Source organism: Glycine soja, chromosome 2, assembly GCF_004193775.1.
Source record: "Glycine soja cultivar W05 chromosome 2, ASM419377v2, whole genome shotgun sequence".
In the NCBI taxonomy this organism is placed as follows: Eukaryota; Viridiplantae; Streptophyta; class Magnoliopsida; order Fabales; family Fabaceae; genus Glycine; species Glycine soja.
This window is the reverse complement of record NC_041003.1, coordinates 44,576,119-44,648,207: the sequence shown is the minus strand read 5'-3', so window position 1 is coordinate 44,648,207 and position 72,089 is coordinate 44,576,119. Positions and strand designations below refer to the sequence as shown.

The window sequence follows — 72,089 nt, the reverse complement described above, 5'->3', positions numbered from 1 at the left end:
TTTCTTCGTTTCATACTTTGAAATCTATCCTCGCTATGCCATTTGTGACGCATTTAAAATCACTAACATACTTATATATACTAACGTCATTAATTTTTATCATTTTTTTATTATATCATGTTAGATTGTTACATGTATATTTCTTTCTCTTCTCTCTGTATCTGTTTTTAATATCAATTATTACTATTTTTTAACCAATTACAGTAATTAAGATTTTTTACTTTTTATTAGATTTTGAGATATTTCTATAAATTTTGGTCCTTTAAATTAACTATATGATTAATTATTAGTCTGAAACTTATATTCACCCGGATAAAACTTAATTTTTCCTTCACAAACTCAATATATTTTATAAACTAAGCTACAACATTAGATAAGTACTAGCATTTAAGTCTTCAAACTTGAAAGATGTTTTTCCTAAAATCTGAAATTATCTAAATAGTAAAACTTTCTGTATTAGTATCGGTTGGAGACTCCTAGTCCCACACAATTACGGTAAGTTTTGCGTTCTAGTAAAAAAGGTAGCATCAACCTTTGTCCTTTGAGGTAAAACATTACAAAAACTGGTTTCTTGGTCACCACACAAATATGGTTTCGTTGTTGAAATCAAATCCGTGCATAATGATATTCCGACTTTTTGTTGCAGATTACTAATGCATACAGCGGAGCAGTGTGTCCTGCAAGCCCCGGGTAGACAAACGCTGCAGAAAATTGTACTGAAAAGGGTCTTGTTACAGACTCATCATGACTTGGACATACCCTGCCTAACACTGTCGTTAGTTGTAGTAAAAAATAAATACGGGAAAGAGCCTTGTTACTTACATTTTTAATTTAAGGCAATTTCACTCAAATTATATTAGACTATTATTGTCTAAGTAGGTTGATCCAATATGAAAAGTATTCATGTTTTTTAGACTAAGTGCGTGAGGGGTTATAGATCATCGAGCCCAAATAGATCAGTTGAATATAACAAACATTTGTGTCTTTCAAGTTTTAGCGCTTAAAAATTATGAATTATTCGACTAAGTTAATCAATAATAGTGAATAATTATAATGAGATAGGTAGATACTTGGAGCATATTTGGTTCCATGTTTGGAATCACTAAACTTGACTCTGGAGCTAGTCAAACTTAATTAAGATTTTTACTAACACATTTGATATTTTTGTGATTTAGTGAAGTAAACTTGATTTGATATTATTTTGAGTAATTTTTGTGTTGGATAAAAAAAAATTATTAAATTTTACTCATAACTTAATTTTATAATAAAAACGTTTAAATATAAATTATATTATTTTAAAATTAATTATATTCAAAATTAATTTTATTAACGTTCATTTAAATGTCACATTTTGGACTTCAAACTTTTGATCTAGTCACATTCTATAAGCAAGAGTGATCCTTTTTTTACCCGAGGTTTGCACACATTCTAGATTTGAAAGGTTCTAAAACTTCTAGCTTTATGACAAACGTGAATAATAACAAAAAAAAATATTGAATATTTAATATAACTATATATTGAGACTTAAATTTAAGATCTCTAATTAAATTAAAATAATTCTACACCAATTAATTTATATGCTGGTGATCATTAGGTTGTAGTATTGGTCACCACCACCCTTTCTTTTGTTTTTGGTTTTGGTTTTATATTTTGTTGTTTTTCTTCTTGGACCGCGTTGGTAAAAACTAGAAAGCCACAAACACACACCAATTGCGCAATTTCAACGTTACTGTTGTTTTGAGAGAAAAAGGTTTCCAAACTCGGGGCTCGTCAATTGCGTTTCGCGTGGTGCGAAGGAAGCTTGACCAACATGTAAAGTTGGGGGTTTTCAGTTTCACTGTTCTGTAACCCTTATAGGTAACAAAATTGTTTTTAAAAGTCATAACTAAAGTTCACTAGAGGCAACGTCATCCATGCCCCATTAGAAAGCACGCCCCTTGTGAATATAAGGCACGCTAGAAGTAAAATGAACAACAAAATGGAATTAGGTAGGGTTTTGAAAGATGATTATGAATTTTGAAGAGTAAAAGGTGAAAGGGTTAATTAAGGAGAGTGGGAGTAGGAACATGTATGTGAGTGGAATTTTGATGTATAGTAGGAGTGGGATTATAGTTGAAGGAAATTTGGATTGGGACACGTCACCAATTTGATAGTTGGAACATTTAAATTATTATAATTTTTTCTATTTATGATAAAGACGGCTAAACGATCCTTTAGTATAATTTTTTTTTCTTTTTAAATTAACAAATGGGATAAATTATAAATAAATAGCCAGAAAGAATATGTGTAAGATATTTTTATGTGCATTTAAAGTAATAAATTATTTTATGATTTTTATTTTTTTATTAAAATAGTAAAAAATATATATATTTGTTTTAAATTCAACTTTAGAGTTTAAAGTCATAAATAATTTTATTTAAAATAATATTTTTTTATCATTTTATTAAATATTTTTATATTTTTGCATATTGTTTTTATAATATTTTTTATATTATTTTATTTAATATTTATACTTTTTTATATTCTATATTTTATTTAATATTTTCTTTGTTTTTTTTTCTAATATTAAGAATTTATTTAATATATAAATATTAAATAAAATATAAAGAATATAGTAAATAAAAATAATATAAAAAATTATTTATGACTTTAAAATTATATATAATGTTAAGAATTTATTTAATATAGAAACTATTAAATAAAATATAAATAAAATAAATAAAATAATATAAAAATATATCAAATAAAAATAATATACAAAATATTAAATAAAGTAATATATAAAAATTTAAAATATTAAATGAAACTAAAAATAAAAGTATTAATTTAAATAAAATTATTTCTGACTTAAATTCATTTTAAAAAAATAAAAAATCAGAAGTTATTTTACTATTTCAGTAAAAAAAATTACGATTTTAAATTATGATTTTAAATTAAAAGTCATGAAATATCTTATGACTTATTTTTTTAAAATAATTTATCTCATTTGTTAATTTTTAAAAAAATTATTCCTATTAGATAGTTTCGGCCGACGAGGGACACATTGACGCACGCAGACACAGTGAGGACCCTCCTCCTCCACTCACTCCAATGACTCCAATTCAATTCCAAAACCCCACTCTCACGAGAAAAATGTTTTTGTGAATCATCCAATGAGGAATACAAATACTACCCCGTGCACTATAAATATCCTTTAGCCTTTCCTCTTTCATCTTGTTTCTTCTCCGTTTTTCTCTAACCTTCCACTCACATAATTCCTCTCTCTCCCTCTCTCTTGCTACACTCCCGCCAAAACCCCTCTCTGTGATCACCAAGGATTCAAGGTTGAGCCTTGAATTCTTGAACCTTGTTGTTGTTGACTATCTTTCTCACTCACAAGCCTTGGTGTGTCAGTGAGTGGAGTGAAATTTCACTTGAAGAGCGCATCCAAGGTTGGCCTTATTCCTCTTTCTCTCTCTATTGGAATATATCTCTAGAGACGAAAAGCAAAAGTTGTTATTGTTACCCATAAACATCTTGGTTTCTTTCTGCTTCATCTACTTGTCCACTTTTCCCCCATACCCTCTAAATTCCTCTCTCACTCTTTAAACCCCACCCTTCATGCACTCCAACACCAACACACAACAACAATAACAACCATCCCTCTCCCCTCTCTCACTCAAACAAAAACATCCTTAAGCCCTCCAAAAACTCTCTCTCTCTCTCTAAACCCTTTTAAGCATGTCCGTACACTCAAAACTGAAGCACCACCCCATGAACCTTGCAACCCCAAGTTCCCATTTTGACAACGACCCACCATGCAAAACCAAGACCAAAACCCAAAGGAGGCTCCTTCGGATCATAGTCACCGACCATGACGCCACCGATTCAGACTCCGACGAAGAAGAAGAAGAACAACAACAAACAACAAGAGTGAAGAGAGAAATCACCCAAATCAACATGCAACTTCCTCTCTCATACAATAGTTCCTTTCCCTCTTCATCTTCTTATTACTCTTCGGCTTCAGCTTGCACTTCATCGGAACAAAACCTAAAGTGTAAGAGACCAAACAAAAAGCCGCCACCGTTCTCCGCCGTGGTCCGCCGCCGCAACAACAAGTTTCGCGGCGTCCGGCAGCGGCCTTGGGGGCGGTGGGCAGCCGAGATCCGCGACCCCACCCGCCGGAAACGCCTCTGGCTCGGAACCTTCGACACGGCGGAGGAAGCCGCTACGGAGTACGACAGAGCCGCCGTGAAACTCAAGGGCCCGAACGCCGTCACCAACTTTCCTCTCACGCCGGAGGCCGCGGCGGAGGCTCCGGTGGTCTCCGTCGACAACCTCAGCTCTGACGGCGGCGCGTCGTACTCCGACTTAGTGGCCTCTCCCACGTCCGTTTTAGCCTACGAGTGCGACTCGACGCCGTTCGACGGTTTCCGTTACCTCGACGTGGAGGCGTTCGAGTTCCACATCGATGCGCCGTTAAGTTTGCCGGACGTTAACGTTGCGCTGACGTGTCATCACGGGAAGAAGGAGGAGGAGGTGGCGTTCGATGAATTCGATATCGACGAATTCATGACTTGGCCTTACTAGTAATAAAAATCTCAGGAACAGTTTCGTAATTGTAGAAGTGTGAGATGGAAATCCCGAAATTGCCCCCCCTCTCGTTGTCGAAGTTTGAAATTTTGTCGCACTCGTTGGAGCTTTGGAAGAGTGTAAAAGAGTTGTAGTGGTAAAAAATTGATGTAGTCGCATTTTACTACCACCTGAAACGGCGATTCTTTGTGTCGTATTTGGCAGAATTTAATTTGTAATCATTATCATGAAAAGAAAAAAAAATATATTGAAAATTTTTGGAGTGTCAATAGTCAAAACTAAGTGAGTGAGAAAAAGAGAAAGGAAAGATGGGGTTATGTGAGAAAGAAGGACTATATTGTAATTTCGGTATATAAATTTTGATAATCATATGAAGAGATTTTGGTGCTGTCTATTTATAGATTATGGGTTAACTTAGAGGGGACACGTTGTGATTAAGTTGGCTGCTGAATCCCAACCATCAGTGTAGGTTCATACATGAATCATTCGGTTTTCATTATTAGATTTTTTTCTTTTTAATTTTTTTTGTTTGGTTAAGTTGATGTCTTGCTTTATGGGTTATTTATTTGTTTTTTTATTTGCATGCGTGATTGAAATTGTTAAGGGATGATTTAGTCGGGCAGCACAGAGATCTTACTAATGTTTTGAAGTGTTTATTATATTAAAAAAAATGTTTAATAATGAGATTCTTGCAAGTGGGATTCTATTGATTCTTCAAAGTGTACTATGTTGATTTGTCTAATCGGAGAATAACATTTCAAAATATATGTTTAAAGAAAATTTGAGTTGGAAAGATTTGAAAAGTCTTACACAACTATTCGAATTAAGTGTCTGTTCTATGTTTTTTAAAGGTTGGGTAGTATCATTCACTCGTAGTAGAACCATACAACATTCACGTCTAATCACACAGCGCATATTATAGGGCAATTGAATTATGTGAATGAATCATGATCCCATCAAAGAAAATAATTACTATGCTTTGAATTTTACAAAATTGCAGAAATTTTCTTTTTGATTGGAAAATCAAACGAGTTTACAAATAACAGGAAATATAATATTTTATATAGTTTTTTTTTTTACCAAAGAAAAAGTATATATAGTTAGGAGGAGTTTGTGTTTTCATTTGATATTTTATGCAACGACTCGTTTTAAATTAAAAAAAAAAAAACTGTAGATATTTCTTAATCCTTAAAAGAATTCTCAAAGTTGTCTGGTTATTATGTTGTGCGTAGTGACTTTTCTACTTTTAGTATTTGCATTGCTGAATTTGGAACGATACTGCTAAAGTTCTTTAACAAAATAGACTTTACTATATAGCAACATTGTGAATCACGAACACTTGTGATCATTTTCAAAATTGATTTCTACTGCTACACACTTGGATATACAGTCTTATATATGTGGCAAACTGGCAATATGTCAATTTTCTTGAAATAGAAAAGGAAAAAAAAAATTCTAATTTTTTGTTATCTATTTTTATTTTATTTTTCTCTCTCATACAAAATAAAGATAAGGTGCTCATTCAAAGGATGTTTTCATGTGGAGGTTACTCATTCATAACTTTTAGATTAGAGAGCATTTGTTTCAAGCATTTAAGAATGTAGTTTTGAAAATGTCATTTTTACGAGGATAATGACAAGAACAATATTTTAAGGTATTATAGGAAGATATGTTTAGTCAGAATTCAACATTATTTAGAGTATTTATACATTTAAAATATAAGAGTTAAAATTAGAGTGGTATGAGTGGCTAATTGGATTTTAAAACAGTTTCTAATATTTGCATGAAAATAAACTTTTCGTCCTTTGTTTTGGAAATAAAATGAAGAAAAACATGTGAATCTTACTTATATCAGAATTAATAATGTTTGAGAATATTTTTTAAAGCTAGTTTTAAACATGAGAGTAGCAGATTACTAAATTTACTATTTGGGGAATAATTTAGGGCTAAATATTTTTTGTACGTATATGAGAGATAACTATATTAAGAAAACTATTTGCCAAGAGAAAATATATATAAACTCAGGCACTTGAGGAGGATAAAATTTAGCTCATTTGAATATCTTACATTGGTTGAGCCAAATTACAGCATTAAGCAGCTATAATAATCATAATTATCTTGGAAAATTAATTTCTTTTTGAACCGACCATATAGGTTTAAGTCTAAGTAATTAATCAAAGCAGTGAGTACACCTTAATTATGCACTAGACTAACCGATTTTTTTTTTATCTTTGACAATGGCTGTGAGTCTTACCAATCTGAGTCCATTCCATGCTGAATTATTAACATAATGATAGCCCTAGCCCGGATATATTCAAAATCAAGGTCCTAAAGCAACATAATAATGAACTAAAAAGTACAACCACTAGCAAGCTTTACAATTAAATATCATCAATAAAAATAATGCTTATGGAAGAAAAACAGAGCAATACTTCATCGTTCATTAAAATGGAAAAATATTAGTTGTTTAGTTTTAAAAGCATTTTTATTACAAAAATGACAGTTTAGGTTGTAATTACTAATAATAAATAAATAAATAAAATTAAAAGGCCTATATTTAATGTCAAACCATCATAAACTTAATAATTCATCTCCCACAAATATTTTTCTATGGAGACAATTCAATTCAAGATATAAAATATGGGCACTTCTCTTAACAAAATTTCAAACCAAAGTTTGTCACCTTATGGAGGATTAGTTCCTTTCATTAGACTTAATGTTGTTATTTTCATAAATTTAATAATTTAAAATACTATGTGTGTCCTTAATAAGTTTAATTTGTGACGCGGCTTATTCCCGTTTTTCTTTTTGCTACTTTTCCTGTTTGTATTTTTAATTATTTCAATTAGGATATCACTAATCATAATTCAAAACCCAAGTACATTAATATTCAACCATGTGGCATCTCAGTTCTCTTTGTTAGAAGTGATTCTAACCAATAGATAGGATTAATCAAACAAAGTCAATTTGACAGATTATCATTTCTAGCTATGAGATTGATTTTAGTTGTTTGATATGCTATAAATACCAACCTTGTGCCAGAGTGTAATACAATAGAAAAAAATAAGAATATTTTTTCTTTCACTTTTCTATCCTCTGTTACTGCAATCCGTGTGTGTATGTTTGAGTTCTATTCTTGCTCCAACAAATTGATATCCAGAGTCAAGGTTCGACAGAGGGATCCTTGTGACACGCACGATGGGACCAACCAACGTCAATTACTCAACAAGTCTTCCCACCTTGAATGGAAAGAATTGGGATCAATGGCGCGTGCAAATGAAGGCGATTCTTGATTATCAAGAAGTCATAGAAATTGTAGAAGAAGGGTTTCCGGTACACACAACCGATGCCACATATGTGCAAAAGGCACTTACAAAGAAAATAAGAAGAAAGATTGGAAAGTGACCTTTTTACTGCATCAATGTGTTGATGCAATGCACTTTGAGAAGATTGCAGGTGTTGCAACTTCGAAAGAAGCGTGGCAGATTCTAGAAAAATGCAACGAAGGCGTAGAGCAACTAAAGAAGGTGAGACTCCAGACGATGTGATGACAATATGAATTTATGCAAATGGAGAACAATGAGAAGATAACTCAGTTCTTCAACAGAATTATCTCCCACACGAATGTGATGAAAAATTATGGTGAGAAAATCACAGATCAAACAATTGTTGAAAAGATTCTGAGAACTCTCAATCCCAAATTCGACCACATTGTTGTAGCCATTGAAGAATCCAAAAAGCTCAAAGATTTAAAGGTAGAAGAACTTCAAGATTCGATTCTCTTGAGGCGCATGAGCAAAGACTTATTGAAATAGGTTCAGAGAAGTCTGGTGATCATCAAGCACTGCAGGCTTATACTTCAAAAAGAGGATGCCACAACTTCAAAGGACATTTTAGAGGTCGAGGTCATGGAAAAGATATCAGAGGTGGCTTTGGAAGAAACAATCAAAACCAAGATCACGGAAAGATTGATCAAGATCAACTAGAAAGCTCCAATACAAGAGGGAACTACAATAATTGGCGAAGAGGAAAGAAAAAAGTTGATAGGAAGAGGCTCAAATGCTTCAATTGTAATCGAATTGGGCACTTTTCTACAGAATGTACAGCCCCAACAAGTCACACAAATCATCAAGGGAGTCGGTTACACAGAGATCATCAGGCACACATGGCTAAAGAAGAGAATAAAGCAAGCTCCAAGGAGCAACCTTTGATGCTAATGATGATCACTAATCCAGAATCTTACATCCATAAAGTATGGTACATAGATTCTGGGTGTTCTAATCATATGACAGGGCATCGAGATTGGATTATCAATTTTAATCCAAAGAAAAAGAGTACTATGAAATTTGTAGACAATAGAACCACTCAGGCTGAAGGTTCTGGAAATGTACTAGTCAAAAGAGAAGATGGAAGACAAGTAGTGATTACAAAAGTATTGTATGTTCATGGAATGACCACTAATTTGATTAGCTTGGGTCAGTTCTTGGAGAAAGGATGTTCAGTGAATTTAGTTAAAGGTTTTCTAGAAATGCATGACAAAGCAAAAAGACTAGTGATGAAAGCTCCATTGGCCAAGAATAGAACCTTCAAGGTAAGTCTAAACACCATTGAATCTCAGTGTCTTTCCGTTGCAACTTTGTCAGATGATTCATGGTTATGGCACCTTAGACTAAGCCATTTAAATTTTAGAGATATGAGCCTCTTGAGATCCAAAGAAATGTTAACTAGTCTTCCTCCAATTAAAATTCCTAAGAAGATATGTGACAATTACTTAATCAGCAAACAACCCAGGAATTCCTTCAGCAATTTTACTACTTCTAAGGCTAGTGAAATACTGCATGTTGTTTACTCAGATATCTATCGACCTCTTGACACTCCATCATTAAGAGGAAATAGATAGTTTGTCTCTTCTGTTGATGATCTGAGCAGGAAGGTGTGGCTCTACCTAATCAAAGCCAAGAGTGATGTGTTTAACATCTTTAAAGATTTCAAAGCTCTTATGGAGAAGCAATCTAGAAAGTGCATTAAAATTCTAAGAACAGATGGTGGAGGTGAATTCACATCTGGCGAACTTGAAGGTTTCTGTAAGGAGCATGGTATAGTTCATGAAGTAACTGCTCCTTACACTCCCCCAAGATAATGGCATTGCAGAAAGAAGGAATAGGACAATCTTGAACATGGTTAGAAGCATGCTTAAAGAAAAGAATCTTCTTCACAGTTTCTAGGGTGAAGCAACTATGACAGTTGTGCATGTTCTGAATAGGTGTCCAACCAAGAGGCTTGACTCCATGGTTCCAGAAGAAGCTTGGTCAGGAAGCAAACCTTCAGTCAAGCATTTCAGGATTTTTGGATCCTTATGCTATAGGCATGTTCCTGATCAGAGGAGAAAAAAGTTGGATGACAAGAGTGAGCCAATGATTTTTGTTAGATACAACTCCACTGGTTCATACAAACTATACAATCCAAAGAATCAGCAAGTTCTATTTAGTAGAGATGTCTACTTTGATGAACTAAGCTCATGGGGAGAGTTTCAGCCTACTTCTGAGACAATATCAAAGATTCAACTTGAATTGAAAGATGATGATCCAGTAGGAGAGATACATCAATAAGTGGTCAATAATGAACCTCAGATGGTGGTTGATAGACTTGCAAGAGCCAGAAGTTTTCCCTTAAGACTAAGAGATGATCATGTTTACCCCTGATAGTGTAATTACTGAGGATGGTAATTTGGTTCAGCATATGGCACTTATGGTAGACATGGAACCTATTACTTTTGAGGATGCTATCTCTAAGGAAGTATGGAGATCAGCAATGGAGGAAGAACTGAAGAGCATTGAGAATAATGATACCTGGGAAATGGTAAATTTACCTCAGAACAAAAAGGCTATTGTTGTTGAATGGGTTTTTAAAACTAAACTCAAGCCTGATGGGTCGATTGCCAAACATAAAGCTAGGCTGGTGGCTAAAGGATTCATGCAGCAGGAAGGTTTAGACTATACTGAAGTATCTGCTCTAGTAGCAAGATTGGAGACTGTAAGATTGATTGTTTCCCTGGCTAGCTGGAGAAATTCGAAATTGTGGCAACTAGATGTCAAGTCAGCCTTTCTAAATGGGCCACTTGATGAAGAAGTTTTTGTGGTACAACCTCCTGGCTTCATATGTAAAGGTAAAGAACATAAGGTTTTGAGATTGAAAAATGCCTTGTATGGCTTGAAACAAGCACCTAGGGCATGGAACAAAAGGATTAACTCCTTTCTCACTGGTTTTGGCTTTTAGAAATGCTCAATTGAGCATGGTGTGTATATCAAAATAGTAAGTGAAACTGAGATTGTGGTGTTGTGCTTGTATGTTGATGATTTACTCATCACTGGTAGTAGTTTGACTGCTATTGAATCACTCAAGCAAGGATTGAAGAGTGAATTTGAGATGATTGATCTGGGCATTCTATCCTATTTTCTGAGGATTGAATTTGCCTACACTGAGAAAGGCATTTTCATGCATCAAAGGAAATATATCTCTGAAGTCCTGAAGAAATTTAAAATGATGGGTTGTAAACCAGTAGAGACTCTAGCTGAATTGAATGTGAAGCTTGTGAAAAGTGAAGATGAGGGCTCTGTTGATGGAACTATGTTCAGGCAGATTGTTGGTAGCCTAAGGTTTATTTGTCACAGCAGGTCAGAAGTGGCTTTCAGTGGTGGTTTGGTCAACTGGTTTATGAGAGATCCTAGACAACCATACTTGATTGTAGCTAAAAGAATCATGAGGTATCTGAGAGGAACACTCAGATATGGAATTTTGTTTCCTCATCACACTAAGGGAGATGATAGCCTACACCTTGTAGCCTACTCTGATTCTGACTGGTGTGGTGATCTGGTTGACAGAAGGAGCACCATGGGACAAGTTTTCCTGCTGTTAGGGTCTCCCATATCCTGGAGTTCTAAGAAGTAAACAGTAGTAGCATTGTCCACTTGTGAAGCCGAATACATTGCAGCCTGTGCATCTGCCTGTCAAGCTTTGTGGCTATCTTCTCTACTTGAAGAATTGAAGGTGTTTACTGGTGAGGCAGTGGATTTGTTGGTAGACAGCAAATCAGCAATTGATTTGGCTAAGAACCCTATGTCACACTATAGGAGCAAGCATATAGACACCAAATTTCATTTCCTCAGAGATCAAGTGAGCAAGGGGAAGATCAAACTTCAGCACTGCAAAACTGAGAAACAACTTGCTGACATTATGACTAAGTCCTTGAAGAGTGAAAGGTTTAAAGAGTTGAGAGAATTTTTGAATTTTGTTAGTTTGTAATTGAGGTGTTAGAAGTGATTCTAACCAATAGACAGAATTAGTTAAATAAAGTCAATTTGACATATTATCATTTCTAGCTATCAGATTGATCTTTAGTTGTTTGCTATGCTATAAATACCAACCTTATGTTAGAGTGTAATACAACAGAAAAAAAAATAAGAATATTTTTTCTCTCACTTTTCCTATCCTTTGCAATCCGTATGTGTGTGTTTGAGTTTTGTTCTTCCTTCATCAGTGTTTAACCATCAAATTTATAGTTTACATTCAAGCTACTGTATACTTTTTTTTTCTTTATTAAGTTGATTCAACATTGTTAGTCTATAATTGCCTGGCTCTATAAAGTTTGATTTCCTAAACATGAAATCAATAAAGTGAAAAAATATAGATAAAGGAATACATGATGACCTATTTACAACTTCCAATCTTTCTCTAAATTTCTTTCTGTTATATTTAAAAAAATCAATAAAAAATTCGTTTCTTTTAGTATCCTAATTATATTCTATTAGTCGTTATATTATACAATGAAAAAAAAATGTTACCTGCAATATGATCTTATAAAACTGAAACTTAGTTTTAAACCCTTAGATGTATTGCAAAATTTATAATTTATTACTCGCGTATAATTTTATAGAGTATCATTTAATTTTATATGATCAAAACATTTAAATAATTTATACAATTATTTACTACCCATGCAAAAACTTTTTATTCTTAAAAATGGATTATAATCGCCGTTCTTTTCTTTTCTTTCTTTTTTTTACTTTTGCAATTATGCACGTTTTTTTGTGTGGTGGGCTTAGCCCCTTTTCTGCACAAAAAATGAATTTTTTTTGTGTGACATATATCGTTTAAACTTATATATTAAATTAAAATATTATTTTTCATTCTTTAATTAGTTATGCAATTAAATTATTTATTAAATTTTTTAATTTAAATATTTTTATTCTTTAATTAATTATGAAATTAAATAACTTTTTTATTTTCTTAATTTCTTATTAATACTTTTTTAATAAACATTACACATACTAATATGCTTAGAATTTGTTTTTTAAGATAAAATAATATGTTTACAAATTACCATTAAAACAATATTACACTATTTTGATTAAATTTTTAAATTACCTTTTTTTCACCTTTGTTATTAATAAATAACAATGTATTTTAAATATTCATACAATACACAAAATACTGACAATTTAATCTTAAAAAAACTAAATAAAAACTTTACCTACTATTTACCTGCAACTTCTGATAGCATCTTATCTAGAGATCCAGATCACATATATAAATTAGAAATAAAAGCTTCAATATATGGAAAACTGGAAATCGATATTTTTAACTGTATTAAAAAAAAAATCTTCCCAGAAAATATTTATAATTGTCATCACTGGCCTCTATACCCTTTAGTAAGATATCTCAATCTCAACATCTTGATTGGGCCACTTCAGCAATATCATGTCACATCCCCTTTTTTTTATTTTTTTTTACTGCAATTATGGTTCCCTTGTCCCCTCCTTTTTCAGTTTTTACATGCGTCAGAGAAGAGACCAAATCTAAGTTTGATTGACCACAGCTTAAAGACAACAAGTAGCAAAGTGGGCCCGTGAGCCCACAAGTAGGTGGCTCCATAGTTAATTACAATAATGGCGGGTGGGCCCAGCAAGCTGCTTCGTGCTTGCACATAATGGCCTCTCAAATGGACCTTGGGCCCCACCCAAATAAAGCGTTACCGGGAGCTAAGAGGCTTCCTAATAGTAGACACTAGCAAGTTTCAAAGGGTGCTTGGACTTTTGGTTGGTCACATAAAATGCTTATTAGTTGCATTTATTATAAGATGTGTCTCTTAATGAATCTGCTGACAATCATGTGAAGTTAACATTGAAGATATGAAACATGACCAATTCTATTGTGGGAAAGTAAAATATATATTTTTTTACAGTATTTCTTTTACTATTGTCACCACTGTGCACCACCATGTCTCCATTGCCGGCAACCACACCCTACTTGAAAGTTGAAACCTTTGCGCTCTATTGTTCATTGAACTTCAGAGGTAGCAAGATTAGACAAAAAGAGAAGCTTGATGAGGAACAAATCTAGGTTTTTAAAATAGCTGAACTTAAGTAATTACTAAGTTTTTTCAATTTAGTGATGTTGACATATTTTTTAGTAAAGTATATGGAAACGCGAGTTCACATAAGTGGACTTTACAGTAATATTCTATGATGACTATCTGTTGGCATTCCCAACGTGAGCCCCCAAAGAAATGGACGTCTCCATTGCCATTCTTCTGCACATAACTCGTAGCACCAGAAATCAAAGACTGAGATTCATTTTAAGAAAAAAATTTGAAAACCCTTCCCTCACCTATTGGGTATTGGCTTCTCTTCCTCTCACTGTTCTCTTCCCTTCATTGTTACGTTTCCTTTCTCATTTTTACTGTTCTCTTTCCAGTTTAAACATTAAAAATTAAACATTTCATTTAATTTGATATTTTTAATTATTTAATTAATTGAGAAATATTTTTAGTGTATAATAGTATTATATTTGTTATATTATATATATATTTGTAAATCATTATTCAAATGATATTCTGTCAAGTATATTCACCACTAAAATTTTAAAATAATGAATGTAATTTTTCATATTTTATTTATTTTTATTTTGAGTAAAAAAATATTAAACTATACTAAATTTCTTTTAATCGTCGTACCGTTTCAGGTATTGGTTTAAATACCTTGCTTGTATTAAATATTATATTGTGTAACTTTAATTCTTGTTTAAATTTTTTAGTCTTCATATTTAATAAAAAATAATATATTTTTAAAGATTATAATATTAAAGATTTATATATAAACTAATTTTAGAAATTGAAAATAAATTTCTTTAACTCATTTTTATTTTAAAAATTGCAAGTATTTACAAACAGAGAAGTTCATATTACAATTTAAGAGTACATAAAACAAATAAAGAATACATGATAAATAGTGAAATTGGTTCTTGAAAATGTAATAAAGTGATTAATTGATCCTGAATTGAAAAAAAATACTAATTTAATCATTGAATATATAAAAATACAATAAATCAGTGTTGTTGTTGAATTTATGAAACTATTTTATCGTTAAGTTGTAATATTTAATAACTAATTTGACAATAAATTATATTTATCAAAAATCAAATTGATATTAAGTTGTAAAATTTATAAATTAATTTGTCATTAAATTATTTATACAATTAATTTATCATACTTTTTATATATAGAGAGGCTAATTTAACTTTTTCATCTTTCATAAATCAATTTATCAATATCTCATATTTTTAAGATGTATTTGACTACGCATAAACAGTCCAAAAAATAAATAAAAAATTTACTTACTACAATACTATTAGGAAATATTATGTTTTCATTTTTCGTTTTTACATTTTCAAAAATAAAAAACTTATTTAGTATGAATAATTTTTAAGTTATTTTTTAAAAATAATATTTTTTTTATAGAAAAGCAAGAACATTTCTATGTTAATTTGATTTCTACTTTAAAATTTTCATTATTGATGTTTTTTCTTGTACTGCGCTCCATCTTCTTCCTCCACTTTTATTTTCTAAAAATTAATTTTCAATTTTTTTAGAAAATATATATAAAAAAATTATTTTATTCAACGGTTTCCAATTTTTTCCTTTTAGTCCTTAACCGATACTTTTGAAACAATTATTAACATACCTATTAAATAAATTTTTAGCAAAAAATGACATTTACAATTTTACTTTGATTCAAATGTAATCATGCTATTTATGTGTGCCTTTTTAATCTTTGACTGTGACGCCATTCTTCTAATCCTTGCACATTAATATACTCGGATTCCTTACGTCGATGCAGGACCTTCTGTTTAACATTTCAGCCTTGTAGTGGATCTGATATTCTGAATAATGAGTTGTACCACATAGTTTCTTTTATTTTTCTTGTTTTTTTAATTACAAATTCAATGGATATGCGCTATATATTAGTGTAATTTTGATATTATTAACTAATTAAAAATTACTTTTGATATTTTTAAGATAATTAAACAAATTTATCAATAAAAATACCAGTGTCACACTCTTTTAGACATAATATTATCATTGTAGTACAAATTCTGGTGAATCTCCCTTTCTCTTTAATGAGTCTCTTTTAAAAAAAAAATATTTTTAATAAATTGTAATTAATAAGGTGTGTGTTAAAACAATGCGTTATTACCTATTAGCATTCTTTTAATGAGTAGTTTGTAATTACATCATAATAAAAAATTATTTTATATCAGTATTATAATAGAGATTCAATCCTTGATGCATATTAACTAAGAAATTAACTTCTTTGGCTGAATTAAACCTCCCTTGATGTTTTAGCACATAGGTGTGATCAAGATAACAAACAATTCCTGTGATAGATGAAGGGGGTTTGCTTATTAAAGATCTTCTTTTGTGAATTAATCAACCAATAGAGGAAAATAAATCCCGAAATCAATGGGTTAAAGATATTAAAACTTGAAAGGACGTGAATGGGGTTGATTTGGTGTGTCCCACGGTTGGTGACCAAAACAGATACGAAGTTGAAAAAAAAAACCCTAAATATGACGACCCACCGCCCTATACACTACGAAGCTGCCATCCACTATCTTCATTTTTAGCATTATTATTTTTTAATCTAAAATTACTAGTATTCTATGGTCTTAACGTAGGATTTAAGTGAATCCATATTATAGTACTATATTACAATTTGTGTAAAATAATTTGGCATTATTAAATGCTCTCACACTGTTGAGTCCTTCTTCTGAATATTAATTCATTTCTTCTGGATGTTGATAAGAAGAATAGAAGATACTTGAGAAGAGTGTCCTTTCCTGATTTGGTAAAACAGATGCTGACAAATTTTAGTCCGATAATACCGTCTGACCGAATATAATTGAATTGTGTTTAGACTTAGACTATGAATAATAAACACTAAACTATGATAGAGGTTGATATTTTAACAATTTCAAAAAACATTATACTATTACCACGGAGCGCGTGAATGATACCCTAGGGTATGCTTGTTTTATACGAGAGAAATAATATTAGAGGTAAATTGTATATTTTTTTTTATGAGATCAATACTTTTTATATTTTACTTTAATTCAAAAAGAAAATTCTTTTTATTTTTTCTATTTTCTTCGTCTAAACCAAACACATATTTAGTGTGAAAAAAAACATTAAATATATGTATAGATTTTGTTATATATAATTTTAACTTAATCCTCGATTATCACTATATACTTTATTTATTGAAGTGTATATTATATTTATACTCTAGAGAAACTATAACCTTATAAAACATCTTTTGGTTTTAGTTTTCTTTTTTTCTTTTTTAGATTTTATGATATTAAATGCCTAAGTTCATACATTTCAAACATCAACAATCTTTATGCAATCATGATTGTACAAAATCTAAATCTAATACACTATCCTAAATTAAAATATGGAATCAATTTATGTTGAGTTAAGAACCTGGTACTTTTTCTGTAAAAAAAAAAAAGAACTTGTGTACTTATTTTTTCCCATAAAATATACTTTTATTTAAAAAGACTCGCAAAAGTTTTTATTCTATTTGTTTATAAATTTTTTGAAAAAAATAGAATTAAAAAAACATATTTTTAATTATTTTGAAGAGCTATTTTTCAACTGTTCTAAAAGCGATTGCCGTTATAACTAATTTTAAAATAAAAATTACTTTTTACTACATAATTATAATTAAATAAAAATCTATTTATAATTTTCTAAAAAAATTCTTTCAAATATTTTTAAAAAGTTTAAACAAAATGAGGAGCCATTGCCAACATCCTATGTCGACTTATCTACTTTCTTTTGTTGGTTTCTTGATTCAGTTGATGGATACATTTAATACTACAAGACAAAGAGACAATAAAGTTTAAATTGCATGAACAGTTCTAGAGGCTGCTTTTGCTAACCATCTATCAACTTCACGACTTTTTCATTAACCATATACACAAAAGTAACTTCTAATTTTGTTCTTACATTTTTATCTTCATTTCTAACTTATAGGTTTTACTCCCAGGTGCATACACAAAGACACAGTTGTTCATACACATATATAATTTAACAATGCAAGTTGGAGCAATAATTCTTGTGTTTTTTCTCCTTTTCCCCCTCCATCATTTAAGTTAAGTCCTAAAGGACTCGACCCTTCAATCTTCTCATGAGCCTTTATGTTTTTTTAACAGGGTTGGAAAGAGACTTTTCTTCCTCATTTCTATCACTGATTTGTGCATTATTACTATCTAGAAGGAGGCAGTAGGACCAAAATCATACATGGGTGTGCGACATAATTACCCCTGTGGTGATATGTTTCTACGCTTTTAAATATTTTCATTGATGGGAGACCCAACTATCGAAGCAAATAGTACATTTTCTTTTAATTCAAAATTTATTTTCATATCATTATGTTTGTACATTTTTTTGGTACACATAGATTTTTTTTTATAAAAAAATCAATTATGCTCAAGATTATAATTAATAAAATTCTCTCTCAAAATATCTAATGCAGTTGATGCTCAAGACTTGAATTTGGATTCGACATCATAAGTTAAATGGAAAAAAATGTTACCTGAGTTGATTTATGCATCAAGTATATATTTATACAATATTTTTTTACAATAAAAAGAGAATTAAAAAAAAGTGTGTATTAAGATGATTGATGTGGCTAAAAGAAAAAAAAAGAAAATCAATTATAAAAAAGTATTGTGAAAGTGTGATATATGAATAATAATGCTTTTTTTTTAATAAGCAAAAGATATGAATAATAAATAATGTTAATATAACTAATTTTAATTTTATGGATTGCTTTGATAGCGTGTTTGGATTTGAGTTCCCGATCCACCACATCTTTCAAGTTTTTTATGTCCATAATTCTCAATTGACGCAAAAACAAATATTTTTTGCTTCAGTTGTATCCATGTTGACGATAAAAAACGCCAAACCAAACACATGCTATGAGGCTCTAAAGGGGGCACCCTAAGAAATGAGGGTACAAGTTGAGTAGTGGAATCACGTAAGGCAATGAGGGGGGTAACTACAAAAAGGAGAAACACGGTTGTGATATTTTACATACAAAAGTTAGGAACACGTTGATGGAGTAGGCATCATGTGGCTTATATATATACAGTCAGTTACATTCACATGGTGATAATTGCCATTCACTTGACAGTGTGATGCTAATGGGTGGCTAGAAAACCCCACTGCCTATTTTCCCTTCCCAATTAACTTGCTCTGCATTAATGGTGAGTATCTGTGTGATGACAACGTTTCAACCATGGAAATTGGAATAGATGCCACATTTCCCTTTTGGGAGGTCACCTATGTGTGGCAAGTCCCTTTATTTTTATTGCATGGGAATTTTTTTGGTTTGTGTTTTTTATAAAGCTTGGTGTATATTGTTTAAACAATTTTTTTGTTGGTATGACTAAATTGTTCATGGGGTAGGGTTGATTCAAGGTCTCTCTAAAATTGAAATTGAGAACACATTAAAGTGTAAAACCAGTTCATCTTCGTTGGGAACACGTATCTGGTTAATTCAAGAATCTTTCAGAGCAAAAGTTCAATTGGCAAATGGGTAATAATTTAACAATGAAAACTCTAGAATAATTGTTGCGTTAGCCTCTGACAGGGCTAAGGGAGTCTGGTTGATGCTTTACAACTCAATTTTTTTTTATTAAAAAAACTTGAACTCAAAAGGCTACATGATAGTTGATATATGCTAGTACTAGGATTAACTGTTATTTTCGTCCCCTAGTACTGGGTTCAGGTGATTTTGGTCCCAAAGTTTTTAATTGTTTAACTTTTTTGTGTGCATATTTTAAAAATTGGTAATTTAGTTCATTTATTAAGTAGTCATTTAATTATTTACGGAGCTGTTGACCTGATTCTGGGGTTGACTACAGCTACTTCATTGTGAATTAAAATCGGGCCCGGCAACCACAAGGTTATTGAGACAGATGTCTCAGGCCCCAAATTGTCTAGGGTAACAACTTTTTTTTTTCATTTCATTAATAAATCAATATTGTTAATTCAATTTATTAGGAGATAAAATTTGTTTTGATTTTATTTATAAGATATTTGAGGCTTGGTTTGTCTTTAAATATTGACACTTCTTCCAACAAAGATTCAAATTTTAGTTTCCTCCTTGTGTTAAATATACAAAAATTACTCTTTTTAGAATATACGAACAAATTAACTAATAAAAAATTGGATACTAAAATCAATCAAATCATGTACTAGAAAACCAAAAATAAATAAATGAAACCTTAATATTATGTAACATGAGAGGAAAACAAAGGAGATATTTCTTTGATAATAGAGATAGAAAATGAATCGCTCGACCTGATTGTATCCGACAAGTCAAGGTATTTGAGCCGAACAAATTTCTTATGGGTTCTATATGTATTGCTCAATCAAAAAAATAAATAATACCAAGCTAAATAAGTTTGTTTATTTTTGGACTTGTATTTTATGGCCTAACCTAGCCTATCAGATAAATTGCCCTAGTTTTTTTCAAGCTTGAATTTCAAGAACATAACTTGACCTTATTAAGAAGCTATTGGAGTTGGATCACCATCATTTTACTACCTCTATTTGGCGGTATGATCTATCTTCAACATATGTAACGATAGAAAGGAAATTACTGAAAAATAAAATGTTTGTAGGCATTAACTTTTAGCGATTCGATTTTGGTTGAGGTAATGGGCAATTTATTTAAACTTTAAAAATGATTCTAAAAAAAAGTGTTTTTTAAAGGTGATTTTTTAAGAAGTTGGTAGCTAGGAGTTTTTCTTAAAATAAAAGCAGAAAATTGTTTTTTTTTTAAAAGAGAGTTTAAATAAAAACATCAAAAAGAAAAAAAAAACTTAAACAAACAGACCAGTATATATTACTATTCAACATATTCCAAAATTCATGCTAAACTCAATTTTAACTATGGATCTTACTTTTAAAATCATGCTTCATTTATTGAACTGGAAAACAAATAGATTTAAAAAAAGCAGTTAGTTATTATGTATATCTACTGGCACGGGTGAAGGAAATAAGAGCAAATATATAGAATAAAATAATTTTATTATTTCATTACATTTGAATATTTCTGTAGATGATAATAAAATACACAAAACTGGATTAATCTCGTTCGACAAATTGAAGGAAAAGAAAAGGAGGGTACTTGATAGAATAGAATAAAATACATCCTATCATGTTTCACTCTATTTTATTCTACTTCATCTAATTTCTCTTGGTCAATCCAAATATACCGTAAAGATAGGAAGGTTTAGTGAAGAATAGGAACAAGCTTTTTGTGTTAGACAAAACGAAGGAAGAATAGAAGACAAAGTAAAGAAAAGCAATTGCAGATGATTTTTTTGATTAATACTCTTTACTACAATTCTTCAAAGTTCAAGCTAGCCAAGAAACCAATTGTCGCCGTTGCTCTTCACCAAATCATTTATTTTAAAATCATATAGAAAAGAAGAATTGAAGACGTTTTCCACTAGACCTTTTTTTTACAAGACCTTGTACATTCTCATTGGCTATTTCTTGTCAAGACAATACAGACTAAACACCATATAATGGAACCAATCAACTCAAACATTTAAAATGTTGACTTATTGTTGAGCACATGGAATTTAACATTTAGTGTAATTTGAAAGAAGATATAGGCTTAAATATTAGATTATATTTTTTTAGTCAGAGTATTATTAATGCAGAGTATTTATGAATGCTTGAACATGATATTTTAGCTAAGAAAGTTAAATCCAGTTTCACTTAAACCAATGACTCAATAATAATATTTCCTTATCTCAAAGTAAAATACTGTTCCATAAAAAAGTGTTTAAGAGGAAAAATTAGAATATTAATGAACGATTTATATATAATGATCCGGTCAAGATATTAGGGTTCAAAGGGACATAGAAAATAGTAGAAAGTGGAAATAAGTCTAATAGCATGTCTTTATCCTCACGCAAGTGCACCAAACACTATTCAAGCGACAAAGACAAAATGTTCAAAAGTGCACTAAGTAGAAAAATTCCAAAGACCAATAACCTTCCATATCACCCAAATTTGTGGTTATAAATAATTTAATAGTCAGTTTCGGTGAATAAAGCCATCACTTGTTCCGAATAAGACAAAACAGCCGTTAAACGTGATTAATTAATAAAGTGAATAGAAACATAAACAAAATCTTGCTTAGGGGTCTTTTGATAGTACTAAAACCTATAGCCATAGTTTCCTAGAAGTCTCCTAGTCTTTTCGTCCTTAACCTATTCTCTCTGTGTTGTCCCAAATTCTGTTATTTTCTGTTGAGGGCATTTGAATGCACAATTTTTGTTAGGCACATTAGTCAAATTTAGAGAAGAAATTTATAGATTGACTAGGTAGATAAGCTTGTTCAATATGTCACAATTTCAATTAATTCATTGATGGGTATACGTTTTGGAGATCGGATTGGAGAATAGGCGATTGAATGGGACATGGGAAAGAAGAGGGAGCTGAATCTTAAACTGGGCCTTTGGTTTACCACAGATTTGGTCTTCCAAGTCAAGCACAGGTCCAATTCCACACAAATTGATGATTTTGAAATTCCAAATGCCCCAATTGCAAGTTTATGGCTCTACACACTCTAGAATCTAGATATTAAGTTGGAATTAGAGACTAATCTGAGATTGTGATCTTTATTCTTTATTGTTCACCACATGTCATTCTTTGGCGGGCTTCTTGATTGCAATTTCTCCATACTTTTCATTGTTTGTGTTTTTTTTATATTGTACAAAACTTATTAGAATATCATTGTATTTATTTTGGATAACAGGTTGTGGGTGTCTCTCATGTTTCAATCACTAGGTAAAAAAAAATTAATTTCACATGTAATGGGTGATTGTCGTTATCCAAATTTTTTTTATACATGATGAGAATTAAACTTGAAATCTTCTACTAAATAAATTGTTTTCACAATTATAAAATGCATAAATACTTTACACCATTATATGCTAACCCTTTGGATTAATAGCACTATATATTATTTTAGGTTTAATTATTTGACTTATTTTCATACTTTTATCAAAATTTGACTTAAGTTCCTGTATTTTTTAATTGGGTTTCTCAACTTTTATTTATTTTTAATTTTAGTGAATCTTTCCATGTAAATGTTGTTATGAAAAATTAACCACATATATCTAATTAGAGATGTAAACAATAGATTAATGCTTTTGAATTGTATTGCAAACACAATTAAGTCAATCATGAGAAAATCTTTGCTAATCAATTCAACCTAAGTACTTCTTCAAAAGTTTCACAATTGTTGGTCGATATCAAATAGAAGAGAAGACAAAACAAAATGTTATTTGATATGTACTAAACTTTAAATAGATTTATATTTTTTTTTTCTTTTCCTACTTTTATATCTTATATTATTCTCATATATTCTAACTATCAAACAAAAAGTCTTAAAGGTTAATAGAAAGATACCTTGAGTTAAAAAATAATTAAAATCAATGACAGTTTGACCTATTGAAGTATTGAACCAATTCATTTTCTCCAGTTGTGTTTTCTTTTTCTTTTCGATTTACTTGGAATAGTAGATTAAGTGTGTGTTTTGATATCATTGGGTTCTATTAAACTCACATTCATCACCAGTCAATACTCACTTTGCTTGTACATTTATACGTTGAAAATATAAAACTTCCATTAAACGGGTTTCCAAGCACATCCTAAAACTCATTCTATTCACATATCACTTTTTTATTCCTTCACATTCTCTATTTTTTTTATCTTTTAAAATGTTGTTTCTAAAATGTATTTTTTAATTTATATCTAGAAACTAATTTTCAATATATATATATATATATAAAGAAAATGCAAAATAAATTTCCGGTAAACTAATCAAGGGAGTTCCCCTTTTTTCCTTTTTTGATATTTTGTTTAGTTTTTTAAAAGGGAAAATGGTCAAAGATGTTTTTAATTTTATTTATTTTGGCATGCATGGTGTATAGTCAACGTGGCTAACAATATTATACAGTTCCCACATTTTTTTTACATGTCAATTTCATGCAGATAAATCACCGTGCTCCAACAGTAAGCACCAATTCTTCTACTCGCAGTTTCAAAATCTTCTCTCATCCTTTCTTATTCTTAAATTTAACCAAAAGTATAATTATAATTTCAAATAAAATTTACTTCTTTCTTTGCGGAATATATGATTTACTTTAAAAGGTGCAATTCACTATCATATGTTGTTCTATTTAATAGTTTTAAATGGGTTTCGAAGGCTCAAGAAATTGAGGAACATCATCACTTAAATTCATATTTGAATCTCACTTCTGATTAAAAAAAAAATTGGATCTCACTTTACAAATTAAATTATATAAACTTTTTTAAGTTCAGTTATACTTACTTGCCTCCACTTTTGTCTTTATTTTAATTAATCAATTTATTTATTCTTTTTTACAAAATTACTGTGCAGATATGTTTGTAATAACTTTAGTACTGTACTTGAATTATATTGAATAGGGTTTCTTTGCATGTGCACACTGCAGACTCAAGTGACTAGGTTAGCGTGTGAACACTAAACCCCATGGTCAACACCATTATTTTATAACATTTTCAAGTTTGAAGTGACTACTATTGTGTCAATACAATGGATCGATATAGCGATTAACACATGCAAAGAATTATATTATATTATTCATAATTTTTTATAATATTATTTTTATACTAGATAATTTATTTCATTTTTTTTCTCTTTTTTTAAAAATATACAAACTTATTATATAAATATAAGTTTTTATATAAAACCAAAGTGCTAGACACCTAGCTGAAGTGCTAGACATGATCGAGTGAGGACCATATTTTTTTTAAAGAGTGGAGACCACAGTTACTTAAGGTTGAGTTTTTGTTTAATCACGAGGAGTACTATTAATACTTTTATCAAGTATGTGGATTTGTTTTTTTCCCATAATTCCTCTCACTATTATACATGATACTTCTAATACAAATTTTTGATTTAACACATGTTTGACCTAATATTTATTTTTTAAGATATAGAATTCTGAGTGAAATTTATTAAATAATTAATAAATTTGAATTATTTTACGATCCATGATCAATTTTAATTAAAAATAAGAATATATTATACTAACATTTCCCTGCTTCATTGCGTTCTAACTTATTAATTTATTCATTTCTCTGGATTAGTTAACTGACTTTTTGACTCAACAGTGATTATGTGTCCGAAAATGCACCGCTAGTACAGATACCATCCATGCAATTTTTTAGCCAGAAAAGTCTATTAATCAATTAATATTATCTCATGATCATAAAATAAAGCCAGCGTTGACCTCAATACTACTGCACTGTGATATCATGCCGTATATGTTCGTAATATTTAAATAAACTTTATAATTTTAAATTTCTTAATTAATAAAATCATATATAATTTGATATGTGTAACTCGTTAGCAACAAATAATAGAAATTACAGTATTTATTCCCACGAGCATCTGTCATGCTTCATAAATCATATAATATAAAAATCATTACCAGAGACCTAAAAAAGAATGATATAAATAAATAGGTCTAATAAGTCTAAAAAATACTCTCTAAATTCACATTCTTACCTCTTCTCACAAATATATTAATTGGTTCGAGTTTTTTTTTAATGAAGGCCAAAATGAATATTATTAAGAGAGACTATACATTCAGCAATGACAAATTCAAATTCAGGACAAAAAGATATATAGCAATAAGTACTAGACCCGCAGATGCATATTACACCTCTCGGATCCATGAACAAATTAAGAATGTCCTTCCCATCTGAGACACCAGACTGAAACAAGAACAAACCAATTGTCTTCTAATTGATTTGATACCCACAATGGTGTAGTTCAGCTGACAATATCCGTTGAATTTATGGGAAACGACTTAAATTTGGTTCTTACAAAATATACTTTTGGAGAGTGGTGATGAACCTTAGATATGACTAAATTCTGAATCGAGTAATTAATAAAAAAAAAATCTAATTGATTTGATGCAAAGCAAAGGTTGCCAGCGGCCATTAGTAGAACGAGAATGAAGCATGGGTTGCCTCAATTTGCTTTCAATCAGTTCCATAATCTAAATTAACTTGTGTTTTAGCACCTTCATACAAGGCTGAGTCTGGTTGAAGATTGCATCGTTCCTATGCAGCCATAGTGTCCATATTCCTGCAGTCCGTCCACTTGCTGAAGGGAGAGGTTTGAGTGTTAGATTTCGATCTTTTAAGTATATTATCGGAGATTATATATATATATATATATGTGTGTGTGTGTGTGAGGGAGAGCAAGCATTTTAGACACTGCTCGTGATGCCTTTTGGACTCATAAACTTATAAAAAGGTTTGGGATTGAAAAGCAAAATGTCTGAACTAAATAGTAATAGACACTGTCAAAATTAGTTAATGGTTAGCTAATTTGAGAATAAAATAATATTAATAGTTCTATTTTGTTTCCTGCAAACTGAAAACCAATTCAGTCAAAACAAATTTTTTTTTTTACACTTATCATACATATATATACAAATCTTATTCTTATATTTAACAAAACTTAACATTTTGTTTGTATATGTGAGTTTAAAGGCATAAGATTTAGAAGATTGAAAATCGATTTAATTTTACCAACTGCAACTTGTCTTGTGATAATGTATATTTGAGTTTGACTTTGCGTAGGTTTGACCATAGAGTGAACCCTTTCGGTGAATCATGGGTTTGTGAGTTGTGACGATTTCTGTAATTTAATTAATTTTTCTTAACGCTTTCTTTAGTAGAAACTAGTGACTAGTTATGGCCTTGTGGTATGCTTTCTTTGCCTTTGTTATCCTTTATTTACGACGTGTTTTCCTTGTTTCTTTTTGTCTTTTCACTTTCTTTAAGAAATAATAGAAACACAAATCCGTTATATGATCGTGTTTTTGTTATTTCTCGAATGAAATGAAAATAAATAAACAAATAACAAATGTGTAACGGATTCATGTTTTCATAAAAATATATATCTTTTTTTAAAAAAGGTGTCAATCCTTTGCTAGGGACAAAAACAAAGGGATTGAACTCAATAATAAACCCCTTACAAAATATATTAGCCAAAAACTTATTATAATTAATTTTGATCTAATAATATATTTTTTTACATATATAAATTTTAAATAAAAATTATAGGTTTCATAAAAATTTATAATGTAAATAAATTAATTAGTAGATCAAAATTAATTTTCATAAAATTTATTATCTAAATTTACATGTGTATTAAATATATATTTAAAATTTTAGTGTTATATATAACAATATTAATTATTTTATAACATAATGAACCTGTCAGCTCAATTGGTTAGATCATTGTACTAATAACCCTGAAAGTCACAAGCTTATTCTTATGGATTACAAATTCATAAACTTATTCTTATGGATTACAAATATGTTTATCAGCAAAATACTTTTAGAGTAAGTTTGGATAGAGAATTTTAATCGAGGAAAGTAATTTATTAGAGAATTTGAATTTCTATGATTTAGAATTCATTGTTTGAATGTTTTTTATGAAGAATTTAAAATTTTGGAATTTTAAAACAGAATTTTAAACAACTAAAATTCTGAAATTTCAATTTCCTTATAAAAGGTGAGAAATTGAAATTTTCTTCTTATAGGCTTCTTCAAAAAACATCATCGAATCTGAACATAGTGGAAGACGTATAATTAACAAACCAATCATATCTTCTCTTTTTTTTTCATTCATTTTTTTAATCTTCATAATTTTAATTTTTTTATCCAAACACAAAATTTTGAAAATAAAATAATTTCAATTGAAATATTTGAAATTCTTATAATTTAAAATTTTTTAGAATTTTAAATTTCTCCATCCAAACACATTCTTAGAGTTTATAATAATTTACTGGGTGTACTAGAAAAACACTGGCTGCACCAAGCAATTACCAATATATTATTTAAGCCCTTAATTCAAATTCATTAGGCCCATTCAGAGGACCACGACGCAAGCCCATGCACCCTCATTAATGCGCAAAAATAGAAAAAAAAAAAAAAGAAGAGAAAAGGATCTGCAACGCATTTTGTATCTGAAAGAAAAAGAGGGTTCTCACTTCGCAACCATCGGCCGCACTTACTCTTGTTCTAAAGGGATTCGATTTTCTCTGCACTCACTTCTAGGGTTTCCTCCGCGCTATCAGGTTTCTCTTTCGTTTTCGGTTATCCAATTCTTTAATTTCTTTCCTTTTGGTTTTTGCTGGCTGATGTTTTCGCCCAATCGGTTTCCATTGATATTTGCGTTCTTCACTCTTCCATTTCTAAAATCGGTGTTTTTTTTTTTTTTGCGTTTCTTTCTCCTTTTCGAGTTATCCGATTGAATGGGTGTTTCTGGAATCCGTTCGTCGCACCGTTACGGCGTGTTAGGTTTTGATTATTTAGGGTGAAACAATAATTTTTTTAAAGATGCGTATAACACATAATAGGCTAATTCAAAGGCACTCTTGTAGTTGCGTATAGATCTGTGGTTTTCGTAACTTCTGTAGTTGATAGTTCCTCCTGCTACTCGTTCTGGATTTGATAATGTTGTTGTTTTGAAGTAGCGTAAGATTTTTGCACATTCACAATTGAGGTTCTGCTTTTTTGTTGTGTTAAGTCAGGTTGTACAATTTGTTTCGTTTTAGTATTCAACTGTTCAATTAGCAAGGTTCTCTTGCGTTTTTTCTTTTTAACTTATTTTTCCTTTTTATTTTGGATTATTGATACTGATATATAACATTTTCGAGTTTGGGACTTTTCCCTGATAGAAACTAATAGTGCTATTCGTTTCCCTATAATTGATAATTGATGCTGTTTTTTTTAAAAAATTTTTTTTGGAAAAAGTATGATTTAGTAATATGTTTCCTTAATCTTCTACGTCTTTCCCTTTTATCCCTACTTTTTTTTATATCTTTTTCTATTTCTCCGATCATGTACGAACTTTATATTACTTGTGTTGCAGCAATCATGGCCGACGAAACACCAAATGAGATGAAGGAGGAGGTTCCAGAAGTGAGTTCGTTTCCCTGTTAATTATCTGTAACTTAAGTAAATGATTTCCCACTGTTTTTCCTTAATTGGGCGTAAGGTACCATAAAATTGGGTTTTAAAAGTTCTGTTCCAATAAATTATTTGTTATGATGGTCTTTTGTTGCATATTTCGGTCTCCAACCTCCTTGCCACTTTAGTATGTTGTAGCAGTATCATCTTCTGATGCCCTAATTTGTAAATCACAGATTGTTCCTTTTGATCCTACCAAGAAGAAGAAGAAGAAGAAGATTACAATTGTAGATCCTGCTGATGACCCTGTGGAGAAATTGGCTGAGAAGACAGAAAACCTCTCAGGTATGCAAAATCAAACAAGCAATTTCTTTTTGTGGTTTTGTTTTTGGTGCTATCTGCAAACTGTGCTTATGCATGATTCCCATTTATTTTTCACTTGCAGTTTCTGAGGGGGTTGAGACTGCATTTGCTGGTTTGAAAAAGAAGAAGAAGAAGCCTGTAAGTCATATTTATGCTTTATCCTATTTGCTATCTCTTGATCTTGAGAGTTTGAGTTTTTCATGTAGCTAGTTTTTTTTTGGAAGCAATTTGACCCCTGATGTTTTTGATTGTAGGTTGAAATGAGTAACTTGAATGATGAGAGTGGAGATGCAAATGAAGATTTGGATGGTGAGCAGCATATACCTGTGTAAATATTTAGTGTCAATAGTGGACTTCGTGATTGTTCTGATTGCAAGTAGTATCTTAAGGGATTTTTTTGTTACCGAACACTGAATATTTGATATACTTTTTCGCTTTTAGATCACCCTGAAGATGATGAAGGAGAAGTGGTTGCTCCTGAGGCTCGCTATCCTTGGGAAGGGAGTGATCGTGATTATGAATATGAGGAGGTTCGTTGTTTTTTAGTACTCTTCTGCTATACTGCTACAGTGTCCTCTCAATTGAAAATGTCGATGGGAAACTTATTTTATGTTGATTATGTCCTTATCACTTAGTTGAAAAGTGCTTCTGAGCTGATTTTAATTTTTATCCATATTTGTCTTGTTCATCTGCCCTTCTGTGTCTTCTCATTTGTTTTTAGAAGGTTGATGATATTAGGGGGTATTGATGCTTTAGGTTCTTTTATATGCTTGAAAATTTTAATAACATAGCATTTTATATAATGATTTATGTGTGCCTTGGTGATGCATCTAAATATACAGGAAATTGTGAGTACTTTGTCCTTCTTGGATAAAAAAATGTCAGTTTTGGTAAACCTTGACCCTTAAACCTGCATGGAATTGTTATTTATATTTTACTGTTATGTCTTTCCTTGTAAATTGTCTGTCTCGCCTACCATACATCTCTCTTCATTATTCTGATGCTTTTTCCGTGCAGCTTCTTGGCAGGGTGTTTAACATTCTACGTGAGAATAATCCAGAACTAGCTGGAGATCGGCGAAGGACAGTTATGAGGCCTCCTCAAGTTCTTCGTGAGGGCACAAAGAAAACTGTGTTTGTCAATTTTATGGATCTATGCAAAACGTATGTTTAATATTTTATGCAAAATGCTTAATAGTACAAAGTAATGCGATGAAAGTTGTTTCACAAAACACTTGGGCTTGTTTCTGTCTTTTCTCTATTTTCTTTTATTTTTGTTATTCACTCAATGAAATGTAGACATGCTGTTTTGTGATGTATGTTACAGAATCTTTTCTTACTGTATATGATAGAAACCATGGTTTTGCCAGGTTTGAGACATTTCTACTAATCTGTTGATTCTATTCAGCTAATAATGATTGTTACCATTGGTTATTTATTCCTTTGTTGACTGTATGTGTTCCCCCGTGACATATTTGTCTACATATAAGAAAGTAATTTTACATCATATATGTTTCCCTCTTGTTAATGTACTTTTACACAATCTTATATAGGATGCATCGGCAGCCAGACCATGTCATGGCTTTTTTGCTTGCTGAATTGGGTACAAGTGGCTCCCTTGATGGACAGCAGAGATTGGTTGTAAAGGGAAGGTTTGCACCAAAGAACTTTGAAGGAATTCTGCGACGATATGTCAGTAAGTATTTGTTTTTTATATTTGATAATCTGTTGTGGTTTCAGAAATAGGTTGGAAAGTATGAAACAGAGTGAGCCTTGCAGACATGAACTTCAAAAATTCTCCCTTGGCTATTGCTTTTCTGTCTATTTTCGGGCCATCAGTTGAAGTTGATATACCTCTTTGTTTTTTTCAGATGAATACGTTATTTGCCTTGGGTGCAAGAGTCCGGATACTATACTTACAAAGGAGAATCGTCTCTTCTTTCTCCGGTGTGAGAAGGTGAATTTTTTATACACTTTTGCTTGGTTCTCTTTTAGTACCTATAGTTTTTAAGCCAAGTGTCTGCCCTTACCCACCTTGCGATAAGCTCCTCTCAAAGGTGATGGTTTCTTTTAATATTTTGTTTTATTTATGATCAATTAGTCTATAAGGGATTTTGGTTGGTAGTTCATTCAATTTGTGGTCAAGGATTATGGAACTTTATCTTAATGTTTAAGGATTATTTTTTGCATGCTTCTTGAATCACTGTTTATTTTGTGAAAGTAGTGAGATCCAAAATGATTGAAAGTTGCGTTTGTCTTATATCTGGTAACAGCACTGCCAAACGTGAATGTGTTGTGGGCATTCTGCGTTCTGTCATTAAAAATCCTATAATACTGTTTTTTTTTTTTGCTTTCAGTGTGGATCAGGAAGATCAGTTGCTCCAATCAAGGCTGGTTTTGTTGCTCGTGTTGGCCGAAGGAACACAGGGACATAGTCCCTACTTTTAATAAATGTAATTGGCTGAGGATATGAACCTTTTTCTTAAAGTTTTGCATATTATATGATGTCTCTCTTACTCTAACTCCAATTGAGTTTGTTGCAGTAAATGATATCTTTTGAGTCAATATTGTTATATCTTTTTCTTTCGGTGCAAGTGAAAATGATTGTCACAAACTAATCATTTAGGAAATCCCGAATTTTAGTTCCATTTAAGCTTATACTTCGCTTTTTAGAGAGTCTAGTATTAGTATGATTTGCATAAACTTTCAAGTCTATTTGGTGGTGATGGGAGTGTTTCATAATCTTCCAATTTTATTGATTCACAGAATATACTTGACACCCAAAATAGAAACCTCTCAATCTCAACAAAGAGCAACCTGTAGGTAGTAAATAACTCAAATTTCAACGTTCCCTTCGTACAGCATCCCCGAGAGAGATTGTAATAAATCAGATCCGAAACTTCTAAGCCTTTGCACCACTGTTTTGGTTTTTGCATTATATATATGCATCTTTGTGAATATATCCAGTGATTTGTTTTGCGGACAGAGTGAGCCAGTGAATCCAAGATTCTACTAGCTACATTTTCCTCCCTTGTGTATTCTCAACAACCAAAATTAGCCATGTAATGAAAGTTAACATTATAATGGTCTTGAATTTAATTAAAATACTTTTACATTGTAAATATTTTTTACTTTGTACAATTATAATGGTCACGTGTATTAACATTATTGACTTTTTGCAATTAAGAATAATCAATATATACATTGTTAATATTTTTTTTTTTATAATCATTCAATTATCTGCCTTGTACCATAAGTTTGTTTTATTTTATAAAGTCATATAAAAATGATTTGTAATTGATTGACATTATTTATTTCTAAAATTACACGACTCTTATTTTTTCTTTCACACTGTAATAAGATTTAATATTTAGTCTCATTATATTAAATGATGTGATAAAGACAAAATGTTATCATCAAGTTTAAATATAAACACGTAGTCAAAATAAAATCATGTTATTATTTATTATTTATTTTTTAAAAAATTAAATTATTATATTTCATTAACTAATAATTTTTTAAAAAAAATTAAATTATTATATTTCATTAACTAATAATTTCTTTTTTAAAAAAAACTTCCTAGTCTCCCTCTTCTCACCCTCCAAGTTTGCCATGTTTGCCGTTGAGGGCCTGTTGGCTTCCGTGGCGAACGCGTGGCACGATTCCTCCACGCCCTGCATGTTTGCCACAAACGCTGCCACCTTGATCCTCGTGGCGAGGCGGATCGCGTTGCATGCCTTCTCCAGCTTCTCTGGCACCGTGCCAGAGAATGGAGACCTGCATGCCCTCCACTGCGGCGCAGTGCGCCAGTGCCAGCCCAATGCCGCTCGATTCGCTTGTGGCTGAGGCGTGTGGAGAAGGAGTTGGTGGCGTCGCAGAGGACGGAGAAAGAGAGGCGGAGCAGCGGCTTCGTCCGACATGGGTCTACGTGTGGCTGCGGAGGAAGATAGTTATTTGGCGCCACTTAAGATTAGAGAGCTGATATTGAATCAATCGTTTTTCGGAGGAACCAAGAGGGTGCCTTCGAAAGTGAGGCTTATGGACGATCTGGTTTTGGCACCCCACGTGTGTGATTTGCTGTGAAAAACATTACAAGAGTCTTGGGAGGGATCACTAATAGAAAAATCCAGAAAGCCACAAAAGGAAACGAAAGAATGCCAGAGTTCCATGATGAGGTTCTTGCTGCCTCTCAAGATTCTTCCCCTCAGCCTGAGGTTCTTGCTCCTACTGTTGATGAGGTTCCCACCCCTCAAGGGTTTCTGCTACACCTAGGTAAAATTCTCATGTCCTTTTTTTAGGCACAATTCCTATGCCTTGGACCACAATGTTAAGAGAAATATTATTTTATCATGAAGTTGTTTGTTAAACTTTGCTCGATGGCAAAGTCCTTTTATAAGGCATTAAGCATGGAACTACAATATATACATTCTCATTTTTCTTGCTGTGGCAACTCTTGCAATTGCATCCATGCTAGAGGCAGTTCTTTCTAGATACAACTGATGGATGATTTGTTCTTAATTAGTTATTAACATATTTAAATATTTTTACTTCACCAGATATGTAAATACGACGCTACAATAAGTATGCAAAAAAGTTAGCTGGTAGCAAATGAGGCAGGCATGGTCTTAATTTCAAAAAGAAGAAGAAATGGTATGGACAATGGAGCTCTGATCAGACAAAATGGTATTACTATCAAAAGTGCTTCAAGTTATCACCCAACTGATCTCTATACATACGTAGGAATAAGGTTTGTCCAGTAACATTTTTATTTTAATTAATAGTACTATGTAGATAATTAATATTTCTTCGAATTTATATCAGTATTGTAAAAAGATGTAATTAATACTGGTCATATTTTAAATTAATATAAGACATTTTTTTTTCAATTGAAGAAAACCACTATTATCATGGCCGGTCATTGTGACTCTTTTGAGTCCAATAATAAAAGTGTTAAAATATGTAAAATTTATGTGAGAGTAAACACAGTTATTCCTTGCCTTGTTTAATTTAGAAAAAAGAATACATAAATCCGATAAAAAATTGAGAGAATTCACTTAAAGCATAATGGAACAGTAAACAACTAAATTCTTTTTCACTTATTTGACAAAAACCATCCTACGAAACCCATGACTTCTTATAATCATGAACATGTATTATAATAATATTAATGAACTAATACTTTTTTATCAAAAATATTCGGCAGTGGCTGCATACAAGCAGGACCAGTCCAAAGGTGAGAGAAACCTAAAGCAAATTCAAAAAAAAAAATTACTTTAAGAAAAAAGTTATATGTTGAGGTTTTTTTTTTTCATTATATGTAACATTTTTGTTAATATTTGTGACATTTTTTATTTTATAAAAATTAATAACAAATATATTTTTGTTAGTAGACCTAAAGCATAAGTTTTAGATGTTTTACCTTTAGACCGACCCTACATGCAAAAGACGATTTCGGCCAACTTGTGCTTATTCTCTTATAAAAATTAGGCCTGCAAAGAAGCTTTGGCAAGCATTGCAATATCTTCTCATTCTAATAAAAAACTATTGTAGCACTTTTGATCTCTATGCAGTTTTAATCTCCTTCATTGCAATTGCTCGCATTTAATTCTTATACTCTTTTGATTATTCAAACGAAGTCTCTTATCTCAAAATTTCATTTTTTTTTAGAAATTAACATGGTATTGCAAAGTTTATAATACTCACACACCTTATTCAATCAACTAAGCCAGATCCCTTTGGTGTCAAAAAATTTCATCTAATAATTAACTAAAATGTAGCAAAGGTGAAACTAAGTTAATATAGTGATTTCAGGTGCAGCTTACCCCTGTCTTGTTGATACAAGGGCTTCTTGATCCAGAAAACAACTTCAATTTGTCACTTGTTGCCTGCTCCTGAAAGCTCAAGGAATGTTCAAATTTGTTGCCCATTACATATTACATATTCCTCTTGTACCTCCTTTGTAGGTTCTATCTCAAGTTGTGTAGTTAATGCAAACCAGTTACTTTCGTGTGAATGTTGTGTTAAGATTTGAGGTTAAGCCTGAATTCTTTGCTTTATTCATTGTAAAAATATTTCTAGCAGCATTTTTATAAACTCTGAACTTGTTTTTGGTACAAGAAACAGTAACACCATAATGTAAATTTAATCCACTGGTATCATTTACAGATGAAAGCATCAAGAATACACCTTAACAAGACATTGGTTTATATGTATGATAACTGGCATACTCACTACTGATTGATATCACAGCACAATATACCCTTAACAAGGGAAAAAGAGAAACTTACACCTTACTTTTCTATGTTTTGCAAAAGCAGTTATCCATTAATCCACAACAGAAAATATTATCTACAACCATAATATATCTGCAATTCATAGGATTTTTTTACCAGCCATTAACTATTAGCTCCAAGATTATGCTTTCTTTCTAAAAAACTTTGGAGCTTGCTTTATTCTTGTTTCAATAACTTGCCTGAGTCCCCAATTTTATTTATAATACCTTATTTTGACTTCCTTGTTTTGTTTGACAGCTTTTTAGACGCCTTTGGTTTCTCAGGTTTCATTTGCGCTTTCCCTTTTGACTCGACACTGGCAAGAAATTTTGATTTCTTGTGCGTTTTTTCTTTCTGAAATATCTACTTTTCTTAGTTGGATTTACCCCATGTGATTTAACTTTGTTGTCAATGCTACTATCTAGCAAATGCTCCTAATAACTCTTTGATTCTTTAGCTTCATATACAGCAGCATGTTTTGGCTTTTTTGTCTTGATTTTGATTCAAGACTACCGACAGATTTTGGTGCTTTGGTTACACATATTTCCATCTTCCTCTGAAATATCATTTCCCTTTTCTTCAACGGAGTCTGGAAATGCAAAAACAATATAAATCTGCAGTAATAACATGTTGGCTTCATTATTTATTACTAATATATTATCTATAGAAACAATTAGAGAAAGTGACACATTTCAGTTCACATCATATACTTGGCATTTAATTCTAAAGCCAAGAAAATCGTTCCTGTTTCACGGTGGGTCTTGCAGTCAAGCTCCCTTCTGTCTTTGCACTTGAGGGTCAATCTCCGCCTTTGCACTTAAGGGCCAATTAAGCTGCAAAGGAAAAGTCCAAAGCCAATCCTAGGAAACAGCAAAACTTCATAGAATCTTTCTGTCCAGAGTCCGCATCTTCACAGACGTTGGGGTGGACGCACGCTAAGGTGGAAAAGACCCACTAATATGTCCAACATACCTGCTGCAATATGATGAGAAGCTATTCCCGGGAACAAAAAGGATCGAAACCTTTCACGCCCCACGCAGGATTTACGGATTGTATCTTTCTGAAAAATGGACTTCATAAATTGACAATCAATAATATTATTATAGTTTCAAATCAAGAAAATATCATTATAAGGAACAACTAGTAGAAAAGGAGTATGAAACTTGAATGAAATTTTTGTTTTGTGACTTAAAAGATCAAAATGCTAGTTTGATTGTTAAGCTATTTATGCTATGAAAGGGAAAGTTCATTTGAAATCTCAAGACGTAGGCTCTTGCATTTTATATAACTCAGCCTTGATAGAGGAGAATATCAATTATGTGAAGCATGTCACCTCCTTCTTAGATGCTTTCCTAAAGAAGCCAATTCAAGAAAAATGAAACCTCTCCAACTTGTTCATACTAACCAATCTAGCCTTATTTGGCATTGAAGAGAGGAAGGGCACTAAACTTCCATTATCGATCGATTGCAAGCTACAATAATTTTTTAACCTGCTATGGAATTAGTCTGAATGAGTGATCCATTAGGACTAATCAGTGATAGGGCTCATGCAGTTGCAATAGGTTCTACTAGAGGCCTTCCAACTTGTGGTTTTAGTCAGTTTTTTTAAATCCTGGAAACTCCATCCCAAATCCTTGATAGCAAAAGCGGAACCAAGTAAATTGAACAATCATGAAATTCAAAACATAACAGAATGCCATATATACTAACATCGGTTGAAAAAGTTAATTAGGCATTTCAATGTGAACATGACAGTCTTAATTTACACAAGAATATATGCTGCTCAGATCACAAAGGATCTGATCTTATGAAGGAAAAAGAATGTTAATATTATATCATCTGTAACAAAATGCTGAATACATCAAACCTCTTCTTGTTTAAATTCTCCAGGTTTCTGTTTTCTAGCCTCTTTAATTTGTGCATAGAAACAAAAAATGTGAAATGCTTTTCACTGCCATGCAGGTCTTAAAAGACAAAAGTTGAAAGATTTATTAGTTTTTCCACTTATTTTTTTTATGAAAACAAAAATTCGTTAATCCAAAGCACTAGAGAAGGCAACAATGAATGCCCCTCTTGATGGTCACTAATAACACTTCTGCATATTTGAAACTGCTATGGAATAATGCTTCTTACTGTGATAGAGGAAAATTGACTAGAGAAGTGATCATTTGTTAATTGAATATTTGAAACCATAGTTAAGAACTTTTTGCTTTATCCCAAACACAGGTGCATATGTTGTTGAACATGAAACCATTTATTCTCCAAATTTGGTCAAGAGTGGTTGCAGAAGTGTTATTCCAGTTAGCCAGGAGAGAGGTCAGAAATTTATTTTTCTTGGAGAATATGCAAAAACACACTTGTTTTTCCTTACTATTTTCTTAATCACTCTCCTTTACATATTAGAAAAAAAATAATTTTAATTAAGGCATTTAAAATTCTTTAGAACTCTCAAATAATTCAAACACAATAAAAAAAATACCGAAAAGAATGACTCATTTTAAGAAAGTTAACAAAACATTTAATAGTTAAAACTTGCAAAATATTACTCAAACGATGAAATTATAATTTTAACTAAAAACTTTTTAAGTTAGTTCAAATGCTATACCAAATAAAAAATAGATTCTAAAGAGTACAATAAGTTAGAAAACAGATTAATTTATTAAATATAACTAAATATATTTAGTTTAATAAAAAAATTATAAACTGATGGAAATAATTAACCAGCACGATTTGAAACCATCTTTATAAGAGGAATGACTTGCAAGTGTAACATGTACTATTATGTAGTAGGATATAGATGAAAAGTTAGGGCGTGGGATTTTACTTTAATTAAAATGAAAAAGTTGTAGGACGTTAGGCATTATTTACAATGGATTTGACTTCTGAAATTCCGGCCCCCCATTTAAAAGTGCCTTTCAAATTTCAGAGCTTCTTTTTATTTCGGCAATTAACCTAAAAAGACAAACAAACAAAAAAAGAAAAGAAAAGGAAAACGACTTTTACTTTTTTTGAGCAGGAATAATGCAAATGTACCACAAGTGAATGACTTTCATCTAAGTGACGCGGCAGTAGTCGAAGCTTAAAAGATGTTTTGCTTTGGCTTATGAATAATTGATGCTACTGTAGGGTGGCTCAAGACAAATGAGGCAGCTAACTAAAGTTCCTAATTGAAATTATGAGGTAATAACTTTTTTTATTATTATTATTAATTTATGTGATTTAAAAGTATATATAAAGTGTTGTTGTATTACATTTTTTTATCATCTATTTAAAAAGTAGGAAAAAATATTTTGCATTTGTTTTGAATTGTAAAAAAAAAAAGGGTATCGAAATGAATATAGTATTTAAATTTCATAAAAACGAAAACAGTATGATTACAGAAGCAAAAATATTTCAATGAAAATAATAGTGATAAAATCATATATTTAATTGAAAATGAGCTCTTTTAGTTTCTTACCCATAAAAAATGTTTTAGTTCTTAAAAAAAATGAATTATTTTAGTTCTTAAAAAAACAAATTCTTCTAGTTTTGGTTATTTTTATGCATATTAAATAAATTTATTATTATTGGATATGGGATTAAATGGCACGAAATTATATTAATTAAATCACTAATTTCAAGTTTGAGTTAGGAGTATGTCTCTATATTAAACACTTAGAAAAAAAATTTGTCGTCCATTATGATTTTACTTGACTTAAGTAGAATTCTCTTCTATAATAGTCTTGATTTCTATAATAAAAAAATATTTTTTTATTGATTCATGATTTTGAGTGTGTTAAAAACACTCTCTACAATGAATAAATCACATCTATTGAGAAAATGACATGACAGTTAATCTGTTACAACATACATTTTCATATTATCTTAGGTTCAATGTGTGAAATCAAGGTCAGTGAAGCTAGAGTTCTGAACAAAAATTTGGTCCTTATTATTTCATTCTTTCACTAATGATGAGTTCTTCTTGATGGTGTACAATAAAGTTCTAGTTATGCCTTGTTTCTTGTTTGCTCTTTTGGTCCTACAACAACTTGGATTGTTTGCATATCTTATTTCATCTTAATAGGATTTGATGAGCTAATTTGCAAATTCATCCTCAAGATCTAATAGTTTGGTTGGTAGTCTATTATTGAATCTCACGTGGATAGATTCTTTTATCATTGAAGTTTTAGAATTATAAACTCTAAAGACTTTAAAAATATTTTAGTATTTAAGAAAGATTCCTTTTGTCAACCTTATAATGAAATTCTCAAGTTAATATTCGATACTAAAAATAAAATTTTCACATGCCCTAAAGGTATGAAAATATAATACATTGAGTTTTCTCTTGCTTTGCAATTCACAATAAGTCTTATCAACAATGTTGTATTCAATATTCTATTTTGAACATAATGTGTTGTGTTAATAATCTACTCTTTTTTTTCTCTATCAATGTTCTCCTCAGGCGCAGGGGAGGAGGAATATACCAACAAAGACATTTTAAAACTAAGTCAAGGAGTAAATATTAGGGATGCAAGAGAAAGATTAGGATTGGGGTTACCTAGATTGTCTCACCTTTTTATACATGACATTCATTGGCATGCATTTCTGGCAAATTTAGTTACTCATGCATGGGTGATAGCCTTCCTTGAATTTTAGGGGTGTAGTCATGGCAAATTGCCTGAATATCGTCCATGTTTAACAATCTCCATTTCTTTCTTGTTTTCATATTTGCCTTTGTTGAGTGCACCTTGATGCCAAGAGGTGTGTGACAAATCTACATCACAGTACGTGGTCTTATGGTCGATTCATCATATATTCATTAAAGAAGTATAATTTTACAACTTCTTGAGTTAATGAATATTGTTTTGTATAACATGATATTGATATTATTTTTCTTAAAATATACTTAATTTGTTCTTATATATAAGATTTGATTACTTAGTTTATCAAGATTAAAAAATGATTATTTAATTTATAATAATAAATTTATCTTAAATTATAATTTTTTTTAAAAATTATCTTTATCATTAGTACTCCTCTCTCTTTTAATTATTTATCAATATATCCTTCCTCTTCTTTTAATTAAGAGTTTTTCTAGTATAAAAATAATTAATACAATAAACAATATATATTAGATATTATAAAAAAGAATAAAATTATTTTAAATATAGTTTTAGAAATAGAAACGAATGAAGTATAATATAAAATACATATTTGTAGTTGCATATTTTTTAATTCTAAAATCTTTTTTTATCCATATTCTACAATTTAACTATATATGTACGATGTTAAGATTAATATATTATACCAACAATCGGTGTGTTGACTTGATTTTTTTCATATGTTGTTGGCTCTTAATTAAGTCGTGTTCGAACATAAAAAAAATGACCCTAACAAAATTTTGAGTCGGAAAAATGAGATATATGCAAGCACATCCCACAAATACTTGAAATAATTAAAGTTAATTATTTGAGTCATGAACTATATTAACTAAAAATTAAAAAGAAAAATGATGAGAATATGCTACTTTTTTAATAGTCTTTTTAACACCATAAAATCATTTAGTTGATAGACTTATGTTTGAAAAGATACACAAAGAAATTTGCTATATTGTTAATTAATTAGAGTTTTAATTATGTTGATAATGTGTTGTAAACAATACAGAGAAATGGTATAAAAAGTGATCAAGATTATAGAAGCGTGAACTCTAAAATGTCTAATTATTCTTCGTGAAAAAGTGATAATCCTTCCTTCTTATTCTTTATCCATATTTGCAAAATATGTCCTTACATAGGACTCCAAACAAACAAGATGTATGATTAAGATGCTATAATTCTGTATGTTTAATCTCTCGCTTAGTTTGCTGCAAAGTGGATTAATTCCAACATATGTGGAATTCTGGATTCAAGAGTTTGTCCACCTCTCCACAAGCGTGCGTCTATTGTGTTCATTAATCATGATCTAGGACCTAATTCATCGCGATTAATTAATTGGGTCATTTCTTTTGTGTATATTATAATGTTAATAGGGAATCCAATAGGGTTATCCATTATCTATCTAGCTAGTTTCTGTTAGGGTTTACCAGAATCAACCTTCGTTGCTTTTTGATTAATTCTCCTTCTCCTCAGCTTAGCTCCATCCATAGCTTAAGTTGAGCTTTTATTCTTAATTTATTCTTCCATTGAATAAAAAAACATTATTATTATTATTATTATAATAATAAAAAAAAATATGGAATATACAAATAAGTTTTGAACTAATTAAATTATACTGTACATTCCTCTTGAAATAAAGTGAAATATACACTTTAATTTAATTATAATTTTTTTTAACAGTAATCTCATTGAAAATAAAATTTGTGACCTCATATGCATAGTGGTACTATACAATATCTCCCCAGTGCGTCAATCCTAATGAGAGTATGAATAGTTAATCTGAATCGGTTACTAGAATGCATTCAAACTCCTATTCAGTCAAATGGAAAATGATAATTTCAAATTTTAATTATTCAGTTTCTTTATGAAAGTTGGAATAATTTATTTGATTTTTGGACTATTCAATTTTTAACTTTTTAAGTTTGATTTGTATTTAGTGGAATCGATTAATAAACAGAGTAAGATCCTAACAAGTTAGGTAATCAAATCTACCACCAATAGCTCTTTTCCCCCATTATATACAACTTTCATCTTTATCATTTTTGTGTCTCCACGTTAAATTAAAGCCACGATTAATTATACCGCGTTTGTTTGAAAATTTTCAAACCTATGACCCCGTAGCTTGCGCTGCTTCTTTACTTCTAATTAAGCCTATGCGTACTAATCTAAGTAATAATATATTCTCTTACCAATTCTTCTATAAATACTCCTACAAATCTTTCTCTTACTATATAAAAAAATATTAAATTTTAAAAAAGTATTTAATATGTTGAAAATATAAAACATATTTAATATTTAAAATATAAAAATAAGAAAACTAATAAAAAATAGTATAGGAGAATTTAAATTATTCATCATTGTAATCTAACTTTCTTGTTACATTTTCGATTAATTGTCAATTTCAGTAATGGTAGGTAGCTCAAAGATGATTTAAGCTTCCTTGTAATGGAACGATCGTGGCAGCTTGAAGATTCATTCATTCATACTCGTAATTAATGATATCCCAGTTTTCTTTTATTTTTAAGGCGTGAATGGCACCATGCAGGTTTTCTAATCGGGAATGAAGAAAAAGATGTATTACCAATTCCAACCTCCAAGAAGTAAAAATACACGGAATTGAAAATCTATTTTGCCCCACGGAAGAACGAGTTTAGAAAAATGAAATTAAAAAAAAAAAAAGCCGAAATGGACGGCAATATGACATTCGCAATATTCTCGTCTTTTTTTTATATATATAAAAAAAGACACTCCTTATGTACATGGCACAGTACTAATGACATGCTAGAACTGTTACTAAAGGTTTGCTTAAAGAATTAGGAAAATGCTAGAACACTAATTACGAAAATAAAATGTTTTTTTTTTGTTAAAATGCATAAAAATGTATTTTTTTTATATTTTTATATGATTTTTAATAAAATATTTTTTGATTAATATTTTTAAGACACTGGTTAATAACATCCAAAGAATTATTATAAGCTCGAATTATAAAATTTCTCTAAATTATAACTACTTATCAAGTCCATGAATCGAAGGCTAGAAAATCCTTTTAAGAGGATTACACACGGAAAAAAAAAAAAAACACGAATCTACACTTACAAAATAAAGGTAGAAATTCATATAAATTCTTTAACCACTTATGCGCGTTGGCTTAAAACTTGTAGTTCTCCTTATAGATTAATTAATTGAAGTTTCAACGGGACCGGATGTGAATAATGTCAACAATAATCATGATTGGGATGTTTATGAAAAGACAACAAATCCCAAACAATAATCAACATAGCGTTTTGAATTGTTAAGAAGAAATACGTGTATGTAAAAGTACCATAAACAACAATAACAAAAATAAAAATGTGCGTGAGAAGAAAGAAACATTTTTTTAACAAGATATTAGTACCAAAAAATAATGATTAATCTTTCCAGCAAAATGAAGATTCTTTTCTAATAAAATTTATTTCATATCTAAATATTAATTAAAATACAAAATAAAAACACAATTTATTACCACTTTTGTTTTGAGAAGAGGTGAGAGAGAAAGTGTGTGGGAGCTTAGTGGACATTAAAATGGAAGGAGCCCTTCCTTTTCCGGCACTTTCTTTTGCTTTCAGTCCCCACTTCCCTTTTTATTAACACTTCACAAAACAAACTCTCTCATCTCCTCACACTTCAAATCCAAATATCTCTGTTCTCAATATTCCACCCCCTTTTCTCTTCTCTCTTCTTTCTCTATTCTCAGATCCATTGCTTTATCCCACAGCTTCCACCACTGCATCCAAACACGCCCTTCTCTCATGTAAGAACCTCTCTCTCTCTCTCTCTCCTTTCCATTCATTCATACTATTATTATTATTTGTGAAATTAGATTGTGTTTGTTTGTTTTTATGTTGTTGGAAGGAAAGGGATTATTGAGATGATGTATATGAAATGAAAATCTTGGATGTGAGGCTAAGGATTCTCGTATTTGTCTCTATTCATCGTTATCTAACCGCAACTACAACTTTGTTTCTTTCGTAGTCATTATCCTACCGCCACACCGAACTAGTTTATTTTTGTCTTGTTTTTGGGCTCATCGGAAAAAATCGAATTACTCGAATATACCGTAATAATCGTCAATAAAATAAAATTATTTTCTTCGTGACTTTTTTATTTTAAAATAACAAAAAAATAGTATTTATTTTGCGTGTGAAATGCAAAATGCAACCACCACGTTTAAGTGAGGTGATTGCGCTGCACGACGCGTGGATATAGCTGTGCCTTAGGTACAGCCAGTTGTCCGTGATATTCAGGCACGAGATTACATGATAAAAAAAAAAGGTCAAAATTTATGGCTATTTAATAATTTGATAATTATTTATTAGTAATTTATTTTGGTTTTAAAATTTGTCCGCGCGGTACTCATGGTCATGTGCATCTCGTTTCTTCGTTGGTCAGTTTTGGGCCGAGGGTGCAGGCCCACGTAGGTGGGGCCCACATGGGTGATAGTGTGGGAAAAAATACAGCATTCATATCCTAGTACTATCATATTAAATTATTTTGTTGTCGTCTTTTTAAGCTATCCTCAGGGCATTACGCTAGCTAATTATTCCACTTTTTGAATTTTGAATGCTAATTTATTTATTCCTTTCTTTTTGGAGTTTCACCAGCTAGATAGAATTTGCTCTTGCAAAAATGGCAGCTTCTGGGGTAAGTGTTATGGAACTTAATTGAGTTATATTACGATTATGATTTATGGGTTATACTTATGCAGTTGTGCATGTTACAGAAGAATCCTGGGTTCATAATAATAGTGGGTTGTTTTTGTTATTTCAGGTTCATTCTAGCAAGCAAATGAGGAGGTTGGAATCGAGGAAGTCACATTCTTGGTGGTGGGATAGTCACATCAGCCCCAAGAATTCTAAGTGGCTTTCAGAAAACCTTGAAGGTATGCAATTGCAATGGTCTTATAGTGTTTATATGTTTGTTTTTGTGTTATATTTGTCTTCATTCTTTAATTCCTCTGTGTTCACATTCCAGGTTTTATTGTTCAAAAGATTGTATTGTTGCTCTGATACTTGTAATCCTTGAGTGAAAATTCTCCTAATATGAAGCTTTTTTGCTGCAACAGATTCATTAACTTCCTCAGTCTTTCATTTTTATTTCTTTAGTTTAGACTATCTTCACTTCTTTCGTCTTCCAAAATTGAATTCTCTGTTTGTATGTGGCAAGGCTTAATTTGCAATACCTAATGTTGCAATCAAAACTTCATGCACTAAGATCAGCAGGCCTAATTTTTTTTTTTAATAATTTTGCAAAAATTGAGCATCATTAATCATTTGTAGGGATGTCCTTTTATATTCTTTACATTTTTTACATATTCAACCTATTATAAATTTATAACACTGTTATTGTTATACTTTTATTCTATACCCTCAAAGTATCACAACCTGCCTAATTGGCTAGCTTTTCCACCATTCAGCATCTACATGAATCTGGCTGTTTGCCATTTCTGCCAACCGAACAGGGTACCTAATGCCAATAAGAGTAGAGAGCCATAAAGCTTCTTTTATTAGTTGATATGCTATATTCAAAATTTTTGCCAGGTTCTAATGTTCTGTGAATTCAGCAGGAATGCTAGAAAATAAATATTGTTAAAACATGGGAAAAAGTGTGTTTTGCATGATAACTCTTCAATAGTTCAAATATGTTTTTATATTTAAGTGGAGTTTTCTATTGTAGTTTAAAATGATTATCTTCTGTAAGAGATTTAGCACCTCTAAAGTGACTGGGTACACTTTAGAAGAGAAAGTGTGGAGTCACAAGTCATAACCATTGATTGGAAGATCGATGGAATAAAATTTTAACAACTTCATTGTAGTCTGTAATACACGTAGGTTATCATCTATTGATTTTCTAATCAATGGTTGTAATTCCACATTTTTCCCTCAGTCCCTCCAAAGTGCAGTCCTAATTTTAGAGAAGCCAAATTCTGCTCTAATATAACTATGAATGTTAATTATCTTTTTGTTTTGGTGAATGAAAGGGTAATTATCTTTAGTAGACAATATTGCTAAGGGGACATTTATTTCAGGGTTTAGATTTGCATTCCTATGGCTGTGTCAAGTTTTATAAAATCATTCCCATCCAAAAATTATTCCCAGGCATATGTTTTGAGTATTATTCCCACCAATTCATTTCCATTGATAGAGGTGGGTAAAATTTATTCCCATGAGAATGATTGAAGTCTTGCCAGAATGGGTAGTGGGTGGTTATAGTGGGTAGTGGTAGAAAAAAAATAAAGTTTTAATTTTAGGGATATTTTTCTCTTATAATTGTATGTTTCGTGGAATAATTTTTAAAGGATACCAAATACCAAACATGGACATAATATATTTTCAGAAATACCATACTCAGGAATATCATTCCTGGTTATCTTATTCCCAGGAATGTGAAATTATTTCCTGAAACAAATGTGACCTCAATATCAATTTCCACCCCTTTATTCTCTCCAAGCATGCACCTTATAAACAAGCTGAAAGATTCTTCAAAGAATTTGATTTTCTATGCTTCAATGATGTCCGCTACACTTGTTACCGAAGTTTGCTTTTAGACCGCCAAGGTTAGTCCTTGTTCTGCTGGCTAAACAAGGAAAGTTGTTGCCTTAGTTATGAAGGTCATGGACTTTTAGATTGCCAAGGTCATGATCTTGTTGCTTAGTCTAAACAAGGCAATTTAATACTAGTAAAGTAATAAATGTCATTACGATATTAGCATCTATTTTTCTTCTTTGCCATGACTTACTGGAAAAGAATTCTCCAGTTGTGCTTTCTTTTTCGGGGTGGAGGTAGGGGGTTTGCATCTTACTCTGTATATGTCAATCTTTTATATCATAATGCCGTCCAAGAAAATGACTTGATTTTCATTCTCAGAGATGGACCGGAGTGTGAAGCGAATGTTGAAGCTGATAGAAGAGGATGCAGATTCATTTGCCAAAAAAGCTGAAATGTATTATCAGAAGAGGCCAGAATTGGTTGCTCTGGTTGAGGAGTTTTACCGTGTTTACCGGGCTCTGGCTGAACGTTATGATCATGTGACAGGAGAATTACGGAAGAATATACCCTCTGATCTCCAATCCCAAGGTTCAGGTATTTCAGATGCTGGCTCTGAACCATCCTCCACTTGGCCCTCTCCAACTCCAAAGAGGGGGGGTCGTCTTAAATCTAGTACCCGAGCTGCTGGGTTTGAATACTTTCTTGGCTCTAGTGGAAATGGTACTGATGTATACCAAAAAGATGGGGATGAGTCTTCTACTTTGACAGATTCTGAGGAGGAATCTGATGATTCATCAGTTAACAATTATTCAGGTTTCTCACGGAATGGTAGTGATCTAGGGATAAACAGAAGAATAATGGAGTTGGAAACTGAGCTCCGTGAGGTAAAAGAAAAGCTATGGATGCAGGAAGAGGAACATGCAGATGGTTCAACTAGGGGATCAAGAAATGAGAATACTGATGTTTATACCAAAATTAATGCATATGAACAAGAACTGATGACTGTGAATGAGAAGTTAAGACTTTCAGAAGAAGAAATTACTAAACAGAAGATTGAGCTTCAAAAATACAGACTCTTCAATACAGAAAATTTGGAGGCTGGTTTTGAGTCATCACTAACGAAAAAACACATCAATGAAGGAGGGGAAGCACACAAGATGATAGAGGTTGAGGGAAGCATTGATGGTGTGGATAAGGAATTGTTTGACCAAAATGGTGAGATCGAGACACTTGCGAGGGAGCTAAGAATTACCAAAGAAAATCTCAAAGCTTCGGAAATGCAAATTACTTCACTGAAATTTGAGGCCAATAAATCATCTGAAAGAATTCAGCAATTACATGATCAGCTTGAGTTGGCTCGTAAAGACATTTCTACTTGGAAAACCAAATTCAATAGTGAGAAAAGAGAGAGCACCAAACTCCATGAAAGACTTGCGAGGTTAAGGACTAGTCTATCAGATCGTGACCATGAGATCAGGGATTTGAAAACAGAAGTATCTGATGCCGAGCAGAAAATCTTCCCAGAGAAAGCTCAGTTGAAATCTGAAATGTCAAAGGTGCTGGAGGAACGGACTCATTTAGAGGAACAGATCAGAGAATGGGAAAGTCGAGGCCGTTGTTTTGAAGACGATATCAGAAGGATCCAGTCTGAAAAAATGGAGATGGAGGAGGCACTCAAGGGTGAGATTCAGCTGTTAAAGGCAGGAATTGAGCAGAGAGAGAACAACATAAAAGAACTCAACACAAGCATTGATACTTTAAAACTAGAGAAAGATAATCTCCACGTAGAAGTTGGTTCACTCAAGGAAGAGGTGAACTCCAGAGATGGTAGGATTGAACACCTGAACAGCCATTTGAACGAGCTTCACGTGGAACATGTACAACTGATTGCTGGAATGGAGGAGGCACACAAACATGTGGAAGAACTAAAATCAAAAGCCAAGCAACTTGAGGAAGAGGTCGAGAGGCAAAGAACCGTGATCTTAGAAGGAGCAGAAGAGAAACGCGAGGCCATAAGGCAGCTATGTTTCTCACTCGAGCACTATAGAGATGGCTATAATATGCTTCGGCAGCATGTTATGGGGCACAGACGAGTTCCAGTTTTGGCTGCCTAGTTAATAAATTTGAAACGTGATCTTGTATATTGTTTTGGTGCTATCTTCATTTCTGTCTTGGGATGTTTTATGGTTCTAGTGTATGAGTCAAGGTCATGTGTACTACTACGGAGAAGTGATGACCATGTTTGCATGGTGTAAGTTATACTCTGGCTTGTTAGCTATACGCCTAATACCACAATATGCTGCTGATGCCATTGCTAAGATAACCCTTCCTTAAGGGCTCAAGAGAGATTGAAAAATTTGCTTAGTTTGATCTAATATTGTATAACCGACTCGTCTGGTCTGATGTCAATGATTGTGCAACTTCTTTTTTTAAGTTATTGCAACTTGGATTTCCCTTACAGTAAATATATAATGTTCTTGGTTAATGTAGTTTCAATTTTCTTTAGCCTTGTGCTAGCTCTTTAGAAGAAAGGGAAGCTTTATTAAAATTGAGTTTTAGTTTGACTTCGATTTTCACGCTCCCCCTTGACCAATGCCTTATTTTTTTGGCAAGTAAAATTTTAGGTTAGTTGGGTTAATATCTCATTAGGATGAGGTTAGAGAAGTCGTCACATTGGGAGTGAGATTCGAAATTGCAAGCTTATTCGTGTGAGATATTTATTTATTTATTTATATAAGCTGGATAGATATACTTTGGAATTAAACAAAATGCTTAATTTTCTGTGTTTTGTTTTGCAGGTAATACGTGACAATTTTGTGAGTGGAGAAAATATTTTGGCAACGATAAATAATAACATAAAAATAAATCAAAAGAAAAACATAATACATCTTTTTGAAAATTAGTTACAATTATATTATTCACTTGGTATAATAAAGCATATAACCTATGTTTACAATATTAAAATGCTTAAATATAAGAGAAACTTATCTATTGATTTGCCTTACAATCCACCACCCTATTCTATTGTAGTACTTTCGCTACCTAAGTCCCAAAAAGGCAACAACTAAGGCAAGAACAAACAATATAGGAACCCCAAAAACTAAAAATTTGGAACCGAAGAACACAAGAACACAGAAAATGACAGTGGGAAGCAATAATGGCAGAGGAAAACCATTTGCTGAGGCTCGGCTGATCTCCATGGTCGCTGATGAATTACCATATTCCCCTTGCACCGTTGGACCAAATTCATAAACAGTGTTACGCTGCAACAATATATTATATAAAAAACATTATATAGAAGGATTTTTATTAATAAAATATCAGATCATTGCATGTTTTAGAGTCTTCTCACCTTGCTAGCAGCGTTACTTGCTATTGCTGCTGTTACCATGAACAAGAACAGAATCACCGCAATTTTGCTTTTTGCAAAAGCCATTGTGTTGTCTATCTAATAGAAAAAATTAAAAGTAAAACAACTAGAAAAACCTGAGGGAATATAGGGTGCTGAATGAAATCATTCTTATTTATAGTGTAGGTTTTTTTTTTCCTTAGAAAAATATCGTGGTTACCTTTTTTAGTTTAATTGTGTTCGATGCTAACGTGTTTTTCTAGATATATTCTGTCCAATTTTAATTAAGGAAATTGTTTCAGGTTCTTTCATCATTCACAAGATTGAGATTGATTGTTCATTCAATTCCCCTTTTGTAAATTTTGCATGTGTGACTGCGTGTAGGATTTTAATTACGTTGGAGCAACTTTAAACACAATCCATATTGATTTCCTAGTTATTGTAACCGTGATAAAGCAATTTCAATTTTAATCAGCTTTGATTATTATTGTTTTATTAAATAATTATTTTGATAAGATTTTTAATTAAAATTAAAGATATTTTTATTTATCATGATAAAGATTGATAATGCGAAGTAAATTATGATAGAGATTATTCTCCAAAAAAAATTATGATAAAGTTTACGATAATAAGAAGTAAATCTTTTTATAATTTGATCAAAAGAATTCTTAATAATTGGATTATTGAATCAATAACATGGATAAATTAGCATGTGTACCTGTGGATACGAGGAATGACAATTCTATCCGAATCATATAGATCTCCGTAAAAATCCATGATAAATAAAATAATTACTCATTTATTGGGTATAGATTCCGGTGCGAGTACCTTTGTTTTTAACCTTGAGAGATATAATGATATATTATGTTCCTTAATCATCCAAGAATAATAAAAAAAAAAGATCACGTTATTTCTAAGAGATATATCACGTTCTTTAATTCACCAAAAAACGATTATTTTTACTATAGAGATAAATCACAATCTTCATTTACTCATAGATAGATCACATTTTTTAATTCAAAAAATATCGCCTTCCTTATTTGCTCAGTTTCTTAATTTTTCCTATTTATTGTAAAAGATCTTTAAATAGTACTTTAATTTTTGTAATATTTTATTATTATGATTATGTTTTATAAAGATATTTGAATGAAGATTTAAATTAATAACTAATATATTTTTAAACAATATTTCATTTATCAACTTTTCATAATTAATTAAAGTACAGATACCAATAAGATGTGGACATGTGACTTGTTTGGTAGATAACTTTGTTTGGTAGATAACTTTGTTCTTTAAATAGGTGATCATGGATCCTCTAAAAGAATGTATTTTTAGCATTTTTCATTTAAACCTAAAAGAAGATATTAAAAAAAAAAACATTTCTATCTTATGACAAAGATTGTGCAAGGAGGGGGTGCATAATCGTACTACCAAAACCCTTGAGTATAACTACCATGCGAGGATAAAGAATCTATACAAGAGTTATCCTTGCAATAAATATCACTAACTAAAAAATTATTCGTTGAATCTTTGAAAATGTGAATATTAAGTACATATTTGATTTGAAGATCAAATTATTGTGACATGTATTTTAATGTAATCCAACATATGAAAGCAAAAACAAGAATTCGGATCATTTTGCAAAAATATTTTTGCCTCTAACATATCTTTTCACGATTTGCAAACATGCACTGAGTTGGTATCAATAATCGTGGTTTGATGTTAATTTGTGGGCTTACTTACATAAAGTACAGCTACAAATATCTGGGGTTTTGCCAATTATAATAATAATTAGAACAAGCATGTTCACCTTGATTAAGAAGAAATATTTTATCAACAAAATGAGTCATATCTTATGGTGTAATGATTTTAATTTTAATATAACTGCTATGAGGCGGCACACACGATGCCTTCTGAGGTTAGTGTCACTACACTAGTGATAAATTAGGATTGACTTACTTGGTCAACATTTCATTCATGATAATAACATAGCTTTTTTAATATTGTTGGAATTATGACAAGTTATTCTCCATTTCGCCATACTGTGTCAACGCGCTTTTTGGGCTTGGGCCAGTGCTATTTGTTACTTTTATATGGATTTCATTTTTTTTCTGACCATACCATACCAGTCTTCTCTTTTCGTTTTCCAAAAACACTTGTGACAACTCCTTTAACACAACAACAACCCCATAATCTTCCTTAGAGAGCACTACCTTCTCTTCTGAGAACACCATTTTGATCGTTTGTTGCATAATCATATCCTCATTTTGGCAAAATGACGTAAGTAGGGTCCTTTTAGAAACTATTTCCTGCACAGGGTCTGTTTTCGAACAAATTCCGCAGGAGGTCTATTTTTGTTAGGGTTCCGCCACTTGAACTGACGAAATATGCATGCATAGTTTCCGCCACTTGAACTAGTGAGTTCCACCCCAAAGGTTTCCGTCACTTGGACTAGCTAGATATCCATGTCATCCATGCATCCATTCATGCACCATATGTGGTTTCGACAGTTTGACTGGCAAGATTCTTGCGTTGGGTTGCGGGCCACTGGTTCCGCCAGTGAGGTTAGCGGGATGCTTATCATTGATTCCGTCCATGAGGATAGCGGGATGCTGGTAGTTTTTGCAGTCTATTATTGAAACGTATAGGTTGAAAACAAATGATACTAAAATGCAATCTGTTATAAACATTTGGCTATTATTAAAAAAAAAAGCAATCGGGTTTAATGTTGCGTGAAAAGAAATAATTTCATTTCAAATAGTTTTAAAAATTTTATTCCAATTAGTTTTAATGAGATTTTCAATTTATACATTTTTATTAAATCAATTCGGATGCAAAATTCACTCTCAAAATTTGTTTTAAGCAATTAATGTTGATTCCTATTAGTTTTAATGAGATTTTTATATCTATAAAAGAAATAGTTTGAAATCAATAATCTGATTTAAAAAAATCTCGATGAGGCAAAGTTCATTGCCAAAATCCGTTGTCAGCAATCAATGTTGATTCAAATTAATTTTAATGAAACTTTTAGCTAAACATTTTTAATAATTAATTAATTTGGAAATTTTTAGCTAAACCTCTTTATATATTTAGAGCTAGGAACTTTTCCAAGGAAGCCCCCTAGCATTAAACCCGATTTTGATTATGGAAGATCTCCAAGAATGATTTCCGAATTAATTAATTATTAAAAATGTATAGCTAAAAATTTCATTAAAATTAATTTGAATCAACATTGATTGCTGACAACGGATTTTGGCAATGAATTTTGCCTCATCGAATTTTTTTTAAAACAGATTGATTTCAAACTATTTCTTTTATAGATATAAAAATCTCATTAAAACTAATAGGAATCAACATTAATTGCTTAAAACAAAGTTTGATAGTGAATTTTGCATCCGAATTGATTTAATAAAAACGTATAGATTGAAAATCTCATTAAAACTAATTGGAATAAATTTTTTAAAACTATTTGAAATGAAATTATTTCTTTTCACACAACATTAAACCCGATTGCTTTTTTTTTTTTAATAATAGCCAAATGTTTATAACATATTGCATTTTAAGTGTTTGAGCCTCTATCATTAGTTTTCAACCTATATGTTTCAATAATAGACTGCAAAAACTACAAGCATTCACCTGTCCTCATGGGCGGAATCAATAACAAGCATCCCGCTATCCTCATTGGCGAAACCAGTGGCCCGTGACACAGCGCAAGGATCTCGCCAGTCAAATTGGCGGAACCAACCATGGATGGTGCATGAATGGATGGATGAGCTGGATGGCATGGGTATCTCGCTAGTCCAAGTGGCATAAATCTTTGGGGTGAAACCCACTAGTCCAAGTGGCGGAAACAATGCATGCATGTTCCGTCAGTCCAAGTGGCGAAATCCTAAAAAAAACAAACCCCTAAAGAATTTATTCGAAAATAGACCCTCTACAGGAAATAGTTTTTAAAAGGATCCCGTTTACATCATTTTACCCCTCATTTTCATTAACCAGGATTGGGTTTGTTTGAATAAATTTCTCCATAAACACTTACAAGAAAAGAAAATGAGAGAAATGAGATTTTTTTTCAAAATTAATTTATACATAAATTAACTTTTAAAGAAGTTAACATAAGATATCATCTACAAATTAATTTGTACATAATTTAATTTTATCATATGTAAAAGTTTTTTTTTTCATTTCTCCTTTTTATTTTTATTCTTCTCTTATAAGTATTTTTAGAGAAAGTTATTCAAATAGACTCATACCCTACTACCACCATTAGATATATAAGCTAAGAAAAAATTGAGACCATTGTCATCAACTCATCTTTACAGAGATCAAATGTTGATTAAACCTAAATAATATCTCTACAACTTTCATCTTTAACGGAATTGAATACTGTATTATGATTTTAGCCAACCTCATTTAGCGGAAACTTTTATTAAAGTTTTTTTTCCTTGGTAAGTAAGGGTTCAGTTTGAGTACATGACATATTAGGTGAGAAAAAAAAAATCTGCAGATCATGCTCGTTTTTTCAAAGACGTATGAATATACTATCTATCTATCTATATATATATATATATATTTCATAAGACTTTCGGTTTAGCATTGTACAAAACGCTATGTCAAACCGTACATCTTTCTTTGCTGCCTAGATAATACCGCATATTAATTTGCATTAGAATACAAACTTACGCAACAGATTTTAAAATTGATAGATACTGCTGTCTGCTGCAATTGAAAATTGAAGGGATGTGTATATATATACACAATAGTAAAAGTCTTTGTTATTATTTTATCCGGTATATAATACAAGTTGATGGTGACGGAACTAATTTGAATTTGATGGAAAAACAAGAATGAATTGTTGAATTATATAAAATATTCAAAAAAAAATTGTTCTCTTTGATTTGAAATACTTTTAATGAAACATCACTGATTATTATACTCTAGCGTCCATGTGGAACTAACTGAAGTCGGAAACATGATCAGAAGTTGTTGCTGTTGTTTCGTTGAGGCAATGAAGGAAGGTGGTTGCTACTATGGCCGAATCTATATTTGCTTTGGGGGCAGTTACCTCCACTAATTTTTTTTTTTTTTAATGTAAGATACATGTGTAATTATAACTTTTTTTCATAACTTGAAATGCAATATAAAGAAGTCAAACTATACTATAAATATACATTTAAAAAAAACTGTACTATAAATATTTCTCAATTTAATTCCTTCTCTCTCTCTCTTCCTTTAATCTCCTTTCTCAACCATCAAATTAATTTTATAATTCTTAATTGACCTAATTTGTGATTGGAAAGATTTGTGTCCACTGTGGGGTGATGATCGATGAGCTTAGAAGACAAGGATAGGTAAGGTAATGGGCTTGGATCAGTGAGAGCCATGTCTAGAACATTAATTAAACAAAAAAAATATTGGAATTAAGCTAAAAGGATTAATCCATCATAATTAACATGATGAATGGAAATATTAGACCTTTTATTTATAATTAATGTAAACACTTATACACACACTATTTTATATTATAAACTTTTATAATTTTTATACTAAATATTTTCATCATTTAGTTATGATACAGTTTATATATGTGTGTATTGTATTTTAGTAGCATTACAATATTGAATGGCTGATTTTCTACTGACATATAGCATGACGTGGAGGAATGTAATTTTATAAACGTTTTTGGAATTACGAGTGGTTGCTATTGTACTCGTGGTTGGATGTAGGAAAGGTGACTTTTTTGTTTGAGTTAGGTATTCCACATCTCCATCTCCTGGGTCTTTTTCTGTGGTAGTAGGTGAGACAGCCTCACTTGTGACAAACCACTACTTCAATTTGGAACTGGTCTTTAACTCAAATGCACAATTGGTTCTTCTTATTCATTTTTTTTTATCATATTATTCATACAAAATATTTATTAATCAAAAAATTTGTTTGATTATCTTTATAGAGTTTCTCCTCTCATCTTGTTTTCTTGCCTTCTATTGCTTCCATCTTTACTCTTGAATCATACCTAGGACTCTCTTTTTTTTTTTTTTTTGCTACTGATTAAATAAATTGACCAAGTCATTGTCAGACGTATCTAATCCTCACAAATTATTAACATTTCTTTTAAGAAAGCTTTCCTTAATTTTCTTTTCTTCCCCTTTTATGAAGAAATCATTTCTTTTATCAACTTTGCCAAAACTATTAACATTTTAACTATTTTCTGAAAATAATTAAACCAAATGTGGATGTGTTTTTCCTCTATATATATACAATGGAAGAGTAAGTAGAAGACAAAATTTACTATACAAATACATTGGTATGAGTTTGAAAAGAAAAAGTAAAGTACACGCAACTTAACTATACAAATTGCAATATTATAGTATAATGGATTTGCTGTTAGATACATTGGTGGCTTGCACGTGCGAACTACCATCTTTGACCCTTTTTTAGTGGCACGATACCTTTGCTGCTTATTTGACTAACAGTATGAGTTTGCATTTAGGTCTCACTTTCGATCATTAGAGGGTTTGAATAATTCAGTAGCACTGTATTCGTTGGACCGTTCATGATAAACGTACGACAACGTTACGTTTAACAGTTTTCCATTTCTTTTTTCTGGTCAATGGATTTGTTATGATTATTATTTAATTTTTTTAAGTACGATGTAGGGAAAAAAAAGTGATTTTCGACAAATCCAACAAATAGGAAAGAGTGTAAAAAAATTGAATTAGAGAATAAACTAGTAGCATTTCTCTTTTATTAATTTACCATCATTTAATTTGGTTATTTTTTTAATTCATTCAACTGCTTACAACAAGATTTGTCCACCTGCCTATTCAAATGGACTAACATATTTTGTATTATCCTCTAAAAAAACATATTTTGAATTATATTTCATAAATTTAGCTTAATTACAAGTTATTATTAAAGTTAATTGGAATATATATATATATATATATATATATATATATATATATTAATTTTTTAAAACGTAGACTATTAGTATTATTAAATTGACTTAAATAACTTTTTAGCCTATCAAATAAGTATCTTATTCAACTGACATAAAATTATTTTAATTTAACTAGCCATCTCATATTTACATTATAAATCCTTTCTCGAAAGGAGAAATTAACAAAGTTTAAAGTTGTTAAACAAGTTTATTTCTTAAAACAATTACCTTATAAATTGTTTTATATATAATATTTCGGTCATTATATATCAAAATTAATCAAATATTTAGATTGTATTTGATTTCGCGTTCAACCACGTTAAGTTTTCTTATTCTATGCATCAATGGTATACGGCGCCCCTTATTTGCTTGACAGGGTAAGAATGCAGGGGTAATACTGGTGGAGGAAGATGCACCATGAAAATAAGTACACGAAAGTGACAGAGGGGTAATTAAGTAATTGCCACCATTATCAAGGGTCTGTACTAATTGACGTAGGATAGTGTGTTGGTTGTGTAGGAACTGGAACTAATTTGTAGTAGTATTTGAAAAGGGTATTTCTTGTACCCATGTAGTATAACTATAATATATCTTTCATTTTGATGATAAAAAAAATTAATGTAAAATAAACTTAGTGTTACCTCAAACAAGATTGCTTAGAAAGAAAGTCAAGCAATCAAACTTTCTTTTTCTTCTTATAATTAACATCAAGTAATTTTATTAGAATCTATGAATCTTTCATTTGAAAAAATGGAAATCCTGGCCTATTATTGAATAATACTTCTCAAAAATTAAAATTCTTGATCAATGATGAAATAATATTATCATTTTTTTTATTAAAATACCAAAGTGGATGATTGACTCATAAGATATTCTTGGATGAGCACAAATCTAACACCTCATTGATCTTATACATAACCAACAAAAATTTAACAAATAATAAATAAAAGAAAAAATATTTATCATTTACTAGTATCAATATGATTCTTTTTAATAAGGAAAATAATATAATTTGTTTGCTTAAATAACAATTTGATCCTATGAATATATATTAAATATTTACATAATAAAATTTTGTTATATTTTGTTCATAAATAACCAAATGATTTTTTTATAAATATAATTTATATGTATTTTAATATTATTATTATTAATATATTTATATGTATTTTTAAATATCTTTAATTTTTTTAAAAGTAAAACTGAAGGAGTTTGACCTATCCATTTTTCTTCTGAATTTTTTTTAACTAAAACCCTTGATTTTTTTAGGTGGCAATGTCACCCACCCATTTCTCTTATGCAACTTTTTTGGGTTATTCATTTCTTAAATATATTATGTAAACTATATTATATATAATATATCAAATAGACTATTATTTATATATTTTAAAATATATTTATATACACATTTTAAAATACATATAAATATTTTAGAAAACATATAAAATGATTATTCTATGTTTTTTTACTGTTCTAGGCTAATTTTTAACAAGTTAGATTATGATTTTTTTTTAAAGTTTGTTTAATTAAAAATCAAGTTTAAAATCAGCATATTTTTTTAAAGTTTAACAAGCCTATAATAATTATAATAAATAAATAAATATAAAATATATTTATAAGACTCCTCATTCAGTTGGTTAGTTACGTATTTTATTTCACATAAATAAAATATAACAAGAGAAATTAATTTTTTTATTATATAAATATTTAATGTATCTTCATATGATCATATTGTTATTTAAGGATTAAAAGGAATTAGATTAATTCTAATAAATAATAAATATTTTTTATATTTTATTAGTTATTAATTTTTTTATTGATTGTGTGTAAGCAAAAGGTGTAAGATTTGTATTCATCTAAAAAACATCTCTTGACTTATTTCATACATAGTATGAAATCTTTTAACACATATTCTTATTTCTCAATCATATCTCAATAATATTCTATGATCCAGATAATTGGTCAAATTTCAGAAAATCACTTTATAGAAGTTGATTGATATACTCTTTGTATAGTCACACAATAACATGTATCAAGACTAATTAAATTGATATTTTACTCGATCTACCAATGGTAGCGTGGAGAAAATTAACGCAAACGTCATTATAGGCCAACGATACAAAATCAGGTGATGGCTATGTGGCTGTTTATTTTGGAACTAAAACCTTGTTTATTGGAAGGATTTTTTTTCTGCATAGAAGAGCATCGAGAAGTCAAATTCTTTGGATGAAACAAGTACGTTCTACAGTTGAACGATTGTCCAAAAGGAAATTGCAGAAACAGACAAGCCAAAAGGAAGAAGAGCGAAAGGGCAAAAAAAAAAACGTTTATAACATTTTGTTAGCATTAGTTTAGTTACTTTTGTTGAGATTCTTATTTGAAAATCGAAAGAAATTAAGAGGTACTATATAAAGAGGTATATAAAACCAGCACGTATTTGGTATCAATTATTCAATAATGGAATGAGGTCCATGAGGATTGAAAAGATGAGAATTAGAGATCAAGAGAATATTATTTTTTTTCTTTTTAGAAAATGAAGGTGCAATAATTTTTTTTAAAAAAGAAAAAGATTTCAATATGTTTCTTCTCTCTAAAAGATTTATGAATTTTGTATTTAATTTGGTTCCTAATAAAAAAATTTCTTCACTTTTGGTTATGGGAAAGAATTTCATTTTATATTTTGTTATTATCATTACGTTGAGTCTTTTAAGTGATCCTAAATTTTGATTTTATAATTGTCAATATATTTTTTTTACCATATAATGATGTGTCAAATTAACAATATCCATGTAACAACAAAGATGAACAACAAGGGATCAAAAGTCAATAAAAAATATTAAAAAACAAATACTAAGCTCAAAAATTTTTCAAAAACCAAAAACATATTTAAATTTATATATATAAATTACAATTTACAAGTATCATTTATGAAAGACGATCATGCTAAAGTTAAACCAAATTAATATAAACAACAATTTTTTTTATTCAAATATTTATTGTAGTTTTATATGTAAGTTTTGAATTTAAAATTAATGATTAAGTTAGAACAATACCATCAATTGATTAATACACAAGCTGTGTGAGTAAGTAAAATATGAATAGTTATGTATAGTTGGTTGATTGAACGAAAACTAACACCATATTGAGCAGATAAAATACAATAATACTAAATTAATCTATTATGAATAACCTAAATTGGCATTGTGTATTTTATGGACTTAAATAAATATTTTATTGTTTTGTAATAAAAAAAAACTTTAAATTGTTTGACTAATTGTATTTTGCGAATTGAGGGATGAACGTTGAATGTTAGAAAAGTCCAAGTGGCAGTGCTGCTGCTGCTGCTGCCAACCCCCAAAAGAAGAAAATAATATTCAACAAGTAACGGCCCATTGAGTCCACTTTTGTTGACGGCGTGCGCTACTACTAGCTTAGAAGAATGCTAATATGTGTTTGTTTCTCTAAACATTGTAAACTGAGTTCTAAAGCTACATTCCAGTTTTTCAGGAATTTGTCATGGTTTTAAAGGAGAAAAAAAATCACTTTGGACTATGTTACAAACAGAAATGCAAATAGAGTTTAATGCTTTTCTGGGTTATTATGATAACATAAAAGTAGATAAAAAAAGGGAATGAATTAAGAATACAAAATGATAGGAATATAATAAACTTTTTATCCTATTTAGCATTTAATTTATATTAAATAAGTAAATTCATTTTCTTTTTTTTATAAGGATTCGAGAAAAAAAATTAGCATATATTAATTAATTAAGTAAAAAGGAATTGAGTGAAAAGAGAGACGATGAGTTTCAATAACTTAAAGAATATTTTGATAAAATAGTACAATTTACTAATAATTTTAATAAAAATTAGCACATATTAATTAATTAAGTAGATTTTTATTATTTGAGTGAGGGTTTTCACTTTTGGATACATTAGATTTGTGTTGTAGGATCTTACTTCCTTGTTCTTTTGTAACTGTTTATTAAGCATGTTATATAAAAATCAAGAAATACAATAATATTTTGTTTTAATAAGTAATTGTGAGGTTTTTTTATTTTATCCTTTTTTATTTTCATTCCACAACAAATACATATGTAAATTGATTAAAGATTAGGAAAGAAGTAAGAATATAATTGATAAAAGATAATTGATACGATCTTGAACTTTACAAATGACAAAGAAATAGACAAAAAAATCTCCAAAAATTCAAAAATTAAAAAGGAGCGAAGGGAATATTATCTAAAATAACATACGTGGGTAAAATGTTTTTCGCCCAAAAGTTTAAGATTAAATTTGTAATCTTATTATATAAAATAATTTATTATATAAAGTAATATATGTGGGTGAACAATTTTTCCCAAAAAATTTAAGGTTAAATTTATAATTTTAAAGACATGTAAACTTAAAAATAAAGTAATAAAGATATTTCTAATTCAATTTCTTTTCACTTGATAACGTCGAACCATGCTAGCCTGCAGCTCGGGTTATTGATGTAGTGGAAGTTTTTTTTTTTTTTTTTATCAACCCACACGAATAAATAGGAATTCCATTCGCATTTCTCCTCAAAGCTCACATAAGTACATATTTGTTGTTTGACTTAGGCATTTTTTACTTTTGGATGCATTAAATTTGTGCTGTAAAATCTTATTATATAAAGTAATATACATGGGTGAAAAGTTCAAGGTTAACTTTGTAATTCAAATACTTGTCAAGTTAAAAAAAATTGTTATAAAGATATTTTAATTTAATTATGTTTCACTTGGAGGCATTGAATCATGCCAACATGTGACATGAGTTATTCATGCAATGAAAGTTTATTTTTTTATCCATCCATGTGAATAAATACGAATTATATATATTCGCATGACACCTTATAGCTACATAAGTAGATCTTTGTTGTTTGACTTAGGACTTTTTACTTTTGGGTGCATTGAATTTGTGTTGCAGAATCTTATTATATAAGCTAATATGCATGGGTGAAAAGTTTTTGCCCCAATAGTTTAAGGTTAAGTTTGTAATCTTATCATGTAAAATAATATACATGGGTGAACAATTCCCCTAAAAGTTTAAGGTTAAATTTATAATTTAAAAAACACCCTTAAAAAAGAAAATGATAAAGATATTTTTAATTCGGCTGTGTTTCACTTTGTCACACTCAATCATGCCAACAAGTAACACGAGTTATTAATGCAGTGGAAGTTTTTTTATCAACCGATGTGAATAAATATGAATTTCATTCGCATGTCACCTCATAGCTCACAGAAGCGTATCTTTGTTGTTTGATTGAGGGCTTTCACTTTTGGGTGCATTAAATTTGTGCTGTAAAATCTTATTATATAAAGTAATATACATGGGTGAAAAGTTTCTCCCCCAAAAGTTTAAGGTTAAATTTGTAATCTTATTATATAAAGTAATATACATGGTTGAAAAATTTTCCTTCAAAAGTTTAAGGTTAAATTTGGAATTTCAAATATACTTCAACTTAAAATGATAGCAATAAAGATAATTTTAACTTGATTTTGTTTCACTTGGCCACACTAAATCATGCTAACATGCGACATGCGAGTTATTCATGCAGTTGAAGTTTTTTTTTTATCAACCCATGTGAATAAATATGAATTATATTCGCATGTCATCTCATAGCTCACATAAGTTGATCTTTGTTGTTTAACTAAGGATTTTTCACTTTTGGGTGCAATAAATTTATGCTGCAAAATCTTGTAATATAAAGTAATATACATGGGTGAAAAGTTTCTCTCCCAAAAGTTTAAGGTTAAATTTGTAATAAAGTAATATACATAGGGGAAAAATTCTCCCCCTAAAAATTAATTTAAGGTTAAATTTATAATTTTAAATACATGTCAACTTAAAAAAAAAAAATAAAGATATCTTTAATTAGATTTTGTTTCACTTGGCCACATGAGTTATTCATGTAGAAGAAATTTTTTTATCAATCCATGTGAATAAGTATGAATTTTATTTGCATGTCACCTCATAACTAAGAGAAGTAGATATTTGTTGTTTAACCAAGGACTTTTCACTTAGATATAAATATTTTTTCATGTAAGTTTTGTATTGATATTAAGAATTGAGGGTTAAGCTACTCATATCTGAGAAATTTAGAAGGTGTTTGGTTTGATTGTTTTCTGTTTTCATTTTCACTGAAAATAGAAAACGGTGATGAAAATGTGTTTGGTTGGATTTTTGAAAATATTTTCGGTGAAAATGAAAACAGAAAACATCTAGAAAATGAAAACAATAAATTCTCGTTTTTAATGTTTACAGTTGAAAACAAAAACATCATTTCAGGTAAAATGAAATTGCGGTAACAATAAATATAATTTTAAGCAAATATAAAAATATAAAAAAACAAGAAGTCAATATATAATAAATTTTCAGTATTTTTATTTCATAAAAACAGAAAACAAAAACTCAAACCAAACATGTTTTCAAAATTCAAATTTTTTGAAAATAAAAATAGTTTTCAGAAAATAAAAACAAAAAATGAAAATACAAATAAAAAAAATACCCTTACCCATTAGAGATTTTAGAGTTACCCATTAGAGATTTTAGAGTTTGGCCCTTGATAATTATATGGGCTTAATTCTCAATAATGTCTCTCCACTATATATAAACAAATTCAAAATTGATTAAGCCTTTGTTAAAATTTACTAACGGTTTAAGCATTATTTATAAGCCAAATTAAGATTGCCCCCAAATAAAATATCACCCATCTTAATTTTCCTTCACATCAATTACAATTTACAAATCCTATTGTGTGCAATTGAGGTTTTCCACATAGCTACTTTTGGAAAATAATGGTGCGGGTGTGAAGGTATACCCGATCACCAGATACTCCCCAGTGGTGGAGTGATGATAATGTTTTATATTTTGAACTTCAATGGGGGGTAAGGAAAGGAATTGAACAACATTAATTCAAAACCGGTACCAGTTCTTCTTCAATCAAATATATGGTTTTTTATATGCATGAAGTTGGGATTCATGTTTACAATTATAATTTGAACTTTCACAAAATTAGAATCGGTTTAGAATCATAATTTATATTTTTAGGTTATGAAAAACATAGTGTTTTGAAACTTTAATTACAGATTTTTTTTAATCTCCACAGGAATGAAACTTAATATTAAAGAGTTTATCACATTTCATATATATTGATAGACAAAATAAGCTAGACCCCTCGGTAATTGATAATTACAAGTAAACTAATGTTTGGTTTGAGTAAAAACAATTATTCCATAGGTGATGTTGGGTCAATCGAACGAATTGAAGGAGTGTAAAGGTGATGGTAGTTAAGTGATAACAATGATAATAAAAAAAATCACCTATAAAAAATAAAAATAAAAACTGAATTCCACCTAAAAAATTCTACTAAGGAGAAAGAAAATGCCATGAAAATTAAGAGGTGAGAAGATAGATTATAAATTAGGAGAGAAATTAGGAGAGATAGTATTTTTTTTTTGCATCTCTTTTTTTTTCTTTCTATTTTTCTCAAATCAAACACTCCTAAAATCCATTTTACTACTATTTTCCACTTATGTTCATTTTATGCTATTTATCTCTTCTCTATTTTTATTTTTCATATTTCTTTTTTTTAAGGATATTAATCCTATTTGTCTCCTATAGTACAAATTTCTTTCCTAGCGAAGTAAATGCTTGTCAAATTTAAAAAATTCTTCAAGTAAATACATTAGTTTCTTAATTCTTAGTGTATAGATGAAAATGGCTTATTGGGATAGGAGAGCGAAGATGACAAATACAAGTTATTTATACTACTAGTTAAGAAGATGGCAATTTTATTTTACTTATACAAAAATAAAAATTTCTGGCAGTCACCAACCCCTCCTCACCTACTACAAGCAAAAGCTTAAAGCACGTCATAGGGCGGTACCGTCACGTTCTGTCTGTCTTCTCTGCCTACCATCCACTCAAAGTCAGCGTAATTTAACGCCGTCAGTGTTCCATTCACAATTTCCCCTCCCTGAAGCATGCTCCAAAAGCAAAAACACTTTGATTTGAAAATAATTTGAGTTGAAAGTTGAAACTGAAAAACAAATATAAATCTAAATATTTAGCTTAACAAAAATCTAAAAGTAAAAACAATTTTTTTTTATAAAACCATGTCCCGAAATTATGTTATTTAATAATAATAATAATAATTTTTAATCTGTTTATTTCGTGGCTGAAGACTAAAAATATTAATAAACCAGTAAAAAAATGCGTATCTTTTTTTAAGACTCTAAAAAGGGATGAAATCTTCATTAAAAAGGGATGAAATCATAATGTAGGAGCAACTCAAATGATTCAGTACCAGCATAATGAAACACAGTCAACCTTTCACGACAACGACTTAGTACTAAAATACAACTAAACACATCCACGATATAGCATCACACAATACAATTTAAAACATATAAGGCTGCATTCATCAATAAAAAATAAAATAAAAAATTTCGTCACTAAGAATCCCAATGTTCATATAATAATATGGAATGTCATATTCTTTACACTCTTATAAACTTCAAAACAAGGGAAATGACTATATATTAATTTATAATCTCAATTAATCTGTATATAATCAAATTTTGTAATATCTAAAAGGTAATTAATAAAACTCGCCCATAAATTAGTAATTAAGATACATGATATAATCTGGATCATATAGTAGTACATCTGAGTTCTGACTTGGGACCATCTGCAAAAGAGTGCGTGTAAGTTTGTGTTTTTCCTCTCATTTTTTATTATTGGTTAAATTAGTCGTTTTGTCGTTATAGTTTTAGGGTTCTTATTTTTTTTTGTTTTTTTTATTGGTCTTTTTTTTCTTTATAATTTATATTTTAATTTTTTTTAGTTCTTATAATTTAAAAATATTCTTTTTAATCCCTGTAATTTATATTTTAATTCTGTTTTAATCGTAATTTAAAAATTATAAAAACAAAATAAAAATTATGAAATTATAGGAACTAAAAATATTATTTTTATGATTACAAAGATTAAAAAAAATTAAAATATAAATTATAAAGATTAAAAATACCATTTTTAAATTATAAAGATTAAAAAAATAAGAATTATAAGACTATAGGTAATTGAGTAATACTAATAATAGTTAAGCTCCACCCTCATATCCCATAGGCATAACTGATTATATACAGTAATTATCATTATAGTTAATTGAATAATACTAATAATAGTTATTAGTATTAATTTGTTAATGATACGCTTACAACTCTGGGTGAAAGACGTAGTACGTCACAAACACACAAACTCACCACTCAAACCACAAGCTTCACCTAACCCCTATTCGAACTACCATCATAATCCCCTCTATAAAACCCCCATCACAATTCTCAATTCAACCAACCCAACCAAACTGAACCAAATCATCACACACACATACTAAGAAGCAACAATTCTTCTACAATGGATCTCCTCCTTCTGGAAAAGACCCTCATAGGTCTCTTCCTCGCTGCGGTGGTCGCCATCGCCGTCTCCACCCTCCGCGGCCGGAAATTCAAGCTCCCACCGGGCCCACTCCCCGTCCCAATCTTCGGCAACTGGCTCCAAGTCGGCGACGACCTCAACCACCGCAACCTCACCGATTTGGCCAAAAAATTCGGTGACATCTTCCTCCTCCGCATGGGGCAGCGCAACCTCGTCGTGGTTTCTTCCCCTGAGCTCGCCAAAGAGGTTCTCCACACGCAGGGCGTGGAGTTCGGCTCCCGCACCCGCAACGTCGTCTTCGACATCTTCACCGGAAAGGGCCAAGACATGGTCTTCACCGTCTACGGCGAGCACTGGCGCAAAATGCGCCGCATCATGACCGTCCCCTTCTTCACCAACAAGGTATATAGTGCAACAATTTTTTTTTCTTTATCAGTAAACAAGGTTTTCAATATCGGTTACGATCGCGTTGGTTAAAATCATGATAGATTACAGACTAATGTGGTCCTTCTGTTATAACACACAGTTAAAAAAAACCTGGATGTTGCAGCTAAATCAAGGCTGGGACCATTTTAAAAAAATTTATTCAGATATTAATTAATTTTTAGTTTTTGTTAGCATGGAATCGAACCCAGTCAACTTTTTTTTAAAAAAAAATCATTCAATCAACCTTATATTTTTAGGTTGTGCAACAATACCGCCATGGATGGGAATCGGAGGCTGCCGCCGTCGTCGAGGACGTCAAGAAAAACCCCGACGCCGCCGTCTCCGGCACCGTCATCCGCCGCCGCCTTCAGCTCATGATGTACAACAACATGTACCGCATAATGTTCGACCGGAGGTTCGAGAGCGAGGAGGATCCCATCTTCCAGAGGCTAAGAGCCTTGAACGGAGAGAGGAGTCGCTTGGCGCAGAGCTTTGAGTATAACTATGGTGATTTTATTCCCATCTTGAGACCCTTCTTGAAGGGTTACTTGAAGATTTGCAAGGAGGTGAAGGAGACGAGGTTGAAGCTTTTCAAGGATTACTTCGTTGACGAGAGGAAGTAAGTTTTTTCTGTTTCATTTCCTTTCCTTCATTCATTACCTCGCATGTAAACACCCATATCTGGTGAATTTAAAGTGGTGGTGCATTGTAAAAATTTCACTGATGTTTTAAAACTACAAATACTTAATGATAAACAACAATGTTAGAAACACAAACGAAGTGTACGGAAAAAATGTTAGGAGTATGAAAAATATTTTTAACTGTGACGTCGTTTCCTTTTGTTTTGGTTTTAAATCACTTGTGTGATTCCTAAAATACCTTTTTCATTTTGGTACTACACTACTACCTTTGATTGAGTCAACTAGTTTTTTTTTTTTTTTTTTTTTAAGGAGTAGGAGATTAATAATCTTTAAATGGGTCTAAAAAAAGTTTAGCTTCAACTAGGGTGGAAAGTAAATTTTATTTAGTATTAAGATTTTTTTTTTGCAACTGTAGCATATTTTTTATTTTTTTTATATACGTCATTGATGACTTGATCCTAAATTAAATAGCCAATTTTAGGAGTAAATTAAATAGTCAGTTTCTTTGCAAGTTGGAACTTTGGGTTATTTTATTTATTTCTAATCAATTCAATTAAATGGACATTATAACAGGAAGCTTGGAAGCACCAAGAGCACCAACAACAATAATGAACTTAAATGCGCTATTGACCACATTTTGGATGCCCAGAGAAAAGGCGAGATCAACGAAGACAACGTCCTCTACATTGTTGAAAACATCAACGTTGCTGGTAAGATGCTTTGCCTAATATTTTTATCCCCCACGACAAGAAATGTCCTTTATATATTGTTAAAATTAAAATACAAACAAAAATAACAATTATGGTGCAGGACAAGTCAAGTAGAGTTACTAAAATTAATTAAATTTATAAAATATTTTAATTTAAATCATACATCTTTTTTTTCATTTCATATATATATATATATATATATATATATATATATATATATATATATATTAACTTTAGAACAATTAAGCAAAGTCGGGGCGTACGTCACTTTAAATGTAGTTATCTTTTCAGCGTCGTTAACTGACGAGAAATTTATTTGCTTATGTAAGAAGTTATGGTGCTGCACCGCAATTGCATCAACCATTTTATAGAAATGAAGTTTTTTAAAAAACAATTGACTGATTCTTTTTTCCGAAATTTAGGTTATTTATAAAAGTACATATAATTTTTCTGGTACAAGGATTGATTGCTGCCTTTATAACCTACATAAAAATTGCGCCAGTGATATTTTTACTAACTTTTTTTTTTTTACTACCAAACATAACGGTATTTAATGAGCACACAAATATTTCATGGTCATTTTCCCGTTTTTTTAGAGGGGGCGAACGGGACACGTAGTTATGGATTCATTGAATGAATGAATAAGGGGGTTAGGTGGATGGATTGAACTGGTGGCTTTCCCATGCCATGTTGGGGTTCATTCTTATCTCTTTCTCAACTTGTTTGTTCTGACGTGTGACCTTAATTAATTTAAACGGATACTTGTTCTTATCTTTCTTATTTTTACGTAGAAAAATATTTATTGTACAACCTTGAGTTCTCTATAATTTGAGAGAGAAAAGAAAAAAAAAGAGATAATTGATTAATTTGATTGATGATATAATATGAAATGAAGAGAGATATAGAAAAAAAAAAAGAATTGTTGATGTAATGTTTAAATTTTTTTTATTGTCAACATACCATTACTCTTTTATCTATATTGTGATTGTGGATAACTTTTTAATTTTGTTTTTGTTGTGTTTCACTGTTTTCTAGTCCCAAATATGAGTCGAGGTTATCATACTCTGTCGTACTGGTGGTAGTAGTAGGTAATGATAGTGACCAAACTTTTAGGTGGACCCACCTCCGCCAAAAGTCGCATGTGGTTTACTTGATTATTTTGGTTTAGATTAGAAAGTAAGAGAAGAAAAAGATGCGGGGCTTTTAAGTTTTCAAATAGGGTAGGTACTTGTTAGGAGAAGGGGAAAACAAAAGGCATGGTATGATTAAGATGGTATCATGGAAATCCAAACCTTAGTTTAGTTTATTGAAAAACTACATATATTATAGAGTTTAACAAAAAAATTATTATTGATATAAATAATTATTAAAGATAACCTGATTAATCATATAAAACAATCCGTGATTAAATGATTATATAAAACATCATGGATAAATTGTTTATTGTATATTACTATCATATATGATAGTTTTTTCTGATGTGGCAATTATGTATTATTGGTACAGCAATTGAAACAACTCTATGGTCGATTGAGTGGGGCATTGCTGAGCTTGTGAACCACCCAGAGATCCAGCAAAAGTTAAGGGATGAGATTGACAGAGTTCTTGGAGCAGGGCACCAAGTGACTGAGCCAGACATCCAAAAGCTCCCATACCTCCAAGCAGTGGTCAAGGAAACTCTTCGTCTTAGAATGGCAATCCCTCTCCTTGTACCACACATGAACCTCCACGACGCAAAGCTTGGGGGCTATGATATCCCAGCTGAGAGCAAGATCTTGGTGAATGCATGGTGGCTGGCCAACAACCCTGCACACTGGAAGAAGCCAGAGGAGTTCCGGCCTGAGAGGTTCTTCGAGGAGGAGTCGCTTGTTGAAGCCAATGGCAATGACTTTAGGTACCTTCCCTTTGGTGTTGGCAGAAGAAGCTGCCCTGGAATCATTCTTGCATTGCCAATTCTTGGCATCACTTTGGGACGTTTGGTCCAAAACTTTGAGCTCTTGCCTCCCCCTGGCCAGTCACAGATTGACACTAGTGAGAAAGGAGGGCAATTTAGCTTGCACATACTCAAGCATTCCACCATTGTGGCAAAGCCAAGGTCATTTTAGACTCCACCACATGATCATGATCATATGATCAATCCCCTTAATTTTTTCTTTTTTCTTTTCCCTTTTCTTTACTCTGTATTGTATCAATGCTTGAAAATGGGGTTGTTCCAAAAATGTCATATATATTTGGCCTGCTAATGGGTATTGTAAATCTCTGAACTTGAAGTGATGCACGGTTTTGAGATGGTTTTCTAATAAACCTACACTTTTGTCTCTAAATACTCTGTTTCATATAGTAGAACTTTATTGTTGTAGCAGAGCCAGTATTTGTGTATTACTAGCATGTCTACTTTTAGATTGGGCTTTGTGCATTCATCTCTCTTGAAAAATTGCAACTGCTTGATGAACTGAAAAAAAAAACGTAAAAAAAGATTTTCAAATAAAAATCTTATTTGAAGTATAAATTATTTTAACTAGTAAATATATTAAATAATGTATTTTCATTAACTTTTTTTATTTCTTTAATACTATTAAGTCATTAATTAAAAAGACATTCAAAATTAATTATTAAATAAAGTAGTTTCTTTTAAAGAAATTACAATATAACAGTCTATAATAATACATTCATTTTGGGGTTTTAATTCTTTTACATCACTTTTTTAAAACTTCTTTGCCTCCCCCTCTCTTTATTACATTATTACTTATCATGCATATCTCATTACTAAAAATACAATATCCACGTATAACTACCTCCCCCTCTTTTCATTATTCTCTTCTTCTCGCGAGTGTCTATATCGTGTTAGATGTGAAATGATTTGTGCCATCTCAAGTCAAATAAGCGAAAGTACAAAACAGAAGAACAATAATTAAAAAATAAAAATCTCTTACAATATTTTGAATCAATAATGATTGTAAAGTTTACTGTAATAATTTATGCAGCTTTTCATATATAGTTTTTAGTAGAAAATAACGGTATTAAACAAAAAGACATAAGAAGTGAAGAGAAAAAGACATAAGATAAGATGATAAGAAGCATATTGGAGCATAATAAATTTAAAGAAAAAAATTAATAAATTGCTCTACTTAAAAGCCATCTTGAGTGTATATTCTTTTTAATACTGATTATCATTTATTAAATTTACACATTCTTAATAATAAAACTCATTAATTAAAAATTAAGACTCACGTAAATTTGTGATTTTCAATACTAAAATTCAGACAGTAAGAAATACATTTTAAAATGAATTTAATGGTTACATATTATCAATATAAAGCAGTAAAAGAAATTATATTGTTAATCTTTAAAAATTATTACTGATATAATTTTTAAAATAATTATTGTAAAAGTTAATCAATTTATTATATAAGAATAATTTATAATTAAATGATGTTATATTATAATATCTTTACGTAATATATTTTCTCATGTAAAACAGTATGTTGCAAGTATATTATTTTTTATGAGTAATATCATAGTGTACGGACGTATAAAAAATAGTGTACGTGGAGCATTCAATTCGTACCATATACAATAATTAATTACAATGACTATTTAATGACCCTAATTATGCTCTTGTGTGATCTGATTATTCCAAAATAAACCCAAAAAATGAGAAGCTTCTAACCCTAAACTCATTGTAATGAAACAACAATGCTGGTGGGTGAGCCGTGCATGTAATGGCTTTGTCTTCCACGTTTCAAAGTCTTATTTATTGATTTTTTCTTAAGTCATAGAAATTGAGAA

At 30.6% G+C, this 72,089-nt stretch overlaps 4 protein-coding genes across 6 annotated transcripts; all 4 read left to right on the top strand.

The window, feature by feature from the left end:
• Nucleotides 1-3,129: 3,129 nt before the first annotated feature.
• LOC114397307 (pathogenesis-related genes transcriptional activator PTI6-like) lies at nt 3,130-5,091 on the top strand. Its single transcript, XM_028359380.1, has one exon. It carries the CDS (start codon nt 3,721-3,723, stop codon nt 4,567-4,569), a length of 849 nt encoding a protein of 282 aa, XP_028215181.1. The 5' UTR covers nt 3,130-3,720; the 3' UTR covers nt 4,570-5,091.
• A 22,899-nt stretch (nt 5,092-27,990) lies between these two features.
• LOC114397302 (eukaryotic translation initiation factor 2 subunit beta-like) lies at nt 27,991-31,937 on the top strand. The gene is made up of 10 exons (XM_028359376.1): nt 27,991-28,146; nt 28,944-28,993; nt 29,218-29,326; nt 29,427-29,482; nt 29,599-29,653; nt 29,786-29,874; nt 30,362-30,507; nt 30,897-31,039; nt 31,215-31,300; nt 31,701-31,937. The coding sequence occupies exons 2-10, from the start codon at nt 28,949-28,951 to the stop codon at nt 31,776-31,778; spliced, it is 807 nt and encodes a 268-aa protein (XP_028215177.1). The 5' UTR covers nt 27,991-28,146; nt 28,944-28,948; the 3' UTR covers nt 31,779-31,937.
• Nucleotides 31,938-43,737: 11,800 nt separating this feature from the next.
• LOC114397287 (protein NETWORKED 4A-like) lies at nt 43,738-49,258 on the top strand. Of its 3 annotated transcripts, none has more exons than XM_028359369.1 (4): nt 43,738-44,039; nt 44,890-44,929; nt 45,056-45,167; nt 47,152-49,258. In XM_028359369.1, the coding sequence occupies exons 2-4, from the start codon at nt 44,915-44,917 to the stop codon at nt 48,885-48,887; spliced, it is 1,863 nt and encodes a 620-aa protein (XP_028215170.1). In that variant the 5' UTR covers nt 43,738-44,039; nt 44,890-44,914; the 3' UTR covers nt 48,888-49,258. The 3 variants fall into 3 exon arrangements, with proteins under 3 accessions (XP_028215170.1, XP_028215172.1, XP_028215174.1); XM_028359371.1 differs by having other exon boundaries at nt 44,881-44,929; XM_028359373.1 differs by lacking the exon at nt 44,890-44,929.
• A 17,157-nt stretch (nt 49,259-66,415) lies between these two features.
• On the top strand, nt 66,416-70,662 carry LOC114397278 (trans-cinnamate 4-monooxygenase). The gene is made up of 4 exons (XM_028359364.1): nt 66,416-66,925; nt 67,207-67,568; nt 68,164-68,300; nt 69,807-70,662. The coding sequence occupies exons 1-4, from the start codon at nt 66,503-66,505 to the stop codon at nt 70,403-70,405; spliced, it is 1,521 nt and encodes a 506-aa protein (XP_028215165.1). The 5' UTR covers nt 66,416-66,502; the 3' UTR covers nt 70,406-70,662.
• The last annotated feature ends 1,427 nt before the right edge of the window (nt 70,663-72,089 follow it).

Coding starts and splice junctions, on each gene's coding strand:
- LOC114397307 (XM_028359380.1), top strand. CDS start 3,721: ATGTCCGTACACTCAAAACTGAAGCACCACCCCATGAACCTTGCAACC.
- LOC114397302 (XM_028359376.1), top strand. CDS start 28,949: ATGGCCGACGAAACACCAAATGAGATGAAGGAGGAGGTTCCAGAA. Junction 29,654..29,785: donor TGCAAATGAAGATTTGGATG/GTGAGCAGCATA, acceptor TTTCGCTTTTAG/ATCACCCTGAAGATGATGAA. Junction 31,301..31,700: donor TCTTTCTCCGGTGTGAGAAG/GTGAATTTTTTA, acceptor TTTTGCTTTCAG/TGTGGATCAGGAAGATCAGT.
- LOC114397287 (XM_028359369.1), top strand. Junction 45,168..47,151: donor GCTTTCAGAAAACCTTGAAG/GTATGCAATTGC, acceptor TTTCATTCTCAG/AGATGGACCGGAGTGTGAAG.
- LOC114397278 (XM_028359364.1), top strand. CDS start 66,503: ATGGATCTCCTCCTTCTGGAAAAGACCCTCATAGGTCTCTTCCTCGCT. Junction 67,569..68,163: donor TACTTCGTTGACGAGAGGAA/GTAAGTTTTTTC, acceptor ACATTATAACAG/GAAGCTTGGAAGCACCAAGA. Junction 68,301..69,806: donor TGAAAACATCAACGTTGCTG/GTAAGATGCTTT, acceptor TTATTGGTACAG/CAATTGAAACAACTCTATGG.